We start from the raw sequence: 72,089 nt of genomic DNA on the forward strand, positions 1-72,089 counted from the left end.
CCCCCCTGTTTTTCAACATGTTCTGTATATTTTCAAGACGATATCAGTTTTGATGGTACAGTTTTTTATCTAGCTTTATGTCTTATGATACTTTTTAGGGGAAAGCAATCTGATCATTATTACTTACTGGATTTTAGCAACAATCGTTCGCCATTGCTGCTCTTTATTAAAACCACAACGTGACGATTCTCTTTTCAGCTGGGACACCTAATAATTCATGCCACATTTAATTCTACTCGACTGATTCCACTGATCGGGGGTTATAGCAGAGAGAGAGAAAGAAGAATATTCTCACGATTACCCATAATATATTATTATTCTTATTTCTTCATCGTCTCTTCAATGCTATTTGGAAAATATTTTTATGCCAATAAGCGACATTGTGGTACTATTTTCATTTACCGTCACAAGGCAATCACATGGCAGATAAATGCCTTAGTACCAGGTTGAATAATTTGAAAGGAAACTGAATTTGAACACAGTGCCATACCACTACCTCTCTCTCTCTCTCTCCCTCTCTCTATTTATCTCTGTCTCTGTCTCTCTTTCTCTCTCAATATAACCGGAGAACTGATGCACGTTCCCTCCAAACACCTGGAGCTATTCCACTGACTTATATCTTTGTCTAGTTTATTCCAAAGATCAAGTCTTACCATTAAAACATCCAGGAAACAAGGATGATGAAGAAATACTTTTTTTAACAAGTCAACGCAAAGCGTAGCGTCCCCTCGCAGGATACAAATGGCCTATATACATCAGAACATTGGGCTATACTATTATATTAATAGGCAAGGAAATTTACCCCAATTTCACATATATAATTAGGTTTTTTTACATATTTAATGAGCTATGACCTTTCACCTTTGACCTACATACTCAGAAAATCGAACTTAGACTGTACATGTATTTTGATAACATGTACCTTCATATTAAATTTCATTAACATTTGACAAACATTACTCAAATTATCGAATGGAAACCAGATTCGCATATTTAATGAGCTATGACCTTTGACCTACATACTCCGAAATCGAACTTAGGAAGTGTTTTGATACCATATGAACCTTCATATCAAATTTCATTAAAATCCTTCAAACAATACTAAAGTTATGGATCGGAAACCAGATTTGCATATTTAATGAGCTATGGCCTTTGACCTACATACTCGGAAATTGAACCTAGGCTGTATTTTGATACCATCTACCTTCATACCAAATTTCATTAAAATGTGTCAAACATTAATCAAGTTATCAAATGAAAGCCAGATTCGCATATTTAATGAGCTATGACCTTTGACCTACGTACTACAAAATCGAACTTAGCCTGTATTCTGATATCATTCAAATCCGCCAAACATTACTAAAGTTATCGATCGGAAACCGAATTTGTTACGGACGCACACACGGAAGGAAGAAAGGACGGAAGGGGAAGGACGGACGGACATGTCCTCTTTTTCTATAAATGTGTGTCCTTTTTCCTTTGGATGTGTTCCCCTTTTCCTTCGCCCATAAAATGGCTTTCTAATTTAAAGCTATTACGAGCAAGTTTACTTTAATTTCACCCAAGGATTTTGTTTTCCTCTTTATAAGATTTTTTGTTTGTTTGCACTGTGACCTCACAAATCTCAATTTGTTTGCTCGCTCGCTTCGTTCGCTCGCCAATAAATATTCATACCATTACACCCAACTGCAAAGTACATTTTTCGCTTTGAGGTTTCCCTTTGTAGGTGCCCTTTTTTGTTGGTGCCCTCCTCACTTTGAATGACGCTCCGGCGCCCCTGGCCTGCTAAAACCCCTGAGCTTCCTGGGGCTCCGCCCCCTGGAAACCACGCCAATCGACGCTCCGCTCGCTACGCTCTACCTGGTCGTAAATACTTTACCCCCCCCCCCCCTACTTTGAAATACGTTCCGCCGTGCCTGGTACACACGGCATTTTATCATTGAATTAATGGAATTGCTTCATGCATTTCAGCTAATTCAGCATCCCATTGCTATTCAATGTGTTTAATTTTAAAGCTTGTTAAATTAATCAATGAATTAATCGCGCTTTTCTCTTAAAAAGTAACACTTTTTTTATATTTCGTGTGGTCTATTTTGGTTTATATTAGTCAGGAATATGGACGGTGTTATTTTATTTCGGTTTCGTGATCTCTCCATCCCCTACCTAACTGCAAGTCGAAGATGGCATGATCCACGAGTCCGTAATCATCGATGGTACGCCGGTCGTAGAGTTTTGGGGATCACGTAAAATCCAAAATCTTCGGCTTGCCAAAAGTAGAGAAAAAACTTTGACAACTTAGCCAGCATGTCGGCACATACACAGATAGCTTTAGTATCTGATATTGACAGTTGTTCCGCTGAGACTGAGTTCTGCTCTACTGACCGCTGTGTGTGTGGGAAGGTTGACACGTGTCTAGACGTGTCTCTCTGGTACTCTTTTGTTCCACGGTCTTTACCATACTCAAATGCAAAACTTCAACCATGGAACACATGTATTCCAAAGCCCAACCCTATTAAATGACGCGCTGGGTTCAAGCTTTTGTCCGAAATCGGGTTTAACAAAGGAAGTTAGTCTGACGTCTAAAGTCTCTCCTTTACCAACGTTATTATTGATCCAGGGTTGGGGTTAATTGAAAAAGGAAAATACAAACTGTTTGGTCCAAAAAATAAAGCCCATGGTAATTGTCGCCTAAGCATAAACATGTATATTGTCAGGGGGGCGGGCTTTTTACATGTTGATGGGGCTTTGAAGACAAATACCTGATGAGCTTTTTGGCATACAAAACAACTGGAACACAATGACAATTAATATATCTCTCTCTCCCTTCTTCAGTCTTCCATTAAGTAATTCTCTTCCTCTATGTCTGTCTCCCGGCCCTTTTCTCTCTCTCTCTCTCTCTCTCTCTGTAGATCATACACACATTTAATACTTCAATGTCCCTTTCTCTCTCTTTCTCTCACTCACATTCACTCAAAAACTATATCACTTTAATTCACTCTTTCATTCATTTTCTTTTTCGCTGTCCCACTCGCTCATTCTATTTCTATCTCTCTCTCTCCCTTAATTGATCTCCTTCTGTTATTCATACCTACTAATTCACCAAAACCATTCACGTTTTCTCCTCAGTTTAATCCCTCTCTGCATTCGCCCCCATACAGCTTATCGTGCAAAGTACCGAAGTACACTCCCGCCGCCCTAGCCCCCCCCCCCCTCCCCCATCCCCCCTCCCAACACAAAAATGAATATACTTGAAGATGCAGTGGAAATGATCTACAAAACTTGCAGTCATGGCAGTGTTTGTGCCGATGCGGGCTGCCCAGAAAATATGAATGCATCCCTAATATACACATTGAATGACACGCATAAAGCTCGCACCCTCCGTTTGTGCGTCTGTTCGTGTGTGTGGGTGTGTGTGTTTGTGGGATACACCTTTCGTATATCTGCTCGTGGATATGACATTTGCCCTCTTTTCAAGTAGAAAATAAAAAATATATATAAATCACTAAAAAACATAATATATATATAAATATATATATATGAGAAACAGAATACATATTTCTATAAAAGTAGACCAGCCAAGACGTACTTATTTCTATTTCGGAGGGAATTTGGGGTAAATGCATGGCACCTTAGCTATAATATCTCTCGTAAATACTGAGGAATAAGATGTGGCTGGTTAACACGCACATTTCTTGACTCCAGGTGTCATTTTTGTGCTCAACATAGTTTGATAGAGTGTAACAACATTTATTTTTTGAGCAAACATGTATTATCTGTTAATGTTCAGTTAATTTGATTTTGTCATGAGTTGGAAGTAATAAACCTGTCTAGTAATATACATTTTAAAGTTAGATATTACACACACGTGTATAATGCAATAAACCAGACAAGTGTGATTTACTCTAAATATGAAAGGTCAATACAATTTATGTATATTTCAACGGTTTTTTGTTTGTTATCACACCATAAATCTGTCGATCGTCATTTTTGTTTTAAATTAGGCATATGGTATATATTACCAAGCTACGCAAAGAAAATAAATCATCAAATCATGTGATTGGTAGGTAATGTTGTGTTATCCCAAACGAATGGATTTCTTTTTGTAGGATGCGCATTTTGAGTGAAGAACACTGTACATACAATTATCACATGTAATAGCAATAATAGTCCATGTGCTGAAAATTGAAAGCCCCCCCCCCCCCCGCCCCTGTTTTTAACGTTTCATCTATGTTGTCAAAACAGTATATTCTTCATGGTTCAGTTTTTATCTAGCTTTATGTATCATGGTACTTTTTAGGGGAAATCAATTTTATCAACATAATTTGCTGGATTCGCCATTTAATGCAACCATGGCGTGGCAATCTATTTTCTCGGGTATGTCTCATAATAATTCGTTGTACGCTTGATTCCGCTCGGTTGATTTCACCTTTCGGTGAGATAGCAGACAGAGATAGAAATGAACGACATCGTGCTTTTTTGTTGTTGTATTTGTTCACCGTATCTACAGTGGTATTTGAATATTATTATGACAATAGATATTACGGGTCTATTCATAAGGAACCGTCACATGGCAGTCACATGCAATATGATTCATTGTAAACGGCAGTACCAGGATAAATAATTTGAAAGGGAACTAAATATTTACCCCGGGCCATACTCCTACCCCTCTCTTTTTCTTTTTTTCTCTCTCTCTCTCTCTCTCTCTCTCTCTTTCTATGTCTCTCTCTATCTCTCTCAATATAATCAAATAAATGCACGTGCCCTTTTGCACCCCCACCCCTTGGAGCTACACCACTGCCTTCCAGCTGTATCTAGTTTATTCAAGAGAATAAGTCTTACCATTATCAACACCCTGGAAACTAAGATGATGAAGGAAATACATTTTATAGCTACCTTTTACAGGTTTATAATTTGCTGGTCTTTAATAGTGCATTATTGTGATGACGAAATAGATGTTTGCATTAGTTGTGTACATAATGATGATGAACAATCGTTTGGTCTACATAAGGTAACGTCAACAGTATTATTGTTTACTCCGTCAGGGCTCTGTATTCATATCGTGATCCACCCGGTTAAGCGTTTTGATTCGTTAATCAAATGTCTTGACAATAGAAAATATGTCATGAGTATTGTATTCAAGTAAACACTCATTTTTCATTGGCCCACGTTTTGCTTGGTTATTTGATACTGGAGGATTAACACGAAGTGAAAACAATTAACTTGTTTACACGATCGTATTTTGGTCCTATTCATTCTATTTCCAATTTTTTCGGAATATTTTCAATATAAGATTATTTTTGTCGATCATAGTTTTATCTACTTTTATTTATCATGGTAATGTTTAGTGGAGAGCAATCTAGGCAAAACATGTTGCTGATTTAGCAAAGAAAGATAGAGAGAGAGAGAGAGATAGAGAAGAGATATTTTCACGAATATTGTTGCTTTTTAAAGGTACTTTTTCATGTACTTTCACATTTAGTCACATGTCTGATAAATAATCATCAGTACCAGGTCAACAAAAATTGAAGAAAAAATGAAAGGCAACTGCATTTGAACCTCGGGTCATCTCCCATCAATCTCTCTCTCTCTCTCTCTCTCTCTCTCTCTTTTTGTCGCAATACAATTGGATAAATGTACGTGCCTATATGCTCCCCCCCCCCCCTTTGGTGCTATGTCACTGACTTACAACTTTATCTTGTTTGATTCCAAAGAGTGAGTCTTACCATTAAAACACTCTGGAAACTAGGATGATAAAGGAAATATGGCTACCTTTTCCCAGGGTTTTAACTTGCTGGCTCTTAAAAGTGCAAAATATACCATGGTAATGAAGAAAATGAGATATGTTCAACATAGATGTTTGTATATTTCGTGTACATAATGATGATAAAAAGTTTGGTTTACATACAGTAGCGTAAAAAGTATAATTGTTCTCTCGCCAGGGTCCTACAATCCTATTATTATCCCTCGGGCTTAGTCTGTTTTTTATTTAAATTAAATGTCTTAAAGGCACACTGTCCTACTTGTAGCTACTTGCTCCCTCTATATAGAAAACTTCCCAAATCGGTGCCTGTTGGTCCCCCATGATCCTCTTTTTTCTTATGTTAAATGAGAGCTGAGTTAATGAGATAGCCACCTGTCACAGTGACCTCGGTGGCTCGCTGTGTGGTCTAATCCCTTCTGGCTGAAGTAGTAAAGCCTTCCTTTAACAACAGGCAATATGTTACGAATTATTGTCTTCAAGTCGTATCCGGACACCTACCCCCTAGAAAACCACCCCGGATAATCACCCTCTAGGACAATTACCCCCAAAGACAACTACCCCCTAGGATAGTTGTCCGGGTAGTTGTCCTAGATGATGGTTGTCGAAGGGGGCAGTTGGCCGGGTGTAGTTGTCCTAGGGGGTAGATGTCCGGGGGTAGTTTTCCTAGTGGATGTTGACCGGGGGGTAGTTGTCATAGGGGGGAGTCGTCCTAGAGGGTGGTTGTCCTAGGGGTAGTTGTCCTAGGGGTTGTTGTCCTAGAGGTTGGTTATATTAGGGGTTGTTAACTGGGGGCGCTTGTCCAAGGGGTAGGTGTCCTAGAACCTCTTCGAGTATACCCTAATTTGCATCTTCCCAAATTTGGTTTGGTTATTTGGTATAGGAGGATTAGCATGCACAAATCAATTATTTACATGTACAAAATTGTGTCTTTATCATTCTGTTTTCTGAATATTTTCAAGACAATAACAGTTGTGTCGGTCATATTTGTATCTAGCTTGATGTCTCATTGTAATTTTTAGGGGAAAGCAATCTCAGCAACATTTCTTGCTAAATTTTAGCAGCAATCGTTCATCATTCAACCATGACTTGGCAATGTATTCTTTTATGTATGACTCATAATAAGTCATTTTACAGTTGATTACGCTTGATTAATTCCACTGCTCGGAGTGAACGACGATGTATTGTTATTCATATTTGTTCGTCGTCTCTACAAGGCTATTTGAATATTTTGATGACAAAAACATTGCGGTTCAAATATAAGAAACCGTCCCATGGTTGTCGCTTACACTATGAACACGACTTGAAAATATCTTAAATTATGCTTGTCTTTTCCTTACCGCTGGAGACTTGTATATGCCTTGTTTATAACTTATTTTGAACGCTTCAAATTGTCAGATAAAAATAAGATATAATGACCTTTCAAAGGTATTTAACGACCATCAATACTCCAGACCTACAGGCAAACGATCTAGATGACATATTTTATGATCCCACGGGGAGTGGAAACCACTTGCACTTTTGGTCAGCTAAACGTGTATTCTTCGCTCAAGGCCCTAATTCAATTCCAAATTTCCAACGTTAAATTGCACAAGGGTTCGTATATATCTAATTTCTGCAAAATTCAGAATAAACAATAATATTATTTGCGGAAAATAACCTCGTGTCAAGTTTAGCTGAATGTATTATGTGATGCTCAAAAAGTTGTAAAACGACTTTGAATTAAAGAGAATGTTTTTTTCTTCTTCTCAAAGTATGTGTGTTGATATGCAGAGAACATTTTGCCCAGGCCTTTATGATTAATCGTACAACGGCATAATAATTATATGCACAATTTATCATTATGAATTATGAAAGCTGCTTCTAGCCATTTGACACCTTCTTCCCTATGTATTTCTGATACTCTCTATATTTGATTGTTTCGTAACATGCAAATAGTTGAAGGGATTATACGAAAATCATTTGCATTTTTCTTCCTCATACTTACCTTAGAAATATGGGTTTCCAAACGTTTGAGTAGTCACTAGTGGGTGATTCCCTTAGCAAATGATTGAGTTTATTAGTTTTTTCATGTTGTTGGCATATCAGACCCCCCCCCCCCCCCCGTGCACCCCTTCAATAGAATGCTGCCATTCGCCCGTGCTTCCCTATTGACTTTACACCCATGCCTATATTATTATTAATGCGTTAAGTGTGAATGATCGTTAAATGGCATTTTGTCGGTGTTTGCTTTTATGCAGAATTCTACCTATCTCAAGTCCTGGCCATTGGATGAATTCGCCTCAATATGCATGATAATAATTGTAGAAATAATATTAATGACAATGTTAATTTAGTAATAATAGTAATGATAATGATAATAATAACTACAATAATAATGATGATGGTTAAATAATAATAATAATGATAATAATAATTATAATAATAAGAATGATAATATCATTACTAATGAAGGAAAAGTGTATACAACGCAAACACTTATAGTACGCCATCTATCTAGGAAACTATTCGCATTATGAGACAAGAAGCATAAGAATTCAAAAGGAGAATTACAGTAGGCTAGAGAGAATATTGCACAATTGTGTTGAACTAAATTTATGTACTGCATGCTTTTGAAAAGAGGCACGATGCAGGAAATGTGTCCTAGTAGGGTGGCGCCCTCTCGAGGATATTTGCGACTAGACAACCATCAAGTCATATTTTAGCAGCGGGTACCGCGTAATGAATCCGAAAGCAATCGAAATGACTGAAAAGCATCAGTCACAGTTGAAAAGCAAATTGATTTTCGGGGAAATGTTGATTAAGAACCTCTTTAATATTTAAAAAAAAAGTTTACTCTGAAGAACAAAAAATAACCACACTAAAGCGATTTGTGTGTGTTTTATTTTGGGTCTACTTCCTTAAATTTCAAAAGCTAGTAATCAAGATCAAATTGAAAAATACTTTGCAATGACATTGCAACACAAAGTAAACAAATGCATTAATAGTTGTAAGTCACTTAAGGAGAAGGTTGAGTTCTGGGAAGAGGTGAAAATAATTTCTGAGCGTTATCATTGTATTATGCAAGTGGGGAAGAACATCAGATAAACAATGTTCAACTTTATCTTTAAGTCTACACATGAATAACACTTTTCAGGGAAACTGTAGGCAAAAGTGAGCGTTACAGATTTTGTTAAGGTTTGCCTTCATCGTGATATATCAACACCCACCAATAAGTGGATGGGGGGGGGGGGGATGTTTCAAATTGGAGAGAATATTACCACTCATTTTTGTATTCGTTATCAAGGGAAAAATTGTAGTTACAGTATTAATAAAGTTCAAAGCCATTTTCATATCTCATTTCGAAACGCGTTCCCTCAAAATATTCTTGGGGCAAGAAACCAGGAGGCATATCGTGCAGGACCTGGGGCTAAATACATCAATTTGCAAATCCCTTCGCAAAAGGACTGACTTTAATGCCACTTTGCTTAATTAAAATATGTAGAGTCTTATCAATTGCAATAATTATTATTAACTTTAAAGAAGCTTGATAAGTTTGCCAATTTTTTTAGTAGTTTATTTATAGAATTGAATATATTTCGTTCATTCTGACAAGCATTATGGGGCACGAAAAGACAAATTACAGCGAGCCCATCGCGTCGCCCGAATCATGAGGTGATGTGGTTGCCCCCCCCCCCCCCAAAAAAAAAAAGATGTGTTAAGGAGTTCTCAACCCCGAACTACCCCCTTCCTGTATTTTACCCCTACGGCTAGAATAGAGGGCGGTGTCCCATGTCCCATTCTGATAAGTTTTTCCATCAGTCATGACAAAAAAGTTATATGAGATAAACAAACAATATTTTAGATAACGGGTTTTGAGTTTAGTCCTGAAAATTGGGAAATGACAATTATTAAAACTCTTTCGCTGTAAATGATAATGATTACATCATCTGAAAATATCAGTTTTATGTAGAGAAATACACGATAAATGAAAAGAACTTTCCCCCAACTCTCTAGATTACCAACCCCATGTACACTGTACATTCTTCATGCAACTTACAATTCATGCGTCCATTAATTGGATATAATACCATTTTTTACCAATGATGTTGTGCTCAGCATTTTTCTTTCGACACGTTATAATTATTACTATACTTGTATAGACCAAAAAAAATTGTACATATCTCTTGAATGCGAGAAACATAGTTTCCATGTTTGAGAAGGTACTTGTGACAAATGACCCGAGGCATAATTATCGCAAGACATGACCACTCGATGGCAGCTCAAACGATTCCGTCTTCAAGAATATGAAATTGCTTTCATGATATAAAGTGACTCGGTAACATTGTTGAAGGTTGATAAAAAAAAATGGCATAAATGTTGTATGAAATGTTACTCATTATATTTCTTCTACTGCATGTACTAACCCTCTAAACATGCACACAAATCCTGATTTTGTTTTCAAACCACAAATATACTTATAGTTTTCTTTAAAGGCATCACTGTGCATCACCCTCTAACAGTAAATTCTCCCAACCTCATACAGTATACAGTGATGTGCCGCTCTAATGGGTTACTTTTTTGCAAAAAAATCCCTAAACATGGAACATAACTTTGTGCTGCAAAATCCCTAAAAGTGCCCCAACTTTTCAGATCTTGGCCTTAAACATGGGGAAGTATTTTCTTCAGGAAAATATATCATTCATAATATCGCTAAAGTGAAAATTGCAGATGCAGAATCCCACAAAAATAATTGAAATCAATTCACTTGTTCATGCAAAGTCCTCGCCGATGGTCGCACAGATTTATCAATATCATTAATTTGGGCTTCATGCATTGACATGTACATCACAAAAAAACAATGAACATATTTTTGTAATTTTTCTCCAAAAAAGCAGCCCTGCGACTTGGCCTATTTTCGTTCCTAGAGATGTGAGATAATCAATATAATTAAAAGTGACAAAACAAGTAGACCTAGCAAGTTGGAAGAGAACCGCCTTGGAAAATATCCACCACTTTCAATAAAATCGTCACACCCGGTCGTCCCAGTTTTATTATAGTAAATTCAAGAGTAAGTGAGCTCTTTCCAGATGTGCTGCTACTCGCCATGGGTGCTGCTCAATCAGGGACCGCTCGCTATTCATAAGGACCACATTCCTATAAGGACCGCTATTCATAATTTGAGAAAAGGGTTATTATTCCTAAAGACAGCTATACATAATATGAGAAGAGGGTCGATATTCATGATACAAAATGGGGTCGTTTATATTCATAGGGGTCTCTGTTCATAATACTAGAAGAGGGTCGCTATTTATTATATACGTATTATGAATAGCAAACCTAATTTCGTATTATGAATAGCGGTCTTTATGATGAGTACAGTAGTTACCCCCTCTAAAAATTATGAATAGTGCCCCTTCTTCATGTTTATGACTAGCGACCTCGATTTTGTATCATGAATAGCGTTCCTTATGAGAAATGACCCTCAATGTGCATTATGAAAAACGACCCTTATCTCACATTATGAATAGCGGTTCTCATGCCTTCGTGAATAGTGACCCCCTTTTCCTCGTTATAAATAGCGGTCCTTATGAATAGCCGTCCTTAAAATGACTAGCAAAGTTACCCTGTCCTCCCCCCCCCCCTCACCCAGCGGGGAGGAACCCTGAGCCAGGTGCGGATCAAGCCGGCGGCGAGGGAGGGGCAAAATATTCAGCCGATTGGCCAAATGAGCGTGGGGGGAGGGGGGGGGGGGTAGCGAGCACAAATTTTGTTTCAGTGGCTCAACAGGGGGGGGGGAGGGGGTTTGAGCTCTACTTTTTTTTAAAACTTAACATCCCCCCTCCCTTTGGGCAAACAAAAATTGCCTATTTTTTGGGCCAAGGGAAGGGCCCCCTCCCCTGGATCCTTCACTGTCCTGAGCTGCCCCGTGAGTTTCATGGACAACGCAACCTAGTCTATTTCTATCTGTACAATGTTCAAGCATATATACCTACATTCAATTTCACTGAAACATTTCAAAGTCATTCTAAAATGTTTTCGGCCCTCTTGTTGGCCCTATAAACTTGATTTCTAGAAGAACCCCGGAGTGGTCCTCCTGGAGTTTGGGAAAGAATGCAACCCAGGTTTCTGCTCGATTTTTGGTACTTTTAATGAAAGTCGAATTCGCTTTTTTTGCTCTCACTAATATTGTACAGTCCATTTATATAGAAAGCATATACATTAAATTTCACTCACAAATATCAAAGTCATTCTAAAAACATGTCTCAGGCCTTGTGTAGGCCCTAAGCTGGATTTCTAGGGGAATCTCTGAGTGCATGGAGTGGTCCCATGGAGTTTGGGGGAGAATGCAACCCAGTTTTCGTATCAAAATCTGTACTTTTACAAAGTCTAATTCGCTTTTTATTGCTCTCACTAATGTTGTACAGTCTATTTCTATCTGTAATATATATAGAAAGCATATTCATTAAATTTCACTCAAAAATTTCAAAGTCATTCTAAAAACATGTCTCAGGCCTTGTACAAGCCCTAAGCTGGATTTCTAGGGGGAATCTCTGAGTGCATGGAGTGGTCCCTAGCTGGAGTTTGGGGGAGAATGAAACCCACTTTTCGTATCAAAATCTGTACTTTTACAAAGTCTAATTCGCTTTTTATTGCTCTCACTAATATTGTACAGTCTATTTCTATCTATGATATATATATAAAGCATATACATTAAATTTCACTCAAAAATATCAAAGTCATTCTAAAATGTGTCAGGCCTTGTGTAGGCAAGCTGGAGTTCTAGGGGTACCTCTGAGTGCATGGAGTGGTCCCCCGCAGTTTGGGGGAGAATGAAGCCCACTTTTCGTATCGAAATTTGTACTTTTACAAAGTCAAATTCGCTTTTTATTGCTCTCACTAATATTGTACAGTCTATTTCTATCTATGATATATATATAAAGCATATACATTAAATTTCACTCAAAAATATCAAAGTCATTCTAAAATGTGTCAGGCCTTGTGTAGGCCCTAAGCTGGATTTCTAGGGGAATCTCTGAGTGCATGGAGTGGTCCCATGGAGTTTGGGGGAGAATGCAACCCAGTTTTCGTATCAAAATCTGTACTTTTACAAAGTCTAATTCGCTTTTTATTGCTCTCACTAATGTTGTACAGTCTATTTCTATCTGTAATATATATAGAAAGCATATTCATTAAATTTCACTCAAAAATTTCAAAGTCATTCTAAAAACATGTCTCAGGCCTTGTACAAGCCCTAAGCTGGATTTCTAGGGGGAATCTCTGGTCCCTAGCTGGAGTTTGGGGGAGAATGAAACCCACTTTTCGTATCAAAATCTGTACTTTTACAAAGTCTAATTCGCTTTTTATTGCTCTCACTAATATTGTACAGTCTATTTCTATCTATGATATATATATAAAGCATATACATTAAATTTCACTCAAAAATATCAAAGTCATTCTAAAATGTGTCAGGCCTTGTGTAGGCAAGCTGGAGTTCTAGGGGTACCTCTGAGTGCATGGAGTGGTCCCCCGCAGTTTGGGGGAGAATGAAACCACTTTTCGTATCAAAATCTGTACTTTTACAAAGTCTAATTCGCTTTTTATTGCTCTCACTAATATTGTACAGTCTATTTCTATCTATGATATATATATAAAGCATATACATTAAATTTCACTCAAAAATATCAAAGTCATTCTAAAATGTGTCAGGCCTTGTGTAGGCAAGCTGGAGTTCTAGGGGGAATCTCTGAGTGCATGGAGTGGTCCCCTGGAGTTTGGGGGAGAATGCAACCCACTTTTCGTATCAAAATCTGTACTTTTACAAAGTCTAATTCGCTTTTTATTGCTCTCACTAATGTTGTACAGTCTATTTCTATCTGTAATATATATAGAAAGCATATTCATTAAATTTCACTCAAAAATTTCAAAGTCATTCTAAAAACATGTCTCAGGCCTTGTTGCCCTAAGCTGGATTTCTAGGGGAATCTGCATGGAGTGGTCCCCTGGAGTTTGGGGGAGAATGAAGCCCACTTTTCGTATCGAAATTTGTACTTTTACAAAGTCAAATTCGCTTTTTATTGCTCTCACTAATATTGTACAGTCTATTTCTATCTATGATATATATATAAAGCATATACATTAAATTTCACTCAAAAATATCAAAGTCATTCTAAAATGTGTCAGGCCTTGTGTAGGCCCTAAGCTGGATTTCTAGGGGTACCTCTGAGTGCATGGAGTGGTCCCCCGGAGTTTGGGGGAGAATGCAATCCAGTTTTCGTATCGAAATTTGTACTTATACAAAGTCAAATTCGCTTTTTATTGCTCTCACTAATATTGTTCAGTCTATTTCTATCTGTGATATATATATAAAGCATATATATTAAATTTCACTCAAAAATATCAAAGTCATTCTAAAATGTGTCAGGCCTTGTGTAGGCCCAATGCTGGATCTCTTTAGGATCCTGTGAGCGGTCCCCAGGAGTTTGGGGGAGAACGCAACGCATGTTTGGTATTGACCCTGCTTGTAACATTAAGATTATAATTAAATGTTTTTCATTCCAAATTTGCTTTCCCATGATATAAAGAAATTTGTTATTTACATCATTCGGACATCAATTGAAAAGCCACTGTGGGAATACTTCAACAAATGCCGTATCAAAAAGTTTACCATCGCCTTGAAAATGAGTTTGTCTTGCAAACCTTTCTTGATAGAGAGTCTTTTGATGCGTTTATAAGAAACTACTGTTAATTGATAAGCCCTATTCCTATCGTGCTGAAATTTAATGATCTGAATCCTAATAAGTATTATAACATTACTGTAACATTTTCATAAAATTAAACATTGTTTTTATATTTTTTTTAATTGATTCATTTAATTTTTTCTACGCCCTCTATCATCAATTTACTCATCTAACTATGTATTATTCTGTCAAAGGACCACATATTTTGTTTTAATTTAGTTTTTAAAGTCAACGTGTCTTATATGCTCCATCTTATATTCAATTTATTTGTTTAGGTAACTCAAGCGTGACAGAATGGACACCCAATCCTCACATATTTATGGATTTACTCTTTATTTTTTTATTTTTTTTATAGTTTATTTTGCGGAAAGTTTTCCCCTAAAGTGCAAAAATTAAAAATATATGTTTTGAAAACCTATGATATAATGTATTGGGGCAGGGCTCCCCGAAATGGAGTGCATTGTGATACTTTTGATTCACTCTCCTTAAGGGCTCATCTTTGATTTTTTTCTTTTGTAACTATGCGGGTATTATTTGTCAGTGCTTTCATGGGCCCTGAACAAGCGCATAGCTAGGATTTTATTTTAGGGTTTCGAATCACTTACAGAGTGCGCGAAGCGCCCTAGCTCCTGTGCGAATGCTGAAGCTTTGAAGTTTCATTAAACTATAAACTGAAGACGATTCGTTGTACCGTCCTCTACTTTTAATCCTTTTCTGAATGTTCAAAAATAATGTTTGATTCATTGTTATGCAGTGGCGTAATGAGTAAAAACTTTTTTTTGGGGGGGGGGGGCAGAACAAAAATTTGCATCACCATCCGACTCTTACATGTTGCATGCCTGTAGGCCCCGCGGAACGTTTTTTTCAAAGTGGGAGAGGAAGGGGCTAAAGTATTTACGACCAGGTAGAGTGAAGCGTAAATTGGCGTGGGGTCCAGGGCCCCTAATAGGGTCCAGGGGACAGAGCTCCAGGAAGCTAGGGGATTTAGGAATTTAACGGTCGGATGAGCATTCAGAGGCCCGCCTTAGGGCCCTTGGTGGGGTCCAGGGGGTGCAGCACGGGGGTGATACAAAATTTCGAATTTTTGTTTGCGCTGGGCTGGGCTGCTGGCTATAGAATTCAAAGCTCGTTTCACAATTACATTTTCTAATAAATGAGTATGATGCATATATAATGTTGTTTCTTTTATAATATTTTTAACACAGTCTTCATCATGTCTCTTTGTCGGGGTCCAGGGGGTGCAGCACGGGGGTGATACAAAATTTCGAATTTTTGTTTGCGCTGGGCTGGGCTGGTGGTTATAGAATTCAAAGCTCGTTTCACAATTACATTTTCTAATAAATGATTATGATGCATATTTATTCGTCCTCTTACTTTTTTCTCTTCTCTCTCTCTCTCTCTCTCTCTGTTTTTTTTTGGGGGGGGGGGGGGGCGACCCCCCCCCCCCCCATCGCCCCCCCCCCCCCCCCCCACCTAGCTATGCGCCTGGCACTAACACCGTCCATCTGGATAGGGGCGAAAAACTGAGCGTGACAGACGGGTACAAGCAAAGTGTGCAGGCATTGAAATAATGACATAATACATTAGTAAACAACAACATTTTAAAGCATCTTTCTCTGGTGTGCTTTAGCGGTGAAATGGTCACTTATCGTGATAATTTTGTTTTTTGCAAGTTTTTTGCAAGAGAAGTTTAATCTTCGATCTTCGATCAAAGCTTTGGAAATATAAAACGATGTAATTTCAAATTCCAAAAAGTACATGCAGAACAAGACCTAAAAAAGCATGAAGTCTGCAAAATTGTATTTTACGTCATTTTTATATATACAAATGAAAAAAACAAATACAAGTACCTACAACAGCGTAACGGAAGGGACACAAAATTGTTTTACCTTTGACCTGCTATAAACGTTACATTTTTGTGCATTTATATTATCTTGAAGATATTAAAACAAATTATTGACAAAACAGATAATATGAACTTCACATACTTTTTACCATAAATATGTAGTTCTTTATTAATTTATGGCTTTAAAAAGGGAATTTGGAGTAAAAATATCGCGAAATTAAAAATGTCAATATTGTTTAATGTACGTTCATCTGATACCGAAGACAACTACAATGTTATTTAGTTATAAATACAAATACACGCTTTATAGACTAAACAATTTCATGAAATTATTCACATTTATATAGTTTTTCATCAGATTTGAAGTTTGCGATTCTTAGCTTGATATAATGTCTGCGTCTTTCATATCACAAAAAGAAGAAGAGCTTTTGTCAGCAATCTACCCATCTTTTTCTAAGCTTGTACTGATACACACCAAAAGAAATATAATTTGTAATTATTGCTTTGATGGGGAAATTATTTGAAACAAAATTTGACCAGAGAAAACAAAAGGAGGGGGGAGGGGAAATTTGTGTACTAGTGAAGGTTTATGGGTACTTTGATTTTGCCAGCGGGGTGAGGGGGACCCTCTCAGATCCTTAACCGAATGCACCACTGTAAATATCCCGCTTACATGTTATTTACCAAATGAATGATTAACAATTTCGATAAATTGGTCGTTGATGATTCGGACATGTATATTACAAGATTTGTGTTGTAGAAATGGATAAAATGTACTTGAACAAAGCAATATACAAAATTATTTATACTGCTGATAAGAAGAAGCAGCAGCTGTATTGACTTACTAGTTATAGTTATAGTTACTATAACTACTACACATACTACTACTGTAGTAGTATGTGTAGTAGTAGTAGTAGTATAGTAGTAGTAGTAGTAGTAGTAGTAGTAGTAGTAGTAGTAGTAGTAGTAGTAACGTATCGGAAGTTGTAACACAAAACAGTAGTAGTAGTAGTAGCAGCATAAAAGGACACGTATCGCATCTCCGATTTATCTATGTATCTACCGGACCCCGTGCAAGGAAATGATTGATATGGCGACCATGCCTTTTTGCCTTGCCACATGTTCTTCAACGCTTTGTAATATACTTCCTTTCTACGTTTATAGAGAGCTTTGTACAATCACTTAGAAACCTTCTTAGAACATATCATTTTAGCAATTGGAGGAACTTTAGGGATGTTCCATTTGCTTCCTCCCCCACCCCCTCCCCTCCCCCTCTTATAGTATACCTGCTTGATGTTATTTTGTGCGCTTAGAAACAGTATGTTATGTACTAATAGAGGACTATTTGAGACCAATGGTTATTAAAGTTAAAGTATACATGATGTAGCACATATCAAATACACCCAAGGAAAACAAAAACAAAAACAAACAGAACATTTCACAGACAGTGATGAATGCATATGTCCGAGTAATATATGACAGTCACGTATATTATGTATCAGAGGCTCTGCGTGGCTGCACAGACTGGGATTGCAGGCTCGCAAACAAGAACATCTTTCACTAACGTGTAAAGGGTCATTTTGTGACTATACGTAATTATTTTGGTAATACATTGGTGAGGAACTACAAAATTCCTGGACTTTGTCAATTAGAGAGTATTACAAAAATGAATGGTCAAAGTGAAACTACAACTACACTACCTAAAATAACATACATAGTATTTGTAATAAAAGTAATAGTGTTACTAGAGTACCAGTAGGCACATTGACCTAATTATTTTTATTATTTATATTATAATTTTATTATCACTATTATTATTATCACTATTATTATTATCATTATTTTTTTAATTATTATTATTATGATTGATATTATCATCACTATTATTATTAGTTGTAGTAGTAGTAGTAGTAGCAGTAGTAGTATTATCATTCTTGTCATTAATACTGTAGTGTTATCATCATAATAATTGTTTAATTGTTATTAGCACTACAATGGTAGAACAAGCACTGACACCCAGTAAACTAGTTCATGTAGCATTTTTACTACTACTAGTATTGGTTGTGAGGGAAGTAGAATGGTAAAAAATGGTTTGTACGTATCATTCGTGAAAACTGGAAAAATTCACCTCACTAAGATATTTTGATTGGGGGGGTTTCCATATTCAAGCTTATAAACATTGATCTTAATATTTACTCGATTCGTGAATGATTTGTGGAAGCATTCTAATAAAAAAAATTAAACTGTTTCTATCAAAACCAACTTTATATCAGGGTGGACTTCCCCCTTTAACTGAAAGTATCACCAGAGACGAATATTAATGACTCCCAAATATCAGAAGCATAACTTTAATTCCATTCTAGTTCGTTTATCAGAATAAATGCTATAATCTTAACATAAATACAGTAGGATATTGAAGTCCTGTTCAGTCTCCAAAAATAAGTCTGATTGAAACTAGCGTTGGGCACTTAAACTTTAGGAATGGAATGTAGAAGGATATTTGACCAATTTTATCGTTCACTTGGGATATAATGGGATTTGTGGTGAGCTCCCTCTCCCTCTCTCTCTCTCTCTCTCTCTCTCTCAACTTATTTTACAATACTTCTTTTGATTTCATGCTCTTTCCGTCCATGCTCTTTCTTATCCAGCTCTGTTCTTGACATGAAGTTGTGCAGATATATAAATATGTACAGTGATGTGGAAGATCTAATCTATGTGTACGGTAAAAAAAAGAACAGGCGCAATCCTAGCCCAACTATGTTTTCTACACCTCCGGTGATTGCACTATATTTCAGTTAGAATTTAGTGGCATAATATGTTGCAGACATAATGGTATATTTATTCTAACCTCTGGTTTTACCCCCAAAATGGAATTCTTTGATGCCATTTCATTCGACAATGTATATCAAGACTAAATTTATTAATGAGTCATCATTCGTTTAATTTTTAAATGGATGTCATATTTAGACACGTGACGTAATCAAGTGGTATAATCACTCGATCGGGATGTAAGATGGTAAAATGTTAATTGTTATCTCTCTTTATCTCTCTTTTCAGAAAATGTATTTTGTTTATTGCGTTTTCTCTCTCTTTCATGTCTATCTTTTCATTGTTGTTGTTATCACTGGACGTGGAGGCCTGGCCACCCATGCTCTTAATTACCTACACCACTTGTGCCAGCTAGAGACAATTGTGTTGTAATGGATGATTCTCTGCTTTGTTTTTGCAAAAATATATATACAGCAGGGTAACTACCTCGGTATCTATAATTATAAACGACACTGGACAGATGTTTGAACAACAGCGATACAGAATTACAATGACCCAGCTAACACAAAAACATTATAAGAACATCATGATAATGTTTGGCTAAACGTTTGGGAAATGTTTTGTTCAAATGTTAAAATCATATGAAAATGTATGGTCTTGTGATTATCAAGAAAACATATTTATAACATTAAACACCAACATCAAAAAAACATTTTAAAAATGTTTGTTTAACATTAAGCTTAAACATTATAACAATATCAATTTGATATTATCAAAAATGTTGATATAACATATTAATGATATTTTTCAAACATTTGAAGAAAATGTTATGAAAATGTGAGCCATCTATTTCTAAGACCATACATTTTGATATCATTTTAACATTTCATAGAAACATTACAACATTGTTATTCTTAAATGTTTTTAATATGTTATTTTAGAAATGTTAAATAAATGTTGTAATGATATCTTATTAATGTTTGAAGGAAATGTTTTTAAAATGTGAGCCATCTATTTCTAAGACCATACATTTTGATATCATTTAAACATTTAATAGAAACATTTGAATGATAAAGTCCCAAAATGTTTTTAAAATATTAACTTAGAAATGTTAATTAAATGTTGTAATGATATCTTATTAATGTTTGAAGGAAATGTTTTTAAAATGTGAGCCATCTATTTCTAAGACCATACATTTTGATATCATTTAAATATTTAATAGAAACATTTGAATGATGATATCTCAAAATGTTTTTAAAATATTAACTTAGAAATGTTAATTAAATGTTGTAATGATATCTTATAAATGTTTGAAGGAAATGTTTTTAAAATGTGAGCCATCATTTCTAAGACCATACATTTTGATATCATTATAACATTTCAAAGAAACATTACAATATTGTTATTCTTAAATGTTTTTAATATGTTATTTTAGAAATGTTAATTAAATGTTGTAATGATATCTTATTAATGTTTGAAGGAAATGTTTTTAAAATGTGAGCCATCTATTTCTAAGACCATACATTTTGATATCATTTAAACATTTAATAGAAACATTTGAATGATAAAATCTCAAAATGTTTTTAAAATATTAACTTAGAAATGTTAATTAAATGTTGTAATGATATCTTATAAATGTTTGAAGGAAATGTTTTTAAAATGTGAGCCATCATTTCTAAGACCATACATTTTGATATCATTATAACATTTCAAAGAAACATTACAATATTGTTATTCTTAAATGTTTTTAATATGTTATTTTAGAAATGTTAATTAAATGTTGTAATGATATCTTATTAATGTTTGAAGGAAATGTTTTTAAAATGTGAGCCATCTTTTTCTAAGACCATACATTTTGATATCATTATAACATTTCAAAGAAACATTACAATATTGTTATTCTTAAATGTTTTTAATATGTTATTTTAGAAATGTTAATTAAATGTTGTAATGATATCTTATTAATGTTTGAAGGAAATGTTTTTAAAATGTGAGCCATCTATTTCTAAGACCATACATTTTGATATCATTTAAACATTTAATAGAAACATTTGAATGATAAAATCCCAAAATGTTTTTAAAATATTAACTTAGAAATGTTAATTAAATGTTGTAATGATATCTTATTAATGTTTGGAGGAAATGTTTTTAAAATGTGAGCCATCTATTTTTAAGACCATACATTTTGATATCATTTAAACATTTAATAGAAACATTTGAATGATAAAATCCCAAAATGTTTTTAAAATATTAACTTAGAAATGTTAATTAAATGTTGTAATGATATCTTATTAATGTTTGGAGGAAATGTTTTTAAAATGTGAGCCATCATTTCTAAGACCATACATTTTGATATCATTTAAACATTTAATAGAAACATTTGAATGATGATATCCCCAAATGACTTAAAAATATTATCTTAGAAATGTTGATAAGATGTTGTAATGATATCTTACAGATGTTTGAATGAAATGTTATAAAAATGTAACCCATCTATTTTTAAGACCATATTTTGATATAATTTAAACATTTAATAGAAACATTGCAATGTTGTTTTGTGTAACGTTCTTTAAATGTTATTTTAGAAATGTTCATCAAATGTTGCAATGACATTGAACAATTACATTTTTATAACATTTCTGCATTCATACATCTTCCAAATGCATACAATTGTGTTTCTAATATTACATAAAACAAAAAGTGAAAAAAGGAGTATTTAAATGCTTTAGTTAAAATAACATCATCAAAATATTTTAATCATGACAAAATGTTGAAAACAATTTGAGTAATGAACAAGAATCATTCAAACGTAATGAAATCCCTTAAATGACGGAAGTAGGTAACCTTATATTCTAAGATACACATACAAGGGAAGATTTACCGTTAACAATTATTTCTGTAATTAGTAGAAATAAGTACATGTAGATCCCACATTGTTGGTTGATTTGTTGTCACAGAACAAGTAATGAAATCAAAGTGAAAGCACTTGTGTTCAGCATGCACCAAGGTAATGCCAATCATTTATAGTCCCATGTATTAGGGAAAACCGGGGAGAAATGGAACATTTTTCTTCACTTTAAAAATATTACCAACTGTAACTAAGCAAATATTTGGACGAAACCAAGTACATGTATGTTTGTATATTAAAAGACTATACAGTGTTTCCCAAGAAAAAAAAACTGGATTTCATGGCAATTTTGTTTATGTCATGATAATAATTTTTGTAATGAGATGTACATGTGTGGAAAGCTCGGTTTCTTATTTGATGCATAATCTATTATTCATATTTCATGCATGATTGAATTTAACAAATAGAAAGTAGTGGTATTAAAATTTCATTTGCACAAACAAATTGCAATTTTGAGTTAGTTTATAAGGTAGTAAAGATACTTATTTCGGAAAAAGAAAAAGATCACACACAAATTAATATTTTTCTTTTTTATATGACACTTCATGCATATAAAATGAAAAGATCTTGATTTCTCCCAAATTAGTAGATTTTGATTAAGAAGCCATTCAGCTTTCTTAATCTAGCAGCTGACAATGAACCAAATGCTTGAGTGAATTTACCCATCACAATACAGCGTTTAAGTAGCCATGTTCAGGGGCTCTTTTAATGCTGTCTTGGGAAGGATGTGAACAGAAGGTTTGTGTGAATTCACTTAAGCATTACATGTAGATCCAATGTCAGCTGCTAAATCAGGAAAGCTAAAATGGCTTCTTACCCAATTGTAAGAAATCTAGCATATTTTCATTTTACTTCTTCTCAAGTGTACTTAATTGATTTTTAATGCAAAAGGTGTCATGTACGAGAGAAAATAATGATTTTTTTTCAATGTAATGTCTCTTTTTTTCAAAAAAAATTATATTTATTATCCTACTAACTCGAAGTTGCAATTGCTTTGTGCAAATTAAATTTTGGAACCCCCACTTTTTATTGGTTTAATGCAATCGTGCGTGAAATATGAATAATATGTTATGCAATCAAATAAAAGTAGAGCTTTTCATAAATGTATATCTCATCGATGGAATTATTATTATGACAGAAAATTTCTGCCCTGAAATATGGTTTCCTTTTTTCTAGGATGCATAATAGTTACATAGGTAAATATGGCAATTATAGATTGAATTCTCACAGCTTGACTTTTCATGTAATCATAAATTTTGCAAACCCTTAGTTTGGGGGTTAATTGAGCCACCTCGGGGTAAACTGGGAGACCCATATAGGCGTACACTCAGACACAAAAAAAGGATACCGATATTGCTCATTGCATTACTAATGTCTCAGTTTACCCCAGATATTAAAAACAACTGAAATTGATGGCCATCAAAAAATCTTGTATTAAATCATTTAATCACCTCAGAGGATAATCACTATCACAAGGGGTATCCACTTGGTTGGGAGATTCCATGACATTTGTTCTGGCTACACTTGCTCCAATGGAAAGTCTGCATATTAAGCCAATCATGGACCCTTAACCCAAACCTAACACTAACCTTAATCCTTATCCTCCTATTATTCTGAACCAAGAAAACTATCACAACCAGAACCATAACCCTATACCTTTGAAGAAAATAAGGCGAGCAATTATCGCAGGAGCAAATGTCAGATCACCCGTTCGTAACCGCAAAAACAAATCTGAATAAATGTTTAAAATCAGTAATAAAAGTAGTGAAAATAAGGCGCTTATCCTGTACTTGTGTGAAAAAGTTTACAGTGGTTTTTGGCATATTTTTAAATGGCATTGAGTGAAGCCTTTTGACTGATGTAAATGAATTTAACATTGTCTTCATATTTATTAAGATAATGGAGTGTCCCACTGAACTTCCAGTCTCCCCTACACATGTTATATTATTATTATCATGGGTTTTCAATTTACAGCAAGGTAACATGAGGAACCGCTCTTAATGAGGTACCACTGAAAGCCTGATAACAAGGTGAAGATCTTGTAATAAGGTTACCCTGTAGGCCCTATAAACTATATAACAAGCATACATCATTTATGTACATGTATATGATTACAAAGATAATATATCAAAAATGATTGCATATAAAGAGCCAAAGTACTACAGCTGCACCTCTAGCATCAGCATTACATTTTTCATCTACATGTACATACCATCTTAACAGTAAAAGGCCCATCGTTTCACGCAACATGCCTGCAACGCAGTAGACACAGTGTGTATTGACTTTTTCTTTTGAGTCTTGCACAATTTTTTTGTCCAAATTCGCGACGTCCACACATGTGGTTTTGAAGTTGCGCACCTCAGACCAAACATTGCTCAAAAACATGGCTTCATGTACAATTCCAATACAAAAATTTTTTCAGCCAAAATTCATAAATGTATATTATTCTTGCCTTTACTGATTAAAACCAATCGATTCCATGCTGTTTATGATCGTAAATGTGTCGACAAATTCCATCTAAAAAAAAATTTAAAAAAATTTGTAAAACAAAGAAAATAGTAAGAAATAAAAAAAAAATAATAATAAAACACATAAGAAAAACTTTTGATACCAAATTTTTAAAAGAACATTTGATCAGAGTCTTACAGAGAGTGTCTATACACAAAATTGGCAGTTTTGAAGCTTAGTTTGATTAGAGCAAAGTTCAGAACTCTCATAAATCAGCATAATCAATTGATTATTGAATTTATGAAATTGACCACCGGTAAACAGTTTTGAACATTAATTTGTGGGTGACGTGCATGCAGACTTTTGTGGCGAACGCGTGGTTGACCATCGAGGTCTTATGGTGGAGATCCACCCCCCCCCCCTTAGCTGTGAGATGGATTCATAAGACTCAGCTTTTTTAGGGTTGTTAGTTGAATACCAAAAAACTAATTCTTGTAACTATGGCTTTGATAATAGTAGATGTAACAATGGCATATAATGGATTATAACTTTAAAAATAAATGACAAATTATCACAATGCATTCTGCAATATAATTTTTACTATTACATGTGTTATTATTATTATTATCATAACACTTGATGGCTAATAATAATAACAATAATAATAAAAATAATATGTTGCATTTAATGAACATATTGCAAATTATGAAAGTAATCAAATGTTTTGTCTATTTTTTCCACAGCTTATCCACTTGACTGCTATTGGCTTAAAACGCGTTCATACCCCCTGTGCTACAGCATTTTTGTACTGTACAAAAACCTGACAAAAACTGTACACTGTACACATCAAAACCATATTTTTTGGAAGAGCGCCATCTACTGTTCAAGACCTGTATAACATCATAGCAGTGTTAATTACACAGCAGGGCTTGGCATTATGCAGTGCTATTGAAAGTGCACTGCCCTAAGCACGTACATGTACGTGGTAAGCACAGGCATACAAGAGCGAGAACACATATGGTTAGCAGTCAAGTGGTTAATAACTACAAAACAGTAATTAATAAGTACATTTCTAATCTTACTAAGAATGGTTCAAGTAGAGCTAATTAAAAATACTATTCTAGCCAAGTGCGTAGGTGCAATAAAGTGTTAACCCCCAAGTGTGTCTTTTGATAATATTTTTTGGAAGTTTTGGAAAATGACATCAAGTTTTAAACAATTACCCCCCCCCCCCCCAAACAAAACAAAACAAAACAAAAAATCAATGCTTTTTTCAGAGCAATATAGTGCTAAACAATAAGAAACAGTGTAAAAAGTGTTCTGCAATGTAAAGTAGTAACTAAAAATTAAAATTTACTCTGAGTGAAATACACTGCCCTCTAAAAGTAATAAGAACTGGTTTTTCACACTCACCAACATTTTATTTATCATCGCACTTGTGGTACTGCACTAATTAAGTACCAAAGTGAAGAGTAAACATCAGCCTTGAAGTTAGCACCAGTGTAACCGTTTCAGGAAGCTGCATGCAAGACCAACTTAAACCCTATCCTTACTGTGGGGGGTGTCAATCCCTCCCCCCCCCCCCCCCCCTCTCCATAAAAAATATGCGATTGCCTTTGTTAATGCACGAGTGCTTCCTGAAACAGCTGTTTATAATAGTTACACTAGGGGCATTTACACTGTCATCCAAACACGCCAAAAAATGCCAAACCGGAGCCTGACCGTGATGTTACTAAGGGCAACTACGCATTACCGGCAGAAATGCCAATTCCAAAACATTCCAAATCGAAGTGTGATCTTTTGGCGTGTTTTGGCGTGTTTGGCAAGTATAAACGCTCGCAGTTGTAACATCGCGATGTTAGGAGACATAACTTTAGGAGCGGAGCTAGATGTCGTCCTTAAAGAAAATGATAGAACGATATATACAAAGAATAACATAAGAGAAGGTGATAGAAGGAAGAAACAAATAACATAAGGAATAACATAAGAAAAGACAGAAAGAGAAAGTGATAGAATGATAAAAACAAAGAATAACATAAGGAAACACAGAAAGAGGGAGTGACAGAATGATAAAAAACAAAGAATAACATAAGAGAAGGCGATAGAAGGAAGAAACAAAGAATAACGTAAGGAAACACAGAAAGAGGAAGTGATAGAATGATAAAAAACCAAAAATAAAATAAGAGAAGGTGATAGAAGGAAGAAACAAAGAATAACATAAGGAAACACAGAAAGAGGGAGTGATAGAATGATAAAAAACAAAGAATAACATAAGAGAAGGTGATAGAAGGAAGAAACAAAGAATAACATAAGGAAACACAGAAAGAGGGAGTGATAGAATGATAAAAAACAAAGAAATAACAAAAGACAAGGTGATACCAAAGGAAGAAACAAAGAATAACATAAGGAAAGACAGAAAGAGAAAGTGATAGAAGGAAGAAACAAAGAATAACATGAGGAAAGACAGAAGGAGAAAGTGATAGAATGATTAAAAAACAAAGAATAACATAAGAGAAGGTGATAAAAGGAATAAATAAAGAATAACATAAGGAAACACAGAGAGAGGGAGTGATAGAATGATAAAAAACAAAGAATAACATAAGAGAAGGTGATAGAAGGAAGAAACAAAGAATAACATAAGAGAAGGTGATACAAAAATGAAGAAACAAAGAATAACATAAGGAAAGACAGAAAGAGAAAGTGATAGAAGGAAGAAACAAAGAATAACATAAGGAAAGACAGAAAGAGAAAGTGATAGAATGATCAAAAAAACAAAGAATAACATAAGAGAAGGTAATAAAAGGAATACATAAAGAATAACATAAGGAAACACAGAAAGAGGGAGTGATAGAAGGAAGTGATAAAGAATAACATAAGAGAAGGCGATAGAAGGAAAAACAAAGAATAACAAGGGAAGATAGAAAGAGGAAAGTGTTTGCATCGGAGTGCTGCGCATGCGCATAACCAACTGAAACACGCCAAGACATCACTGAGCTTTTCAGTAGGTGATGTTTCCGCACAAGTGTAAAAGGGTGCGCGAAACATCGCGACTTTTCAAAATGAGGTATTTGACAGTATAAATGCGCCTACTAGTGCCAACTCCAAGGCTGATGTTTACTCTTCACTTTGGTACCGGTACTTAATCATTGCATTGCCATAAGTGTAATAATAAATAAAACTTGGGTGAAATCAGATCTGACTTATGGAGGGTACATGTAGCATATTATACATGGAAACCTGATTAATCTCTGTCTACCACTAAATACCTTTATGTTTAATTTAAACTGGAAATCATTTGAAAAAATAAACACCTCCAAAAAATTTAAATGAATACAGTGCTATCCTCCAATGACCAAAAATTATAATTTAAATTCATATTTGTGCATCTAACTCCCTTTTAGACAAAAATAATAAATTTACATGTATTTTGAAAGTCAGATCCCTTGTGTTCTTTGCAGAATAAAATTCATTTTGTTGACAAATTATGCACTTTTCTTTACCAAACAATATCTGTCATGGGCGCCTCCAGAATGGAATGCATGGGTTAGCACATTTTTCATGCTGAACACAACACAAAAAGTAACTCCCCCTCAATCCAAATTGCGTAACTTTTTAACGACAAGGTATTTAATAAAATAATCTTGGCAGGAGTGTTCCTATATTTATTGACTAACTTTTCTGTGAAGATATGATTGATTTACCAAGTCATGCATGAGTGAGCAAACATTAAAGGGAAAATTGTCACTCTCACTTTTCTAAAGTCATACTTGTAAGGGTCATTTAGGGGATTCTGTGAAACAAGATTTTAGCGAATTTAGTTTCTGGTGCATGTTTTTGTGTTGTTGTTGTTTATCATACATTGCTTGACCACCTTACACCTATCCCAACACTTTTTTCAATATTATTGTTGGGTGAGCAAAATTAATAATTTTTTAACTAAAATGTTTCATCACAAGTTGTGTGAACTCAAGAGGTTGTAATCGTGTCATGCTTGGGTGAGCAAACTTTAAAAATAGTGTAGAAAAGCTAAAATGTACTGTCAAAACAGCATAAAACATAACCACTGTGACTTTTGAAAAGTGAAAATTTTGCCTGTTTGTCCACTCATGCATTACTCAATGGAGCAATTTTATTTCGGGAGAAAAGTTAGTCAATAAATATAGGAACAGTCCTGCCAATTTATTTTGCTCAAAACCTTTTCTTTAAAAAGCTACGCCATTTTGATTAAGGGGGAGTTACTTTTTTTTTTGGTTCAGATAATTGCTTGTTTTCAGGAGAAGAATATTTATTCATTTCCCTATTAATCAGTTGATTTCCTTTTTTTTTTAATTGTCAGAAGATGAAGAACAATCTAGAAAGCTGATGGAAATGGATGTAACTCATTTTTCACAAAAGTGTGGATTAAAACTATATTGCACCCCCCCCCCCCGTCAATTCCATGTCAAACTTTCTGTGGGATAAAAAAAAAAACACAGAGGTAGCATATATCCAAAGTACTGATTCACTCCAAGTCCAAGTCCAAGTCTGGAAGTGCTTATTTGCAGACTTCTGCCCATGTCTCTGAAAAATGAAAACAAAGATGGAAAAAAGATGGAAAAAAAAGAGTAATCACAATTTTTTTTTGTCCAATTGAACACCTTTTAAACATTAAACATTCATTATACATGTAGACCTGTACATGTAGTTTATTTCATATGTTGGAACAGATGGGAAATTAGTCCCGCACTACATCACATTGACATTACCGCTTCAGCCAATTTGAAGTTCCCATACGTATAGTGATTACAACTTTCAACAATTCATAACTTTTTTATATTTCGTCAGTTTTAATTGAAACTTTCATCAGTTTGCTTCTCTGGTTTATCTGTTTTCATTTAGAGTAGTTGTCTATTTGGGTTTTATTTCCCTTTAAGTATTAAAATCCTGTCTATATACATGTCTTGTAACTTTACCAAGACTGGGCAAAATTTCTTATCATTTTGACGATCCCAGAGAATCTTGCAGTACACACCAATACTTATATTTTAGATGATCAACCTTTTCTGATTGATTCCACGTTTCTTTCACAATGCAATCACATGACCAGAACTTGTCTATACCTTTAACCCCGGACTATACATGTACTGTAGGTGGGGTTGAAGGGGGGTCTTAGCCCCACCTAGGCTATAGTCTGGTCTTAAGCTTATTCCACTTTCTGTTCAAACACATATTTACCAAAGTGGGTCAGCCCCACCTACATGTATAGTACAGGGTTAGCTGGCCCTGCAAAATAGCTGCATGGCTTATCCCGCAAATGTGGTGCTAACTCCACAATTGCAGTGCAAGGCAAATGAATGAGAACAGAAACAAAAAATTCAGGTACTACGCAATGGAGTGAATCAGTGAATATTCACGCTTCACAGCTACAGTATGGGGAAAATTAATTGCAGTGAGAACAGCATGAATTTTCTTATTACAGGACTTAAAAAAGCATGTGTGAAAAGCCCCAAAAGTTAGTACATATTTTGGCTAAGCAAAATTAAGGGTAAAAGATAAAGACCAGTTATGGTCATGCTATTGCATTGTGAAAGAAACGTGGAATCGATCAGAAAAGGTTGATCATCTAGCATATACATGTAAGTATTGGTGTGTAAGTCCATGGTATTACTGCAAGGTTCTGGAATCATCAAAATGATAAGATATTAAGTCCAGTCTTGGTAAAGTTACAAGCACTGTACACAGAAAGATGTATATGGGACTAGGCACACATGCGGGACATGTGCGTTTATCTCTCACATCCCAATAGATAAACTAATTTACCAAATATATCAATTAATAAGCGGTTTCCCGGCATAAATTTTATCATCATGTACATGTATTAGTCAAAACATATTCTTTCACATGATTGGTAATAAGAGCTACCATTTCATTTATTGAAATTGGGGCGTTTCCAATACTGGTCTTTACCTTTAAGCAAAACAAATGTGAAAGGAGTATGGAGCACCAAGTAGCTTGTACATGGGGTCATGAGGTTAAGCCTCTGGCCAAATACCAGTGCCTTTCACAAGGCCACTCCCCAGCCACTGTTTAGATGAACATCATTGCTTGCACTACCAAAGAGATACAGTGCAGGCTTAAATGTAACTAAATGTAACTATACACTAATGTACGAAAGGGGAAAGAGTGGTTGTCATACAAATGATATAAATGACCTACACATACAGTATGTAAGGAGCTTAAAGACCAAGTCCAACTGGACATAAGTTGATTTGAAGTGACATCAAGTTGATTTGAAGTAAAATCAAACAAGCATAACACTAACAATTTCATCACAATATAATGTAAAATAAGAAAGTTATGAGGCATTTAAAAATTTTAAAATATGTACTGTAGTTTCACAAAACAGTGATTATAATTTACCGGTAAATGCATAACGTGGTCTGTATGCAAATGAGTAAGCCTACATGTATGATGTCACACACTATCTTTTATGAAATTTGTTTTATAAACTTAAAATACCGGTATTTCATCTTTTTGCTCCAATAATGTAAAACATACCAGTAGTTTTTCTTCTCATGTAATGAAAAATCAACATTATTGTATACTGTGATTCAATTGAGAACTTCTCTATTATTAAATTGATGAAAAAATTGAAATACCGGTACCTGAAATTTCATATAATAAAATACATGTACATAAAGAACAGTGATAGTGTGACATTATCGGCTCCCTCATTTGCATACCAACCACGTTATTTGTAACACTGTTTTATGAAAAAAATGTAAAACTTAAAAATGCTGTAACTTTCTTTCTTCAAATCTTATTTTGATGACATTTTCAGTGTTATGCTTGTTTGATTATTCTCTACTTATTCAAATCGGCTTGATGTTATGGTGCACTTGGCCTTCTAGATAGGTCTATAAAAGTAAAGTTCTGAGCTCATTTTCCATTCCAGCTTCAATTTTTGTTCTTCTTCCTGATTGTATGTATATGTACATTGAACAGTGTACATGCAGGGACTTGATAGAGAGTTTAGCATGGACTGGACATAGTAGGTCCATGCTTGTACATTGGGTCATGAGGTTAAGCCTCTGGCCAAATACCACAAGGCCACTCCCCAGCCACTTTATGGACCTACATGTATATGTGTATGTATCACTGAAAATACTACATGCTTGCACTACATGTACAGTACACAATGCAGCCTAAACTAACTCCACTAATGTATGGAAGGGGAAAGAGAGTTTGTCATGAATGATCTGAGGAAGTCCAACTAGACATCAAGTTGATTTGAATAAGAAAAATCAATCAAGCACAACACTAACAATTTCATCAAAGTATGATGTAAAATAAGAAAGTTATGAGGCATTTTAAAGTTTTATATTAGAATATTATATTAGATCTTAATGATCCTCTTGTAATTATGTGTGGGGATTGGAACCTACTTCAAGATTTTGATTCGGACTCTTGTAATTACGTTAGATTAAATAATAAAAATGCTCAGCGCAAAGTTTTGGAAATGAAGAACAGTTTTCATTTAATTGATCCATGGCGCTGTACCCATCCAGACATAAAACAGTTTACCTGGAGACAACCTAGTCCTTTAAAACAAGGGCGACTAGATTACTTTTTGATATCAAACCAGCTATTTTCGTTAGTATCAGATTGTAAAATTAATAATAGCTATAGATCTGATCATGCAGGGATTAGTTTGGATCTTATGTTCGGTACTGGTCTAAAGAGACACAAATATTGGAAGTTTGACAATTCTCTCTTAAAGGAAGATCAATATGTACAAACTGTAAAGGATAAAATAAAAGAAATCACTTTAGAGTATATTGAAAAAAATGAACAAGATGATACAAGGTTTGAGGATATTGACAAAAACAGCTGTAAATTTATTCTCAATGAACAATTTTTTTTTGAAATTCTTTTGATGGAATTGAGAGCATGTACTATTATATATGGAGTAAATAAGAAAAAAGAAATTGATAAAATAGAAAAACAATTAGAGGACAAGATCGAACAGTTGGAATTGAAGTTAAATTTGGGCATTAGTGATAAAGATAGTATATTAGAACAAATTATATCCCTCAAAGAAGATTTGGAGACAAAAAGAAAGGAAAAGCTTAAAAGAAAGGAGGAAAGTATTTTACTACAAGAACTACAATATGGTGAAAAACCCTCCAAATATTTTTATAACCTTATGAAACAAAGGCGTGTAGAAAAGAGAATTATTCAACTTGTTGATAAAAATGATAAAATATTGAATACGGAAGAGGAAATTAAGAACGAGGTGGAAATATTTTACGAAGACCTTTATGGATTTCGAGAGGTATCAGATTTTCAAGATATATTACATGATCTGGAAGAAACAGATCATAACAAGATTTCAGATGAAAAAGTAGAGGAGTTGGGTAAAGAAATTTGCCTTAAAGAAATTAGCAAAGTTGTTGGTAACTTAAAACTTGGTAAATCACCCGGACAGGATGGGTTTACTGCAGAGTTTTTCAAGTTTTTTCTTAAAGATATAGGGATTTATTTAATGAGGAGTTTGAACGCAGCATATGTTTGTGGAAGATTTTCACATTTCCAAAATTTAGGAATTATAACCCTACTACCTAAAGGTAACAAACCTCGCAATCTACTTAAAAACTGGCGTCCTATATCTTTGCTCAATGTCCAATATAAGATTCTTTCTAGTTGCATTGTAAACAGAATAAAACCATTGTTAGACGAAAACATACATAAAGATCAGAAAGGCTTTCTGTCCGGTAGATACATCGGAGAAAATATCAGAATGATTTATGACATAATTTCTTATGCAGATCATAAAAATATTCCTGGGATATTACTTTTTATTGACTTTGAAAAGGCGTTCGATTGTGTTTCACATGATTTTCTATGGAATGTATTACATTTCTTTAATTACGGGGATAAAATTATCCAATGGATCAAATTACTATATTCAAATTCTGCTTCAAATGTGTTAATTAACGGTTGTTTAACCTCGCGTTTTAATATTAAAAGGGGTTGCCGACAAGGAGATCCGCTTTCTCCATATTTGTTTCTATTATGTGCAGAAATTTTAGGCATGTTGGTCAGAAAATCCCACAAGATAAAAGGTTTAGTTATAGAAAACAAGGAATATAGAATATTACAATACGCTGATGATACAGTGTTGTGTCTCGATAGTACAGAAAGTTTACATTATGCTCTGGAGCTATTGGAGTTCTTTTCTCAGTATTCAGGTTTAAATCTTAATATAAATAAGACACAGATATTGTGTATCGGTTCCTTGAAAAAAACTGTAAATATTGATTTACATCAGGTTCATGGGACTGACATATCGTTGGTTAACGGGGGATTCATAAGGTATTTGGGAATAGACTTTGGTATTGATTTAGAAAAGCTTCCGGATTTCAACTACGACAGAATATTTGATAAACTAAAAAGGCAAATGATATCTTGGTCGAAACGTAACATTTCTGTTTTTGGTCGCGTGGTCTTGGTGAAATCACTGCTAGTCTCGCAATTTAACCATTTATTTATGTCCATTCCTAACCCTTCTGAACATCTTTTAAAAGCAATAAATGTCTCTTTTTTTAAATTTATTTGGAAAGGGAAACCTGATAAGATTAGCAGAAAACAGATGGTTTGTTCTTACGAAAATGGTGGATTGAAAATGGTTGATGTTGTACAATTTTCTAGAGCTTTGAAACTGACCTGGATTAGAAGAATATTGTTGAACTCATGTGAAGACGTTACCCATTTAATGTACGCTTTCTTACGTCCACTATCATCATTGGAATGGGGTAAAGGTGATATATATTTCACTAAATTATCATTTATGCTAAGAAACTGTTTTTGGAAAGAACTTTTCCAAATACTAGCTTATTTTGTCCGCCAGGTTCAATGTACTACTACTCCTTTTTGGAAAGCTATTTCTATTTGGTATAATTCTGAGATTAAAATTGGAGGAAAGGGTATATTTTTAAAAGAATGGTGTGATAAAGGTATTCGATTTTTAAACGATTTACTAGATGATCAAGGACACATCTTAGCAAGAGAAGAGTGTGAAAAAAAGTTTTCAATCAAAATACAGTTTCTTCATTATTATGCACTCTGTCAAATAATTAAATGCAAATACAAGTCCCAATTGGAAAGTTGTAATATGAAGGTAAATGGACCATTGTGCCCTGCATATATTTCATGCTTATTGAAAGATGAAAAAGGATGTAGACATATTTATCAAATTATGTTAAAAGAAAAGGATGAACATTTGAATAAATTATGTAATAAATGGCATGCAGATGGTGTATTATTTGATGATAAATATATGCAATATTATTTCAGGGTTATGTTTCGCTGTACAACGCATACAACAGTTCGGTACTTTCAGTACAGACTTTTGAATAAGATACTATATTTGAATAAAGATCTTGTGAAAATTAACATAATTTTAAATAAGAACTGTTCCCTTTGTGGAAGAGAAGAAGAAGATATGGTACACTTTTTTTACTCCTGTAACGTGACCAAATTGATTTGGAGTTGTTTGACTGACTGGTTAACTATTGTAACACGCTGTAGAATAAAACTGTCCTTAATACATGTTTTGTTAGGTTTCATTGAAAAAAGAAATGATGCTTTAAACTGTATAATAATTTGGACTAAACAACAATTATATTTTTCTCGAATACAAAAGTCTGTACCGTCCTTTCGGACAATAAAACAATATATCAAGAATAGTTACACAAATGAGAGGCAAGTTAGTATATTTGCTAACAAAACTGACAAATTCGATAAAAAATGGATAAATTTTGAGAGGATTTTGATCCTTTAATAGGAGTATATTGAATTTCCCATATCATTTTCAGTCATGATGTTGCATTATTATTTAATATTTGTTTTTCTTTCCCTTATCTACATGTATGTTCTGTATATACAGTATTATGGTTGATATTCGTTATGTATATCTTATTATGAAATATTGTATGATATTCATTGGAACATGTGTTCAAATATGTTATCTTGAGATTGATTTTCAATAAATGGCCTGTTGGAGGGTCCAAAAAATGGGGAAAAAAAAAAAAAATTTTAAAGTTTTACATGTAGTATGTACTGTAGTATGTACTGTAGTATATACTGTAGTTTCACAAAACAGTGATTATAATTTACCAGTAAATGCATAACGTGGTCTGTATGCAAATGAGTAAGCCTATGATGTCACACACTATCTTTTATGAAATTTGTTTTATAAACTTAAAATACCGGTATTTCATCTTTTTGCTCCAATAATGTAAAACATACCAGTAGTTTTTCTTCTCATGTAATGAAAAATCAACATTATTGTATACTGTGATTCAATTGAGAACTTCTCTAATATTAAATTGATGAAAAAATTGATATACCTGAAATTTCATATAATAAAATACATGTACATAAAGAACAGTGATAGTGTGACATTATCGGCTCCCTCATTTGCATACCAACCACGTTATTTGTAACACTGTTTCATGAAAAAAATGTAAAACTTAAAAATGCTGTAACTTTCTTTCTTCAAATCTTATTTTGATGACATTTTCAGTGTTATGCTTGTTTGATTATTCTCTACTTATTCAAATCAGCTTGATGTTATGGTGCACTTGGCCTTCTAGATAGGTCTATAAAAAAGAGCCATACTTAAAGTAAAGTTCTGAGCTCATTTTCCATTCCAGCTTCAATTTTTGTTCTTCTTCCTGATTGTATGTACATGTACATTGTACAGTGTACATGCAGGGACTTGATAGAGAGTTTAGCATGGACTGGACATAGTAGGTCCATGCTTGTACATGGCTTTCATCGAAAGGGTGCGGTGCGGTGCGGCGCGGTGTGGTGTGCTCAACGCACCCATTCGATAAAAGAGGGGGGCCTTTTCTCGAAAGGGTGCGTTGAGAGCGGAGTACCGTTTTAACACACCCTTTCGATGAAAGCGGGGGGGGGGCTTTTCTCGAAAGGGTGCGTCGACTAGTCTTTCGCATCAGTCGTTTAAAATGAGGATCTCGGACAGAAGGTAATAGTTGCCAATTTAAGTATATCGAAAATGTATTAAATAAAATGGAATGGTCTTGATTACAGAGTGGTCTCTTTCGTTATTACTATGTTGATGGGGGAGACAGAGAGAAGGTTAAGGGAAAGGGAAAGGGAAGATAAAAGGAAAGAAAGAAGAATAAGAAGAGGAGAGGGAAACGGGGGGGGGGCGAAGGACTCTTGCCCCCCCCCCCCCCGCCGAAAAATAAATCAGAGAGAGAGAGAGAAGGGAAAGAGAATATAAAAGGAAAGAAAGAAGAGGAAGAAGAATAAAAAGAAAAGAGGGAAACGGGGGCGAAGGGCTGTTGCCTCCTCCCCCCCCCCCCCGGCAAAAAATAAATAAGAGAGAGAGAGAGAGAGAGAGAAGGGAAAGGGAAAGAGAAGATAAAAGGAAAGGAAAAAGAGGGAAACGGGGGCGAAGGGCTCTTGCCCCCCCCCCCCCCCCCCCCGCCAAAAAATTAAAAAAAGAGAGAGAGAGAGAAAGAAGGGAAAGGGAAAGGGAAAGAGGAAAGGAATATAAAAGGAAAAAAAGAAGAAGAAGAAGGAAAGAGGGAAACGGGGGAAGGGCGAAAGGCTCTTATCCCCCCCCCCCCCCTCCCGCCAAAAAAATAAATAAGAGAGGGAGAGAGAAGGGAGAGGGAAAGGAAATATAAAAGGAAAGAAAGAAGAGGAAAAAGAATAAGAAAAGAGGGAAACGGGGGCGAAGGGCTCTTGCCTCCTCCCTCCCCCCGCCAAAAAATAAATAAGAGAGAGAGAGAGAAGGAAAGGGAAAGAGAAGATAAAAGGAAAGAAAGAAGAGGAAAAAGAATAAGAAAAGAGGGAAACGGGGGCGAAGGGCTCTTGCCTCCTCCCTCCCCCCCCCGCCAAAAAATAAATAAGAGAGAGAGAGAGAGAAGGAAAGGGAAAGAGAAGATAAAAGGAAAGAAAGAAGAGGAAGAAGAAGAAAAGAGGGTAACGGGGGCAAAGGGCTCTTGCCTCCTTTCTTTCCTATTCTCCCTCTTTTTTGTTTTCTCTTTCTTTCTTTTCTTTCTTTTCTTTTCTTTCCTTTCTTTATTTTTTATTTTTTTCTTTTCTTTTCTTTCCCTTTTACTCTCTTTTTTCCCCTCCCCCTTTTCTCTTTTTCCCGACGGCAGCGCAATTTTACCGACAATATCCTGACAGGTGGGGGGGGGGGGGTGTCGCACCCCACACCCCCCTTTGGAGACGCCCCTGTCTACGCCACTGTTGGTGACCACAAGGCTATCAATACAAATTAAGACATATTAATGAAAATTCTTTTTTAATGTTGCAGAGAGATAAGTATTTTCTCTATGAACTTGTTTAATGGACAATAAATAATATTAAAAACATGAATACTATAGCGGTATAATGATGAGAGAGATAATTTAAGTCATACTTTTTTTCAATGTGATTGGAGTGGACTTGATGTTGGGGAGGGGGGGGGGTCCCCCCCTCCTAAGATCTCGGCCGTTTCACAGCCGATCGCCGCGAAAATGCATATTTATGGTAATTTATGCAAACAAGGTCAGAGAATTCACATTTTTACCCATAAATCATATATAATATTCGAGCGTTCTTTTTCACTTCATATATTCGTTAGAATGATAATACGACAACAACGTTGGAAGAGCCAGTTTATCCCTATGTTATCTCTTGTTTTGATAATTTGTATTAATGTTTTATATTATTTTGTTATTTCATTTCATTTCTAACCACAATTCAACTATTTTTACCCAAAATCAAACACATTAACTTGAAACAAGACCAAATAACCAATGTGTTTTTTTAAAAGAATAAATGGTATTTCCATATGTTTGGTACATAAATCACAAAAATGAGCGATTTTAGGGCTGACATGCAAAAACAAAAGGTCACGTGACTCCGCAATTATACGTCCGATTTTCAACAAAAAAATGTTTCAAAAGATGCGTAAGACTCGAAAGAAAAAAGTCATGAGAGAAAAACTTTATATCTGCCGCGGTTCCGGAGTAGTCGCGAAATTACTAGAGAGCACTAATCTTTTTTGGGGCCCTCAAAAATTTGAAAAATCGTACCCCCCCCCCCCCTTGAACGCCAGGGGGGGGGGGTATCTCCCCAACTAACGGTAAAAATTAACGTGCTTTTTTTACACGTGTTTTTCACAGGGCGGAGCCCTCAGAAGCTCAGGGGTATTAAACATCAAAATTAACGTCGGATGAGCATAATTTTATACCTTATCTGTGACAGTGGCAGGACACAATTTGGTGTTGGGTCCAGGGGTCGGAGCCCCCAGAAGCTCAGGAGTTTTGTCCATTAAATAATTATTATTTTATACCTTATTTGTGACACAGGGGTCACGAATTGGCGTGGGGTCCAGAGGGTGGAGCACCCGGAAGCTCAGGGGTTTTGGGCAATAAATAACGGTCAGATGAGCATATTTTTATATCTATTTGTGACACTGGCAGGACACAAATTGGTGTTGGATCCAAGGGGCGGAGCCCCAAGAAGGTGAGGGGTTTTATACATCAAATTATCGTCAGAGGAGCATATTTATATATCTATTTGTGACACTGGCAGAACACAAATTCTTCTTCCTCTTCCTCTTCTTTCTTTCCTTTTATCTTCTCTTTCCCTCTCCTTCTGCAACATAAGATGCAAGACGGATATATATCGACTCACCTTCTTTCCAAGAACCATACGGGCCTGGAATTTACTTCCCCCCCCCCCCCCAGCATCTTTGCCTGCGACGCAGTCGAAACCTTCAAAGCCAGACTCTTATGGGAAGCCATCCAAGGGGGTAATAATCATAGTCCCTCCCCACAACTGCAATGTGATGGGACTTAATTCTAAAATGTTCTAGAAGCAACAAACACTCTCTCTCGAACGATAACGTTCTTATTGGTCATCTTTATACCCCTCTTGAGGATCAGGACCAGGATCAGAACAGATTCTCTCTCTCTCTCTTATTTATTTTTTGGCGGGGGGGGGGGGGGGGAGGGAGGAGGCAAGAGCCCTTCGCCCCTGTTTCCCTCTTTTCTTCTTCTTCCTCTTCTTTCTTTCCTTTTATCTTCTCTTCCCTTCTCTCTCTCTCTGATTTATTTTTTGGCGGGGGGGGGGGGGGGGCAAGAGTCCTTCGCCCCCCCCCCCGTTTCCCTCTTCTCTTCTTATTCTTCTTTCTTTCCTTTTATCTTCCCTTTACCTTTCCCTTAAAGGGATCCGGTAACTTTGTCTCGGATTCTGAAACAAAATTCTGGATTTAGCTCATGATGCAATGATAATTATAAACCTTTAGGTCAGTCAGGAACCCCATGACTTTTACAAGCCGATCGCCTGTCTGATTATCAAGATATTTATGATTGGAATTACAAATTTTGAAAACCGTTCGCCTGACGGTTTTCATAACACTACAGTCTATTGGGAAAAACGAGTATGGTAAAACCGGTCACTCAAAGATTTTTTACTTTTTTGAGGCACTTCTTGATCATTTTGAAGCGCAATTTTTTTAGGGCTTCAATATTACACCACATCACAGACACTGATAACATGTAGGGCCGTGTATCTCAGATTTAACATTGTTAAACGATCCCTTTAACCTTCTCTCTGTCTCCCCCATCAACATAGTAATAACGAAAGAGACCACTCTGTAATCAAGACCATTCCATTTTATTTAATACATTTTCAATATACTTAAATTACAAACTATTACCTTCTGTCCGAGATCCTCATTTTAAACGACTGATGCGAAAGACTAGTCGACGCACCCTTTCGAGAAAAGCCCCCCCCGCTTTCATCGAAAGGGTGTGTTAAAACGGTACTCCGCTCTCAACGCACCCTTTCGAGAAAAGGCCCCCCTCTTTTATCGAATGGGTGCGTTGAGCACACCACACCGCGCCGCACCGCACCGCACCCTTTCGATGAAAGCCCTTGTACATTGGGTCATGAGGTTAAGCCTCTGGCCAAATACCACAAGGCCACTCCCCAGCCACTTTATGGACCTACATGTACATGTATCACTGAAAATACTACATGCTTGCACTACATGTACAGTACACAATGCAGCCTAAACTAACTCCACTAATGTATGGAAGGGGAAAGAGAGTTTGTCATGAATGATCTGAGCATGGACCCTACAGGGTCCATGATCTGAGGAAGTCCAACTAGACATCAAGTTGATTTGAATAAGAAAAATCAATCAAGCACAACACTAACAATTTCATCAAAGTATGATGTAAAATAAGAAAGTTATGGCATTTTAAAGTTTTACATGTAAAACATGTAGTTTCACAAAATACTAATGCATAACATGGTCAGTATACACATTTTGTCATGTGTGAGCCTATGATGTCACACACCCACTATTTTATTGTATTTTATTGTACAACATTTCAAATTTTCTACTTTTTTGCTCCAAAAATGTAAAACTATCATAGTATCATGGAACAAATCATGTGGTAACTTATTGTGATTCAATTCAGAATTTGACTTCTTTATTATCAAATCTATACAAAATTGAGATATTTGAAATTTCATATATAATAAAATACATATGGAATAGTGGGTGTGTGACATCATTGGCTCCTCAATTGCATACCAAAATGTAACCTTAGAAATGCTGTAACTTTCTTATTTTAAAACTTATTTTGATGTAATTTTCAGTGTTACTGTATGCTTGTTTGATTTTTCTCTATCTATTCAAATCATGTTAGGGTTGATGTTATGGTGCACTTGGCCTTCTAGATAGGTCTATAAAAAAAGAGCCATACTTAAAGTAAAGTTCTGAGCTCATTTTCCATTCCAGCTTCAATTGTTTTTCTTATTCATGATTATATGTACCTGTACAGTCTACAGTGTACATCTACATGCACATGAATTCTTCACTACACACTATTTGATTAGCAATGCAATAGATGCTGTGATGATTGTACCCCTTGGTGTGTAATATACAAATAATGAATGGTTATGAGTTCAATAGTGCAAATATTTTCATGAGTTAAAAGAAATAATGCTAATCTTTGAAGGAATGAAAATATTTGCACTATTGAATGAATGAAAAACATTCATTATTTGTTTTATACAACATCGAAGAAGATCTAATTAATACTTTAATCAACAAAATATGCTTTACTCCTTATATTAAAGATATCTTAAAGTTGGATTCAAGTCTTCTAGATTACATGTACATTCAGATTGCCTTCGCGTCAGATACACGCAGGGATACGCGCACGGCAGAGAGGTACGCGCTACGCAGTCATATATAACCAAAAATGTACGCCTGTGCAATAGAAGATCTATTGAATATCATGTGACCAACAATCCTCCAATCAAATGACAAGGATCCATGTAGGTGTTGTATAATCTTAAATATTCGATCCCATTTCTTGATGGTATTAGAATTCTTAAAGCCCTAATCCAGTTATGGTGAGCCCCCCAAAACGAGTTTTAAAACGGGTTTTGTTAGAGTTTCTTGTTTTCAGCAGGTCAGTACATGTAGCATGACAAAAACCAAAACCATGATACTGTGAATAATTTTCCTCCTAAAGTTAAATATTAAAAAAATGAGAGGCAAAAATAGGTGATTCCTTGTCATAAACCAATTCATCCATGTTGTAAATGTACATGAACACGTACATGTATGTATTATGTACAGTGTATATCGTCGATTCAACATGGCGTAGAAAAAGTTCTCATGCACGGTAGCGGTGCAGCAAATATAAATATTCATGCTATAGAGGACCGTTGAAATTGAAAGCTGATCGCCTGTCTGATTATCAAGATGTTTATGATTGAAAATCGAAGTCAAATTTTGCGTTTGTCAAAAGGTTTTATTAACACTACAGTCTATTGAGGAAAACGAGTATGGTCAAACCGGTCGTTCAAAGTTTTTTTAAAACTTTTTTGAGGCACTTCTTGATCATTTTGAAGCGCAATTTTTTTAGGGCTTCAATATAACCAGGGGCATCTCCAGGATATTGTCAGTAAAGTTGCGCTGCCGTCGGGGAAAAAAAGAGAAAAGGCGGAGGGAAAAAAGAGAAAAGGCGGAGGGAAAAAAGAGAGGGAAAGGGAAAGAAAAGAAAAAAAGAAAAGATAAAGAAAAGAAAAAAAGAAAAGGAAAGAAAAGAAAGAAAGAAAAAGAAAGGAAAGAAAGAAAGAAAGAAAAAGAAAGGAAAGAAAAAAGAATAAAGAAAGAGAAAAAAGAAAAAGAGGGAGGAGAGGAAAGAAAGGAAAAGAAAGAAAAGGAAAAGAAAGAAAAGAAAGAAAAGGAAAAGAAGAAAGAAAAAAGAGAAAAGAGAAACAAAATAAACGGGAATGAAAGAGAGGTGAGAGAGGGAACTTGTTGGGTGGAGTCGTCTCGTCGTCGAGGAAGCAAGAAAGACACAGGTAAATAAATTGCTGTGTCCGGTCAGCTGTGTCAGTATTCTTGCAGAAGTATGAAGTCGGTGAGATGTATATTGTCAATCGACCAAAGTTTTTTTACCTACGAACTGTGACTTTTTATCAGCTGTGACGGCTTCGAGAGTAACTACAACTACAATACTTGTATTTTCTCGAATCGTCTTCCTTTCTCTTTATTTTGATGAAACACAAAAAATTACGCGCTTTGCGCGGGAGGGGAAAACTTCATTTAGAAGAGTCGAAAACAGTATAACGAATCGTCTGCTTTCTCTAATGATTTAAGGAAACGTCTAAGCTTTTTCGCGCTTCACGCGGGAAGGGGGAAACTGAATTCAGACAAGGATTAAGAGTCAAAAACGGTACAACGAATCGTCTGCTTTCTCTAATAATTTAAGGAAACGTCTAAGCTTTTTCGCGCTTCACGCGGGAAGGGGGAAACTGAATTCAGACAAGGATGAAGATTCGAGCACGGTTAAACAAATAGTCTTCTTTCACTAATAATTTAATGAAACGTCAAAACTTCCACGCTTCGCGCGAGAGGGGGAAACTGAATTCATATAAATAGGGCTTATTAAGAGTCGATCAAACGGTGCAACGAAGCGTCTTCTCTCTATAATAATTTAATGAAACTTCAAAACTTGCAGGAGGGGTAAACCGAGTTCAGACAAGAATTAAGACTAGAGTCGAGCACGGTTTAATGAATCGTCTACTTTCTCTAATAATTTAATGACACGCCGAAACTTCGCGGGAGGGGGAGAACTGAATTCAGATAAGGATTAAAAGTCGAGAACAGTACACCCAATCGTTAGTCTATTTCTGGACCCTATATTGATTTTTGTTATTCGCCGACTATAAGCGTTAAGCCGAGTGATACGATCCTTAGTGATCGCGATTCCCCCACTAACTGCGCTAGAATAGGGTCCAGTCCAATTCCTCCAAGTTAACGACTTTCCCTGAGATTTTTCAGGGAGATCCATGAAATTGGCCGTGCCTCCAAGCCAAAGTACTAGTCTTTGCTTGACAGCATTTTGAAGTAGTAATGGGGAAATCTGGTATGATCTGGTGATACAATGATTGTATATAATTCCTTAAAAAGTGCCATGTTGTCTCAAAATTAATCTTCTAATTCAAATTAAATGTATAATGACCATTAAAACTTCCTCTTTTAACATTATTTCCTCTAAAGATACAATAAGGTCTGAAGATATAAACTACTGTGTTATATACATTGTACATGCGTAGTGTATTACACTGTATAAGTCCATGGTGCACACACTGTATGTAGGCCTAGCTACATGTACATGCACGTACTACTATAGAAACAATAGCGGCATTGCATATCTAACTTCCAAGTTTTCGAACTATACTAGCGCTGTTACATGCATCTCGCTTGGTGATTACGATTGCATTGACAACTGTATTGTACATATATTTCAAACAGCAAATTCATAATTCATGTCCAATGTTTACACTATTTCGGGTTGGTGAACTTAGTGCACCTGTTTTAACTTGAGCAACATTCAAATTACAAAAGATGTACAAAATCATTCGTGAGGCCTTATTACTTTTTTTGGTTTTCCAAAATTTCCAATACTTTCGTGGATTTGTCTTTTTTGTTAATCTGAGATTATCATTTAACTGCTCTATTGTGAATGATGATTTATTTTACCAGTAATGGATGACTTCGTAACACATTTTATGTCATCATACATTCTAGTTCAGTTTATAATTGTATTATTCAGACTTATACTTTGGAGATGTACTTTCTTATTGGAAAATGCCAATTTCAGGTTGAATTCAAACACATCAGATGTGTGAAATGCAAGCCATTTCTACGCAACTTTCATGATTTTTTTGTTTTAATATGGAATTTAAAAAAAAAAGGGAAACAAAAAAATCTGTATTAAACAAAAATAGAAGTTTGGTTCAATGCAAATTGCAATGAAATTGCTCATGCAGAGGGGAGGGGGGTACTCCTCTGTACAAGAACATTACATACTTGCCACCGTAACTGGAAGACTTTTAGGGTTATTAATTCATAGAGGAATAAACAAAATAATAACATGCCACTGCATGGCTTCCTATGATGACAAGTATTAAAATGCCATAAAATGGATGATTATGACTTGCTTTGCAAGTTATTTTTAAGGAAATCATAAAGTTGCACAAACCAGTATTATATAAGTACTATATGAAGGGAAACATAAATGTAGGTTAATGATGGGCAACACTCATGTAAGGTTAATACCTTGACTTTTAATCAGCACTTCTCCCTTTTTAATTTACCTTTTTTCCCTTCTCCTTGTCTTCTCCCTATATAGTGTTTCTTATCAGTTCCGCCTCTCTGTCTTCCTCCTTCTATTCTTGTCTCCTTCCCCTTTTCTTCCTCTTTCTCCCAATTCCCCTTCACCTCGAGTATGCAGTTCACATTTTTACATGCATAATTTCCTGGAAACTTATGAAAAAAGGCACTTCAAATTTTGATATATATGGGTAATAACGTTTTAATATTGCGTTGTTAATTAATTTCAATTTCGTTGAGATTGGTATCAAAATGTAGATAATTTGATCTACTTTAATATGACTCGAAACTAATGGTGGTTTCAAGGTTCCCTTGAAATATTATTAACAAAATACGTCAAAAGGGCCAATAAAAAATTAAAATTTCTGAAATATTGTCATTGTGTGATATGATAGAATCTTTCTAATAAATAACTTGTGCTTAGTTTGGTAGTGGCAGGCATCTCAAAAACTAAGCATGGACATATATAAGCATGATATTTGACTTTGACCCTCTTTATTTTATATCAGCGTGTTGAAGGCCTAGTCTATCGTCATAAACGCATGCTGATAATTTCACAAAAAAGTGGAAATATTGATTTGAAATCTAAACAAAATATATTTAAAATGACAACAATAATGCACAATTATTATTTAAAGTAGTGCTGTAGTCAAACGTTTAACCGTCCGGTATCCGACCGCCCATGGCGGATTCCGTTTTCAATTGGACGGTTTCGTTTTCCCGTTTTTTTTTTTTTTTTATTTTTTTTTTTTTTAATAATTTTTTTTTTTTTTTTTTTAAGTTTTTTTTTTTTTTTTTTTTTTTTAAGTTTCGATTTATGCCCCTCCACCTGGCACTATGCCTGGCAATGTCTCCCAGCTCAGTAATCGGTGTGATGACTTACCACTTGGAAACTAGAACAACACTCCAATTTGTCTGTCATCTTGGTTTGAAAGTAATCTTTGTAATAGATCTCAATATATATTCATCCAAGTTTAACACATGGTGTACCACAAGGTTCTATCCTAGGTCCTCTACTGTTTTTAATTTACTTTAATGATCTTACACATTATTCTAAAACGACATTGTTACTATTATTTGTGACTAGTTCACAAGCACAAATTTTTTTTTTTTTTTTTTTTTTTTTTTTTTTAATAAATCGTTTAACCGAAAACCGTCCGGTTTTGACAGGCGGTTAAACGGAATTGGAGATATCCGTGATGTTACAGCACTAATTTAAAGTTATATATTTTCCAATATTTATCAATTTCCGGTGCACGTCTTTAAAAATGACCCTTATAGCTTTGTAATAGGGTCTTGCAAATAGACAACGTTGAATCCTGCCGAACGCTAAATGAAAGCGTTTCGCGCAGCGAAGTATAGTTAGCTAGGCATCTGTGCATGAGGCAAGGGGAGTTCGAAATGTCACATACACCTGTAGCACACAGCAGTACGTGTATGTTTATGCATAATTGGGCGCTATCAAAATTACGTAATAAGGCTTGATCTTTTGACCCTTTCTGGACTAGAATCCCACGTGTAAAACGTAAAACATCGCGAGCGAAGTTTGATTGACAGTAACTTCATGAATATTTATGAATCACTTGTTTGTGAACTTTTGACCCTTGACGTCACATTAAGCAATTGGTCTAGCACAGTTAGTTGGGGACTCGCGATCACTAAGGATCGCATCACTCGGCTTAACGCTTATAGTCGGCGAATAACAAAAATCAATATAGGGTCCAGAACTAGACTACCCAATCGTCTGCTTTTTCTCATAATTTAATGAAACGTCAAAGCTTCCTCGCTTTGCGCGGGAGGGGGAGAAAATGAATTCAGATAAGGATTAACAGTCGAGAACGGTACAGCAAATCGTCTACTTTCTCTAATAATTTAATGACACGCCAAAACTTCGCGGGAGGGGGGAACTGAATTCAGATAAGGATTAAGAGTCGAGAACAGTACACCCAATCGTCTGCTTTTTCTCATAATTAAATGAAATGTCAAAGGTTTAACGCTCTTTGCGCGGGAGGGGGAGAAAATGAATTCAGATAAGGATTAACAGTCGAGAACAGTACAGCAAATCGTCTTCTTTTTATAATAATTTAATGAAACGCCAAAGCTTTCGTGCTTCGCGCGAGAGGGGGGAAGTTCATTCAGACAAGGATTAACAGTCGAGAACGGTACAATAAATCGTCTCCTTTTCCTAATAATTTAAGGAAACGTCTAAGCTTCTGCCCTTCGCGCGGGAGGCCTATCACCCACACCCTCTAATGAGCGCGCTTTGAGTGAATCACTTGCTCACTACCGCCCCTCCCTAAAATAAGATCCTAGCTACGCGCCTGCATTAAAATATATAGCTATAATGCTGACTAAGTTGACGAAATAATTTGTATATTTATGTCGTAGAGGAAAATGACCATTTGCGCATACTGTACGCAACTACTATAGATAGTCCTTAGGAAATACAATTTAGCCTTCGGCCCCGGGTATATAGGTTTAAATTTGTAAATATTGGGACATTTAATTTTGTCGGTAATTGGGGGCTAGTTTTGTCGGTAATCGTTGGCCTCTACACCCCGACACTGAAAAAGGTCTAGAGACGCCCCTGAATATAACACCATGTCACAGACACTGATAACACGTAGGGCCATGCATCTCAGATTTAACATTGTTAAACGATCCCTTTAATCAACGATACACAACGTGGGATAAATTGGGTAAGGACGAGGAATCGTCTTTTTTCCTTTCAAAGACGTCTTCAAATTATAATTAGTGTATAAGTGGTTGTCCTGATGCCCAGAGGAGTCGAAAAACGTTGTAAGTCAAAATGTAATTACTACTTCTTTACATTTCGAAAAAAATGTGCCCCTCCCCACTGTTTGAATCGATTTCCGATGCAGGCTCTGGTGCTCCCTGGAGTTAGGGAAGAAGTAGACTGAATAAATGGTCTAAATAACACAATTTTAAAGGGAGTTGGTCTACATTTTTTTTTAATGGGATTGCATTGTCCATGATAACAATTAAATTTGGGACAGAAAAAAAAGACTAAATAACATATTACCTACCAATTTGGTTGCTAGTAGTATGATGGCTAAGGAAAAACACAACTTATTGTTACAGCTTACAATACGGCTTTAAAGGGATCGTTTAACATTGTTAAATCTGAGATACACGGCCCTACATGTTATTAGTGTCTGTGATATGGTGTAATATTGAAGCCCTACAAAAATCTCTTCAAAATGATCAAGAAGTGCCTCCAAAAAGTAAAAATCCTTGAGTGACCGGTTTTACCATACTCGTTTCCCCCAATAGACTGTAGTGTTATGAAAACCGTCAGGCGAACGGTTTTCAAAATTTGTAATTCCAATCATAAATATCTTAATAATTAGACAGGCGATCGGCTGGTAAAAGTCATGGGGTTCCTGACTGACCTACAGGTTTATAAATATCATTTGCATCATGAGCTAAATCCAGAATTTTGTTTCAGAATCTGAGACAAAGTTACCGGATCCCTTTAAGGAAGTAGCCCCTTGGTTTTTTTTTTAGGCAATGGGGAAAAGTAGCCCCCATAAAAAAATTAATTCCTAGCCCGCGTGTCAGTGATAATATTTTCTTAGGATATGAAAAACGAACAGTTAAACAAAACACTCCTTTTGACAAGTTTTAGTTACATGTATATGTAAATCATAAAGCCCCACGTTTAACACAAAGTGAATAAATCATGGGTATCTGAATGTCTGCAATACTCTACATGACATATGTACGCTACAATTGCATCTATATTTGCCTTTGCTTGGAATTTAATTAGGTAAAACCGCGTTTAAAAAAAATACAACCTTTAAAAAAAAAAAAAGCCCCCCTGAGCTCCAAAATAGCCACCTCAAAATAATTAAGGGGGGCTATTTTTTTAAGGGAAAATCTGAAAAGAGCCCTCGTAAAAAAAAAAGTAATTTTTTGGTTGGACAGCACACGTAGTTGTTTCGCAATAGACTTCTACATATGGCTATGCATGTTAGCGCATGTGCTAAGAGAACGTGAAAGTGCGGAAAGTTGTGCGACACTGACCAATTTCGAGCTAAGTTGGAGATCTTTCCGGGGCCCTAAATCTGATTTAATTTTGAGAGTTAAGAAAAGTTGTTTAACTGCCTGATTTGTGCAAGTTTCGTGGCTCATAAATTATTTTTTAAATTGTTACAGCTGTTGAAACGGCTGTCTGACCGAATACTGGGAATAGACCGAATACTGGGCGCGCTACCATACTCCCTTTGCAGATTTAATGATAATATCACCCAATCAGCTGTTTTACTAAATACTAGCCCACACGAGAAACCAACAAAACCAACCAAAGCTCCGACGCCTGCGGCGCCGGTGTTGGAGCTTCCCGGAGTTAAAGTAGACTCTAGGCCTGTATTATAAAATGGCTCTAGTATTTTAAGCATCGTGATTGGTCAATACGCGTCACATGACATTGACAAATTTTTGATGCAAGCACGATTTTGCAGAAATGAGTGCAGAAAAAGCGCAACAAAAAGTTATATTGCACGTTACCATGGAGATCCAGTGCGCGCGCGTACACGTAGTACGCGCTTCCTCGAGTGCATTGCAATTATTATAGGCTACGCGTAGCTAATATTGTACGCTCCACCATGATCCCCAGCGCAACGTACGCGTAGCTTAGCTCTAGCATGGACTTACTAGACCTAAAAAGCAAATTTTTATTTAACTTTTGCCTTGGATTTAGGCCTGTTTTGACATTTAGATTTTATAATGAAGCCAGGAATTTCAGCTGTCTGATGTAGATTCGTCTCTAGACCCATTGTAGACCTCTGTGGATTTTATTTTTAATGAAATTGAAGGCAATGAATCCCAATGACTTTTTGGTAAGCCTGCAAGGTCTTAGTCTAGTAGTAGTAGAACCAACCTAACTCTAGATCTAGATCGAACTCTCGTAGACTCTAACTTAAGATCTGAAGTTTCGTTTGTTGCTATTTGTGTCGCTATTTTATAAAACAAATAACGCACTTGACCAATTGTGCGAAACGTAAATGCAGTGTTCTACGCTCGGTTTCTTCAGATGGTTCGCACTGTCAACTCGCCGCAAGCGGCTCGTTGCACAGAGCGGCACCAATCTAAGGAAACCTCGCGCGTACTGCATTCACCGCTATTGCACTCTGGGACGTGCGTTATTTGTATATTATTGTATAGGGCCTAGCCCTAGGCCTAACCTAGAATCTAGAAGTAGAAATGTGTGGTCTAGAGTAGCGCACTAGCGCCCATTTATCTGTAAGATTTACTAGATCTATAAAAATTTAGTATAGAAATTTATTACTCACTTCCTTGACAAAATGATGATCTTTAAAGTAGTTCCAGCCGGCAGCCTCCAGCATGCAGCTAGCGATCCAGATCCAGTGCAGCATTGTCTTCAGACCGACTATTTTTTCCCACACATAAGTTAATGTGTGGGACTCGTACTCATACTTGTACTAGTCTGAGCTAGATCTATGCTTGGTTGGTAAATACTGCATCGATCCTTTCTCGCTTTGTTAAATTATTGCCCTCGAATACCCTTACAATTCTTCTTTCCTGGTGTTAATCTAACCTTTCCCCATACTGTGGGTTTTAAAGGAAGATATATGATATCTGGCGAAATGGCAGAGTTGACAGTTGACATCAATGTCAGGGATATTTGAAATTGAAATCAAACATTTCGTTCTCTACCACCAGATGGCAGCAAACCTAACTTGAGTTCCAGTCTTCTTTTCTTCAGTTTGTGACCCTCCGACAGGCCATTTTATTGAAAATCAATCTCTGAGTAACATATTCGAATACATGAATACACAAATGAATAACATATAATAGTTCAGAATAACATAAAGACAACTAATATCAACCATAAAAAGCGAATACTGAAACCATAGCATATTGATAATAATAATATGATAATAATCTGTATAATTTATATTCATGCAAGAAATAGATTTTTTTTTAAACACTGCAACATCATGACTGAAAATAATGTGGGAAATTCAATATAATACTACTAAACGATCAAAATCCTTTTAAAAATTATAAATTTTGTAATCGAATTTGTCTGTTTTGTAAGAAAGTATACTAACTTGCCTGGTATATTGTTTTGTTGTCATGGTCTTGAAGGGTAGTATAGACTTTTGTATTTCAGTATACAGCTTCGTTTCTTTAGATGTCATTCGATTATGATTTAAAACTCTTGGAGAATTAGAGAAACAAATTGTTACAATTCCATCTTATTGGATCAGTTCAAGGTTATTAAAACAATAGAGGATTTAGCTAATTCTTCTGATAATTCAAATTAAGACAGACAGATTTTATAAACATCTTAATTCTACAACATAAGTATACTTATAGGGAAAGTTGAGTTTGGAGGGCCAGTAAATTGTCCGAATCCGATTTTTGAACCTATTTGTATTTACACAAAAAAATTAATCTATATTAATCTTTGGAAATTCTTTTAATTACTACTCAATGTTCCCAAAACAAACAACATGTTACGTCGGATGATTGAGCAACCATCGCCAACATTATTTCCTGGCTAAAAAATGGGGTTTTGAACAGTTTAAGGTCGAATTGTTTTGAAGGGGTCCCTAAAAGAGTGTAACTTATTACGTTTCTTTATCGTCACATTTTGCAAACTTTCTGACCCCTCCATGCAAGAACTCAGCCCTTTATTTAATGTTGTCAAGAAGTCAAAGACGTGGCAATGCACACGATCGTTTTTTTAATATCGTGCCTATTTATGCCTTCTCATATAAAAAAAAAACATGCAGTAAGTGACTGGACATCCCCTCCCCCGCAAAAACCCATCAATATTATGAAGCAGTATTAAAGAAACTGAAATAAATTACACAATATGAAAATGGTTAAAGAAAGAACAAAGATAGGAATATTAAAGATGCCAGAAATATAGCCATGAAAAGAATATCTCAAAAAACCACAATTGTTTTGCGGAACAGAGGTTGCATTGGAGACCAGGCGCGGATCCACGGGGGAGGGGGGGGGGGGGGTTTAACAGGCCCGGTTTAAAAAAATGGTTTTAAACAAAAAATGAAAATGGGGTCCCCTCCAGGCATTCTTCTGACATTCTTTATTTACTTTAACACATGAAACAATTAAAACGCGCAACATTTCACAGTGAAATAAACAATTTTTCGTAAAAACCTGGATATATATCCTCCTACTAGGGGCAGATCCAGCCGGCGGAAAAAGGGTGGGGCAAATCTTGAGAAAATATTTAGCGGCGAATTAGCCAGCCAGCGAATAAGCGGGGGGGGGGGGGGGGGGGTGGGGGGTTAGGAGCACTTTTTTTTTTTTTTTTTGGCTTAGGGCGGGGGGGGGGGATGAGGGCTGTATCCGCCCCTGTAGGAGGCTATATATCCAGGTTACGAAAAATTGTTCATTTCACTGAGAAATGTGTGTGTTTTAGTCGATTTACACGTAAAAGTCAATAAAATAAGGCTGGGGGTGGGGGAGGGGCGGCTGGGAAAAATACTGCGGATTCGGGGGGGGGGGGAGCTAGGGAACGAAAAATGTCAATACGGACACTATGTCAACAGTCAACAACAAACAAAATGTTTATTTGTTTTCACTTTCGTTATGTTTGGTGTGAACGTTTTGATTCTCGAACGCCCATGATGTTTTTATTATTGATTGTTTTACTTTAATTATCATTGTTACATTGGTTCAAAAATAGTAGGCCTATGTTTAGAACAAATTTGAAACTAAATTTCATAGCTTCTGTACATTGTTTAAGTTTAAGTATTACGATGTTTTAAAAATATCGTATTATTTATTATATTGTATGTATATAACATTAAAAATATGTGGCGAAAATGTTTCTTTTCTTCCTTGAAACATTCTTATGATATCACGAAAACATTACATGTAGACTGTATGAATTTAAAAAAAAAAAATTAAAAACATTAAAAAAATGTCATTTTATTTGTTTTGTTAAAAACGTTTTTGAATTGTTTTTTGTGACATTTGTGCGACGTCTTAAACTAAGGATAACAACATTTTAACAACATTCTTAAAATGTTCTGCTTATATCATATTAATTGCATTTAAAAGATGTTGTAAAAACGTTTCTCTTCTTCTTTGAAAACGTTATTATGATATCACGAAAACATTACATGTGGACTATTTGTAAGATATTTTTTAAACATTGTGAAAAACGTTAACAAAATGATTTTAAATTGTTTTGATAAAAACGTTTTTGAAATGTTTTTTGTGATATTTGTACAACGTCTTAATGTAAGGATTACAATATTTTTACAACATTTTTAAAATGTTTTTGTTATATCATATTTATAACATTTAAAAGATGTTGTAAAAACGTTTCCCTTCTTTTTTGAAAACATTATTATGATATAAAGAAAACATTTCATTTGGACCGTTTGTAAGATATTTTTTAAACATTTTGAAAAACGTTAAAAAATGTTATTTTAATTGTTTTGTTAAAGACGTTTTTGAAATGTTTTTTTTTTATATTTGTACAACGTCTTAATCTAAGGATAACAACATTTTAATAACATTCTTAAAATGTTCTGCTTATATCTTATCAATGACATTTTAAAGATGTTGTAGAAACGTTTCTCTTCTTTTTTGAAAACATTTGTATGATATAAAGAAAACATTTCATGTGGACCGTTTGTAAGATGTTTTTTAAACATTTTGAAAAACATTCAAAAATGTTATTTTAACTGTTTTGTTTATAACGTTTTTTAAATGTTTTTTGTGACATTTGTACAACGTCTTAATGTGAGGATTACAAAATTTTAACAACATTCTTAAAATGTTCTGGTTATATCATATCAATGACATTCTAAGGATGTTAGAAAAACGTTTCTTTTCTTCTTTGAAAACATTTGTATGATATAAAGAAAACATTTTATTTGGACCGTTTGTAAGATCTTTTTTAAACATTTTGAAAAACGTTAAAAAATGTTATTTTAATTGTTTTGTTTATAACGTTTTTGAAATGTTTTTTTTTAATATTTGTACAACGTCTTAATGTAAGGATTACAATATTTTTACAACATTTTTAAGATGTTTTTGTTATATCATATTTATAACATTTAAAAGATGTTGTAAAAACGTTTCTCTTCTTTTTTGAAAACATTATTATGATATCACGAAAACATTACATGTGGACTGTTTGTAAGATATTTTTTAAACCTTTTGAAAAACATTCAAAAAATGTTATTTTACTTGTTTTGTTAAAAACGTTTTTGAATTGTTTTTTGTGACATTTGTACAACATCTTAATCTAAGGATAACAACATTTTAACAACATTCTTAAAATGTTCTGCTTATATCTTATCAATGACATTTTAAAGATGTTAGAAAAACGTTTATTTTCTTCTTTGAAAACATTTCTATGATATAAAGAAAACATTTCATGTGGACCGTTTGTAAGATGTTTTTTAAACATTTTGAAAACATTCAAAAATGTTATTTTAATTGTTTTGTTTATAACGTTTTTTAAATGTTTTTTGTGACATTTCTACAACGTCTTAATGTGAGGATTACAAAATTTTAACAACATTCTTAAAATGTTCTGCTTATATCATATCAATGACACTCTAAGGATGTTAGAAAAACGTTTCTTTTCTTCTTTGAAAACATTTGTATGATATAAAGAAAACATTTCATTTGGACCGTTTGTAAGATCTTTTTTAAACATTTTGAAAAACGTTAAAATGTTTTATTTTAATTGTTTTGTTTATAACGTTTTTGAAATGTTTTTTTTTGACATTTGTACAACGTCTTAATGTAAGGATTACAATATTTTAACAACATTCTTAAAATGTTCTTTTTATATCATATCAATTACATTTAAAAGATGTTCTAAAAACGTTTCTCTTCTTTTTTGAAAACATTCTTATGATATCAGGAAAACATTACATGTGGACTGTTTGTAAGATGTTTTTTAAACATTTTGAAAAACATTCAAAACATGTTATTTTAATAGTTTTGTTAAAAACATTTTTGAAATGTTTTTTGTGACATTTGTACAACGTCTTAATGTAAGGATTACAATATTTTAACAACATTCTTAAAATGTTCTGCTTATATCATATCAATGACATTTTAATGATGATAGAAAAACGTTTCTTTTCTTCTTTGAAAACATTATAATGATATCACGAAAACATTACATGTGGACTGTTTGTAAGATGTTTTTTAAACATTTTGAAAAACATTCAAAAATGTTATTTTAACTGTTTTGTTTATAAAGTTTTTGAAATGTTTTTTTTGACATTTGTACAACGTCTTAATGTAAGGATTACAATATTTTAACAACATTCTTAAAATGTTCTTTTTATATCATATCAATTACATTTAAAAGATGTTCTAAAAACGTTTCTCTTCTTTTTTGAAAACATTCTTATGATATCAGGAAAACATTACATGTGGACTGTTTGTTAGATGTTTTTTAAACATTTTGAAAAACATTCAAAAAAATGTTATTTTAATAGTTTTGTTAAAAACATTTTTTAAATGTTTTTTGTGACATTTGTACAACGTCTTAATGTAAGGATTACAATATTTTAACAACATTCTTAAAATGTTCTGCTTATATCATATTAATGACATTTTAAAGATGTTAGAAAAAAGTTTCTTTTCTTCTTTGAAAACATTATTATGATATCACGAAAACATTACATGTGGACTATTTGTAAGATGTTTTTTAAACATTTTGAAAAACATTCAAAAATGTTATTTTAATTGTTTTGTTTATAACGTTTTTGAAATGTTTTTTTGTGCATTTGTACAAAGTCTTAATGCGAGGATTACAAAATTTTAACAACATTCTTAAAATGTTCTGCTTATATCATATCAATGACATTCTAATGATGTTAGAAAAACGTTTCTTTTCTTCTTTGAAAACATTTGTATGATATAAAGAAAACATTTCATTTGGATCGTTTGTAAGATCTTTTTTAAACATTTTGAAAAACGTTCAAAAATGTTATTTTAATTGTTTTGTTTATAACGTTTTTGAAATGTTTTTTGTGACATTTGTAAGACGTCTTTGTGTAAGAATTACAATATTTTAACAACATTCTTAAAATGTTCTTTTTATATCATATCAATTACATTTAAAAGATGTTGTAAAAACATTTCTCTTCTTTTTTGAAAACATTCTTATGATATCACGAAAACATTACATGTCGACTGTTTGTAAGATGTTTTTTAAACATTTTGAAAAACATTCAAAAAATGTTATTTTAATAGTTTTGTTAAAAACATTTTTGAAATGTTTTTTTGTGACATTTGTACAATGTCTTAATGTAAGGATTACAATATTTTAACAACATTCTTAAAATGTTCTGCTTATGTCATATCAATGACATTTTAAAGATGTTAGAAAAACGTTTCTCTTCTTTTTTGAAAACATTATTATGATATCACGAAAACATTACATGTGGACTGTATGTAAGATGTTTTTTAAACATTTTGAAAAACATTCCAAAAAATGTTATTTTAATTGTTTTGTTAAAAACGTTTTTGAAATGTTTTTTTGTGACATTTGTAAGACGTCTAAATGTAAGAATTACAATATTTTAACAACATTCTTAAAATGTTCTTTTTATATCATATCAATTACATTTAAAAGATGTTGTAGAAACGTTTCTCTTCTTTTTTGAAAACATTATTTTGATATCACGAAAACATAACATGTGGACTGTTTGTAAGATGTTTTTTTAAACATTTTGAAAAACATTCAAAAAATGTTATTTCAATTGTTTTGTTAAAAACATTTTTGAAATGTTTTTTGTGACATTTGTAAGACGTCTTAATGTAAGGATTACAATATCTTTACAACATTTTAAAAATGTTTTTGTTATATCATATCAATTACATTTAAAAGATGTTGTAGAAACGTTTCTCTTCTTTTTTGAAAACATTATTTTGATATCACGAAAACATAACATGTGGACTGTTTGTAAGATGTTTTTTAAACATTTTGAAAAACATTCAAAAAATGTTATTTTAATTGTTTTGTTAAAAACATTTTTGAAATGTTTTTTGTGACATTTGTAAGACGTCTTAATGTAAGGATTACAATATCTTTACAACATTTTAAAAATGTTTTTGTTATATCATATCAATTACATTTAAAAGATGTTGTAGAAACGTTTCTCTTCTTTTTTGAAAACATTATTTTGATATCACGAAAACATAACATGTGGACTGTTTGTAAGATGTTTTTTTAAACATTTTGTAAAACATTTAGAAAATGTTATTTTAATTGTTTTGTTAAAAACGTTTTTGAAATGTTTTTTATGACATTTGTACAACGTCTAAATGTAAGGATTACAATATTTTTAAAACATTTTTAAATGTTTTTGTTATATCATATCTATAACATTTAAAAGATGTTGTAAAAATGTTTCTCTTCTTTTTTGAAAACATTATTATGATATCACGAAAACATTACATGTGGACTGTTTGTAAGATGTTTTTTAAACATTTTGAAAAACATTCAAAAAATGTTATTTTAATTGTTTTGTTAAAAACATTTTTGAAATGTTTTTTGTGACATTTTTACAACGTCTTAATGTAAGGATTACAATATTTTTACAACATTTTAAAAATGTTTTTGTTATATCATATTTATAACATTTAAAAGATGTTGTGAAAACGTTTCTCTTCTTTTTTGAAAACATTATTATGATATCACGAAAACATTACATGTGGACTGTTTGTAAGATGTTTTTTAAACATTTTGAAAAACATTCAAAAAATGTTATTTTAATTGTTTTGTTAAAAACATTTTTGAAATGTTTTTTGTGACATTTGTACAACGTCTTAATGTAAGGATTACAATATTTTTACAACATTTTAAAAATGTTTTTGTTATATCATATCTATAACATTTAAAAGATGTTGTGAAAACGTTTCTTTGCTTCCTTCAAAACATTGTTATGATATTATAAAAACATTTCATGTGGACTGTTTGTAAGATGTTTTTTAAACATTTTAAAAAAACATTCAAAAAATGTTATTTTAAATGTTTTGTTAAAAACATTTTTGAAATATTTTTTGTGACATTTGTACAACGTCTAAATGTAAGGATTACAATATTTTTACAACATTTTTAAAATGTTTTTGTTATATCATATTTATAACATTTAAAAGATGTTGTGAAAACGTTTCTTTGCTTCCTTCAAAACATTGTTATGATATTATAAAAACATTTCTTGTGGACTCTTTGTAAGATCTTTTTTAAACGTTCTACAATAATGTTCAAAAGATGTTTTAAAAACATGTCCCGAAAATTTTCGGAATTGGTACATTAAAAAAATGTTTTTAAAATGTTTAACATAATAGCAATAATGTTTTTTAAATGTTATAATAACATTTTAAAGAAATGTTCTCTTTAAGACATTCTCAAGACCTTTTGAAAATGTTATGATAACGTTATGTGTTAGCTGGGGATTTTATTCCAAATTCCATCACTTTCTATAATTTCCTTGTTCGTGCTAGTCTTCAACACTCATTTTTGGTGTGAAAACAATGCAGTAAATGGAAGCCAGTTGAATTCCAATTTCCATGCCGGTGTTGAATTAGCATTTTAGAGGTGTCTTTTCTAAGACTCCGAGTTGATGTTTGGTTGTGCAATGTTTGAAACATCAGGGGCCTTCTGTCAATTGACAATTGAACAACGATTTTATTTTAAGATCTCCAGTAGCTGATAATACTAATGAAATGAATATACAATGTAAGCATCTTCTCCATTTTATATATTAGCCCCATATCAAGCGATGCGATTATAGCCTTGCAATGAGAGTAGTAGTAAGAGTAGTAAGATTTTATTGACTCTATCGACCCCCTCTCGGGGTATGAGAGTACAAACATATTTACAACATAGTATCAATATAACAATAGTATAACAATGATAAACATGTGATAACATGAAAATTGATTAACATAATAAGATAATATAAACTAAGACAAACATGTGATAATATGAACAATAATAAACATGTGATAATATGAACAATAAAAAACATATGATAATATGAACAATGATAAGCATGTGATAATATGAGCAAATAAACATATTTACAAATCAAGGCGAACTGGGCAATTCACCCTCCTACACGCTCATACCAGGGAGGTGAGACTTTTAACTCACATGCCCTGCTCATACCATAGTAGGTTCATGTTTATACATTAGTGTACGGTGTACCTACTTAATGTACTCCTATGATACATAATATGCCATGTCCATTGGAAGACAAGGAATTGACCCCTAGCTGCCACATTCCTAAAGTGTGGTCAGAACAGGAATGTGGCAAGGGTCAAACCCTTGACCCCCGATGGACATGGCATGTGTCTGAACGTCTGAACATTGTATGTGCACTGCTTGGAAATGCCCACACACTCTGCAAATTATTCATTGAACAACTCAATATCAATTGTGAGCATATTGGAGGCAATACTGAAGTAATTGTTTCTTTGTTTATATTTTGTTCTGTGATATAATCATAAAATACAAAATACAGCATGAGTTGACTTTGTTCAGAGTACGATTATGCGAATTTAAATTTGGTTTCGAAGTAAAATTAATAAGGACATTCTGAGACATTTCTACCAAATCATTTTAATCCTTTAATTATGTACTTGCAATTCTGCATGTATTTCAGCGAAAGCAATGTTTATGTAAAAATTATGATTTATGTTTCTCGACATAACTGTTTGTAATAGGTCAATTTGATTCAAATCCGTTAATTCGGCTGACAGACACGGGTTCAGTTACTAAATCACATCTTTTATTTTATAATTTTTAAACTTTGGTAATCATTTCCCTTTTGTGGCAGAAATCTATGTTATTCCCATTAGTCTAGAGTTCATCAGAAGGAAACAAAAGTATGATATTGATAACATTGTTGGTGATAGTATTTTTATTTTTCATGATCGAAAACGACATAGGTGTGCATAAGGTAGCTGCTCAGGCACTTGTTCCAAACATAATACATGTACATGTATATCTGTTAACAGTTTCAGATCAGAGACTGTGCCTCACAGACTAGTTATTTCAAGGCGTGTTTCATTCCCTTGCCCATGTTACCGGAAGGACTCTGTTTCAAACGTTTCGCGGGGTTTTATCAGACTTGGCGCGCCGTATCTTCCCAACATTGTGCTTTAATTTAGCCCATAATATTGCCAAAAGGAAATAATCATGTGGAATATGACTACCGATTTCAATGACTGGCTTATTAGTCCTTTAAGTTGGATGCATATTTGGTGCTACAGTATTCCTGGTATCCATTCCTGAAATGATATTAAATGGTGGATTGATGCTGAGAAACATGAGATGAACCACGTACATCATCACTCGAGTGTCATCAGCTGTGCAGGTAAAAAAGTTCTCCCTTTCCATAGACACAGAATATATTGCGATAGTCTCAAGCAAAGTATTTATCGCCAATGCTGTTTTGTATATATACACCCCTGCATCAACCAGACTAGGAGACAATATGTATTTGTGTATATGTCATTAGATATATGTCTCTTTCACCAGATCACTGTACTCATAATAATACCATTCGTGTTATTATCTCTTTGAAGTGACGTTGTTGCGTTATGTTACTCTAACTGTAATAGTATATTTTGAGTGGTTGCCAACTGGCCGTCTAGCCAATTCTATTTTGCAATATAATCAGATTATCCTTTGGTGAGCCTTTTTCATGGCAATCACTGCAAAAATAAATTTCTCGAGCATGGTCTGCAATAATGGAATTACAAACATGTTTATGCTGTGAATTGTGGAACACACGAGGGTTACATTTTCACTCATTCGTATATATTGCAGTTGGAAGGGCGATCGACTATTATCATAAGTCAAAACTCTAATTTAGTATTCCCGAAATGCTTCAAGTTTAAAGGTACTATGTCCCTTTTGCAGCCAACCTCAAATGCTGCATGTGGAACTTTGCGGGAATTATGAATATGTCATGTATGTCCTATCTGTGAAATTTGAACGTTAGCAGTGTCCTCATATTCAAATTATGCAAGGAAATCCGTTTACTTGCTAGACTTCACTGTCAGACACTATTGAGTGACTGACTGGCTTTTTGTCTTCTTTGGTAATAACATGAAAAGTTAAGTGAATTCCCCTTTATATTGTTGAATTTATTTCAATCACAAACTGTACCTTTATTCCAGAATTTGATAAAAAAAATAACAAATTTGATTTAACTAAAATAACTGGTATTACGAAAATGCCAAAAATAGTAAATAGGAGATGGGAGAACCAGGTTTTTATTTTGAGTGATTAATTTGTTTCTTCAATTGTTTTGTTGTTGTTGAAAGTACCGTTATAAGGAAATTTAACCAACGTAACTTGTTGTTCTTCGATGGATTTTTTGGCACCATATTTAATAAGACCATTCCCACTTATACAAAGTATAGGGGATGGGAAAAGGAGGAATCATGTCTTTATTTAACTTGAATACTGGATTTATTTTCCATTTTTTCCATTCTATTTTTTAGTAAATATTTAACGAAATTGTATCGGTGCGATCGTTCTTCTTTCTTGGAATGTCTGAAACATTATTTCATAGGAAGGTTCATTTCAATTGTGGTAAACAAACTTATTGCTTTGTATTCATTTCAGTGTCAGTTTAGTAGATGTATCATCGGGCCGAGAAGGCAGGTATTATATATTCTATTCTATATAATTATTATATCTAGATCTCCAAAATAAACATACACAATCAATTAACAACTATACCGGTGTAATTTTTTTTGGAATGACAGAAAATTTACTGGAAAATAACCGAGGGATAAGAAATGAGATGTGTCAGTCACAGACCATAAACGTACCACCAACGTTGGTGGTACGTCTATGGTCAGACACGGATAGAAAAGTTCAAATGTACAACCACACGCACTGCATAATCACATTTTACACATACACATTAGCGACGTACTTCAGCAAACAATACTCGACAAAATGTTTTCCCGTTATTTCACTTTTTGTGTGACCATTAATGGATTTCTTTCTTTTTACTGCCTTCATCTTCTATTTCTCCATATGTATATATTTGCTTTTCTGTTTCTTTCTTTCCTTATATATTTTCAATGTTTTTCTTATTTCTCTACCTCTCTTTCCATAATTGTATTATTTCTTTGTTTCGTCCGTTCTTTCTCTATATGTCTTTTCTGATGTATTTCTGAGTTTTCTCTTCTTTCATCTACTCTCTTTCCTAATATATTTCTTTCTTTCTCTTTCTATTCTTTCTGTTGTATTGCCTTGTCATTTGATTCATCTTCTTTTTCTATATTTCCTTATGCATTTATTACATTTTCTTTTCTTTTGAGCTTCTCGTTTATTATTTTCGGTTTGTAAATAATGAGCATGCGATATACGCTGTTGTTCATAAAGTCTTTGATAACACTTATTATTTTCTCAACACTTTGATGATCAATTTCCTCATAATGACAATCAAACCACAATAATCTTTACAAACTTGTTTTTCTTCTTCAATTTCTTCAACCTTGGTCAGTGTAACGAAATTATTCCAACGTTATGGTATTAGTGTATGACTGAAAATACTTTATAACATTTGAAATGAATGCATTCGTATAATTACTGTAAGGTGGTTGGCTTGTTTTATTCTGTACAACGCAAGTAAATGACAACGTTTGGTAAGGTTGTACTCATTTTCCTTAGGTCATAGTAATCGACGTCTTGACATGAGACTATCTTCCCCATGCAGAAAACTGACTTGACGTTGGTCGATTCCTTTCGTTCGAAGTTTGTTTTCACCTTAAATTTTCCATTTTAATCATATTTCAAGCAAGATTAGCAATTTCTTTTACAAAAGTCATACAAACAATCATAATTTGGTAATATTCACCTGTCAGCCAGCGCGTGACCTTGTCTGTCCATTAGAAGGAATTCGTGGTTTCGAGGCATAGTTGTTTGCCCAGACCCTTAATAGAAACATCACATAGATGCATGCACTACAATATTTATAAACAACCTTAATATGGAAGCAAGCTTAATTAATATCTTTTATTAGTACTTAGTACATTTGATATTGATGATTTCGAGTTTTTGGTATAACTATTCGTTAGAAAGAGAGAAAGGAAAATCAATATATAGTGCAACGGGTATGAAAACATAATCTAGTCAGTGGTCGGGTCTTCTAAACCACTGCATTCCACCGAGAGTCAAAATTAAGATAGTTTCTCGTCGTGTTGCCTCGAATTATGACCGTAATAAAACTGTCAGACTAAAATAAGACACACGACCTTCGTCATAGGCCCATGTAGTGTACGAACAGTCGAACATTACTCTTAAAATTATCTTCTGTAAAAAATGCCATAAGATAAGAATAAGTCAGTTTGTCCGCGACAAAATGTAGACTGTTTCAAGAAAATTTCGCTGGAATTGAAGACCTTGGCAAGATCATTTTAAGTCATTTTGGCCGGCCAGTTCATAGTGTTAGCAGATAAAACCACCAGTACCAGGCTTATTTATATGACAGGTAACTAAATTGTAACCGCGCCCTCTCCCTCTCTTCTTCCCCCCCCCCCCCCTCTCTCTCTCTCTCTCTCTTTCTCCCTCGCTCTCTCGCAATAAATTTAAATGCAACTGTTTTGTATTACATTCCAATCAAATAAGATCATCTCCATGTTGTATAACATTTGATAAACGACTTCGAAATTATAGTGTAACACAGATTACTGAGTGCAAAAGTCAAGATTACAATAACCAGAAATGACAAACAATAAAACACTACCGCATGTCTCTACTTGAATATAATAAAGAGATGAAAATACATTACATTTCTCGTAATACCTTTTGCTTCAAATAAAAAGAAAAATGTTAGTTAAACAAAGAGATGACCCCCGACAATACGACCCTATTCCAAATCAAGCCCGGTGTGAGAATTTGAGTATGGGCTGACAATAAATAATGTTTTTTTTACTATACTAAATGTCAACGAAATTATCAAAAAGCGGTAATAATTAATATTTCATATAAATAGAAAGGGGAAAAAACATCAACAATAAAACAACAAATCAATCAATGAACTACTAATCTCGTATGTGGTCATATCCCTACCTTACACTCGACTTGATATTGCAAAGTCAAAATATATTAATGGTATAAAGATAAACAGCAATGTAAATGAGCAGAGGTAAGAACAGACGAGTTCAAACACAACAATTCGAACTTTATATAATTATGTATATGCATGTTTTTTAAGGGGGTGTTTTGGGTATTTCTATGTTAATTAATACTTTTTCAGTAGGTCCATTCGTTTATTCTAAATGTCGGTTTCGTCATTGGACATCATTAGTCTAATTTTTTCATCGTCGTTAAGGTTTTGAAAGTCCGGTACTATGTTGTTAAATTAGAGTATATTTAAAAATGCGATCTTTTAAGGGTGTACATTTTGGTAGAAAGTATTTTTTATTCTCTACGTCAGTTCTACACATGACGCATATTCCATATATTTATGTGTTATTTTCTTCTACCGACCTTCCTCAATCGTGAGGTTACTATTGCTTAATCTGAATTTCGTGTACCTATTTATATGTAATTTGTCAATATCGAGTAATAAATAGTTTACCAGTTTTTAATTTATTTTTAGGAGTTTATGTTGTAATTTTTGTAAATTATTCAATCTTTTTCTCACCGGATATACTGCTTTCTAGGCTTTTCTTTTACCTATTTCAGGGTTTTATTTACCTATATGGTAATGTGTTAAGTAAAGCTCTCTTTAACCTTTACATAATAATGTATTATGGTTTTGCCAGAGAAACCTAATAAGTTTAAAAAGGGATTTCACGTGTATGCAATATTTTATGTCAATGTGTTTTGCTCACAACGTAAGCTTGCTTTACTGAGTTTTTTAGGAGGTGTTGATCATGTGATGCCAGCCTTAAACAAAATCTGTTAGAGCAAGTGAAAATCGTCCGGTTTCCGCTAGGATGGCGCTTTTCATTGCTGATCTGTTGATACCAATGAGAGCTTTACACAAGTTAATTGTAGGGATTCGGGGTGAAGAATTTTCTGGCATTTTCTGATTCTTTCGTTTCATTTATCAAGTATTCGAGCCCCCATATTTCAGAATTATAAAGAAGAATTGATTTTATACAGTTATCGAAAGGTTGTAAGTATGGTATTAAGGATATTTGGTCTAACGGGAGAATGTTTCGTTGGCTAAACACAGCCTTCTTGGCTTCGTTGGTTCTTTTATAGCGTGTGTAAACGTGTCTGATTCTTTGAAAATAATTCCTAACTATTTGTTTTCCTTACTTGTTTCTGTGTCGGTGTTATCAAATAAAGGCACCTTTCTGTTCAACATTCTGCCTTCCTTAGATTAAACATACTTTTATGTGTCTTTCCCGTATTTAATATATTAATATTCAAAGTGGTTTAATGTTATTTAAAGTCCAATCTCCGTTTCAGATACAAAAGACATGATTTTTGTTCTCCCGAATGTAATGTTACTTGGTGACAATGAATCTAAGATATCATTTAATTATGAAGAAAAAAGTGTTGGGCTTAATACACAACCTTGTTTTACGCCTACCGAAGTGGGGAAAAATTGGGTTATTTTATTTTGGAGTTAAACAGAAAGTAGTACATCTGCGTACATATTTTTGATGAAAACGTAGAATGGACTGGTTATATTTGGGTTTTTTATTTGAAGAGAAGAGCGTTTCTGTTTAAAAAAATCGAACGATTTGCAGAAATCAACAAAACACACGTAAAAATGTTTCTTATCTTGAAAAATTACCAGTGTTTTTTGTTTGAGTGAATATATGTTCACTAGCCCTGCAATCTTTTAAAAAAATTATCTGATTAGCGGTCATTATGCTGTTTTCTTCAAAGTATGTTTGAAGCATATTGTAGAGTATCCTTGAAAATAGTTTTGCAAGGGAGCTTGTAAGGGCTATCCCTCAATAATTGGAGGGGTCCTAATCGTCTCTTTCTTTGAATACTGGTTTGATGAGATTATCCCTCTGAATATCGGGGTAAATTCCCGTTTTTTAGATAGCATTTATTATATCTACATATGTTAAATGTGGACATTCCATGAGGATATAATCATTTCATTCAATAAATTATCAATATCGCCCGATTTCCTTCTTTTGAGAGTTTTAATTGCATCTAAACTTCTTTGACTGTGATAGTAGAATTAAGTTTTTGTGTATTAAAGGTGGTGGGTTTAGTCTTTTTTCATTATCAAATTTAAGTTTGTAATCTTTGTTCATTAACTTTTTGAGGTGATCGTACCATTATCTCGCTGTTATAAAATATATATGGACACATTATTTACGTACTTTTCTTTCATTCTGTCCACAAGCCTCCGAAAGATCTCTGTTATCTAGCGAGAGTAACTTATCAAGCACATGTTTGTTGTACGCTCTGTGATTATACTTGTTATTCTCCGAAGGAGTTTCTGTTCACATGAATCTTTTAGCCATAATACGTTATTCCACGGTGTTTTTCTCACATCTCTACATAATTTTTTGGAAAAATCAGTTGTAGCTTGAATATATATCGAATAAAACAATGATTTTGTCCCTTTTTCTTGACCTTAACTCTCATCTTTTGTTTTACGAAAACGCCAGCAGCGACCTTAAAGTAAAAATGTCAACTGTTTCGTTTATTCTTCTTTTGTTATCCTTTTTTAAATTTAAATCATTAAATAAGATTGTTGACATATCTAAATTGATTTGTTCAACATTTTTGTTTGTTTAATTTTGTTAAGAATTGACCTTCAAACGTTCGGGTTCATTTGCATGGCTGTATGTCATGTTATTCCAAGTCGTAATCGCCGAATACAAATGATTGAAGGGTTAAAGTTATGTGGCAATGATCCGATAACTGAGGGCAGACTATCCAAATTCGATTAATAGAGCATTATTTACAAGTGAGGCACTACATAATTACACAGTAATCATCGATTGAAACACCTCTTGTGTTATAGAGAGGTGCTGTTTCCATTGTCTAACCGAATAATCTTCAGAGTTGAGCAGTTATGCGGATAGATCCAGATTTTGTTTTCCGTAATTGTATCGACAAGTTTCTACGTTAAGGGGTTGTGTCTGAAACGTAAGCACTAGGTAGAGAGTGTACTAATGGATCATATGAATCAAGTCTGATGTAGTCACATTCATCTTGATTAATATGGACATTGAGGTATCCCATGATAATAAATGTTCCTTTTGCGTTCATTATTTAATGTTTTATTTCGAGGTTTCCCAATATCTCTATATTTATTCCTGTTCTTAATGTGTGTGATGTATTAACAGAATGTATATATTAGGCATTTCTAAAGCCGAAAAATGTATGACTGAGCTTCAGCCACATAATATTCACTACAGGTTCAATAATGGTAGTTCCCTTTACAAGAGGACTACTAATCCTCGTCACAGTCTGCTAGAGTTCGTTTGACCGACAGAATATTTATATAGAGAAGGCGCGATGGCTCAGCTAGTTGGTAGAGTAGTGGTCTCGTAATCCGGTGACTCGGGTTCGAAACCAAGTCGAAGCGCTAGAGCCCTTTGGTAAGGCATTAATCCTCAATACCAGGTCCATCGGAGAGGACCTAAATCCGTCGGCCGTCTGGTTGCTTGCTAACAAGCATTTATGCTTTCTTAACAGTCAGGTAAAATAGCCACCACCACCATATCGTTTATATGAGATGTGTTCACTGTAAGATAAATGCGTCTCACTTACAGGCACGTAGCCAGAGTTCGATGTTTGGGGGCACATACATGTAATCGATCGAGGTAAAAAAAAAAAAAAAAAAGGGTCTAAAAAAGTTCAACCGATCTTGGAAATTTTAAGGGGGCACGTGCCACCCGTGCCCCCCCCCCCCCCGTGGCTCCGTGCTTGCTCACTTATACTAAAAATACAAATATCTGTATTATAAGTTTCTCCCCAAATATTAGGAACATCCAGTTTGCATTGTCTTGTTCCGTTCAGTCTTTCAACAAGTCCATTTATATTCCATGAGCTTATGGAGATTTGCTTAGATAATTTGGGTCGGGTAGGGTATGGTGCCAGGATTTCCATCGTATATTCAAATACGGTTGGAAACATGTACTTGCCCCCCCCCCCCCGCTACACCACTAATTAACAACATTGTATAGCTTATTCCAGACAGTAATTACTACAATAAACAAAATAATTTAATGAAGAAAAGAACAAGGATGATGAAGTAAACAGTACGTATAGCTATGTAATGAAGAAACAAATGGTGATTATTTGGGGCAGAATATGGAGCAATCTCTTTTTTGAAAACCAATAACTCCAGTTGAGGTCAGAAGTCAAATTTTGCTTATTGATACCAAAAGGCTTGAAGTCACGATAAAATTCCAGTGCAATTTATTACAGATAGTGCTCCCTTTATTTCATATTTACTGGCCAATATATTAAACTGGTCATGAGAAACTGACAAGATTGCTCAATTTCAGCAACAGGAGTTCCCCATTGTTACTCTGCAATACAACCATGACGTGGAAATTTACTCTTTCAGCTATATAATGACTCATAATAATTCGTGTCACGGTTGATTCCGCTCTGTTGATTCCACTGTTCGGTGGATTTAGCAGATAGAGAGAGAGAGAGAGATTAAAAAAGAATCCAAGCGATGTATTTTTATTTGTTCATCGTCTCTTAAATGCTATTTTAATATTTTGATGACGATACACGACATTGTGGCACTATTTTCACGTACCGTCACATGACAATCGCAAGACAGATACATTCATCAGTAACATGATGAATAATATGAAAGAAGATTGCATTTGAACCCCGAGCCAACCCGACCAGCATCTTTCTCTCTCTCTATCTTTCTCTCTTTCCCTCTTTCCCTCTCTCTTTCTAAATACAACTGGATAAATGATGCATCCCCCCCCCCCCCCCCCCCCCCCCCCCCGTCGCGTTGTATTCATGAAAGAGGCACAAGACTGAATCTGACAAATAAAATGAGATTGATGACTATAATCCGCCATGTAATTATAAGCGTTTGATACACGCAAGGAACTGGTGTGGTCGCCGGATGCTCCTCGCATGATATGGCCATTATATGTTACTTTGAATTTTAATCTCAGTTTCTGGTCTTGGTTATATTTTTATATTATCTTTGCAAAGAAGTTTTCTAAAATTTGATAAGATTTGCTGCAGTAATTTGAATAATAAGAATACCTTTCGTTTTGTATGTACCAATGCTTGGATCAAGTAACATAAATCATTGCTTTAGAAAGATAACAGAATGTATCACCTGTATATCATGATTATGGAGACTATACAGGAAATCAATGGAGTTGATATCACATAATGTATTCTCTTTATATCATGATTTCCACAGCATTATGGAGCCTTTGCAGGAAATCGAGCTGATATCACTAGCTGAAGACATAGGTCCGGGTAAATACTCAAAACTGTGCAACGCCCTGGGGTATTCCTATGCAGTAAGTCAATCACACATCGTCAAACATCTCAACAACGTCAATGAAGCTCTGGTGGAGCTCCTCATCAAATGGAATAACAATCAAGGAGACAGCACCCAAACTCGATCCATACTAGCAAGCAAACTCCAAGAATTACGACTTGATGATTTAGGTGATAGACTTTCTGAAGGTAAACATTTGCTTGAATTACACCGAGTTCATAGAAATACACGTATACTATTATTAATATAGGTCCTATAATACTGCCAATATTGTTATGATTTTTTTTCATGCTTTGAATCAAGCTGTTTATTATCTTGCTCTCAAGTAAACGTCTTTCCCACATGATTTTCAATACATAACCGTTGTAGACAATGTGCGTATAGTTTACAAGTAACCAGATGCATCCCCTAAACACAAAATCGAGCGGGAAAACTCCCTAAACTCTTCATGGATTGTCGGCCCCTAGCTGCATAAGTCGGGGAAATTATAATTTTGATATGTTCCGGAACACTTATATTTAAATACATTAATGACCATATCAAAATGCTGCCTTCCTTACTATTACTACCACGCCTGACTGTTACTACTACTCAAATGCTTCTACTACTACTATTGAAGTTCTTCTACTACTACTACAACTCTAATAAATCTACTGCTACTCAATCAAAACTACACAAATACCAGTACCATAAGGCCTAAAATGAAAACTTGTTGTATTGCCCTCCTCGCTGCAAGCAATAATGAACGGCCATGCATTATGGTTCAAGGCATGGGCACACAGAATATTTTTCTTATGTTGGGGACCGGGGTAGAATGCAAAAAATTATTGAAAATTTATTGCATTTTCTGAGGTTTTTTTTTATTTATGGAAACTGTCCCCTACCATAGCCCCCGCTGCGTACAGTCATGATTCAGTGACAAAGCAATGGCCTCGTAACTGTGAGGCCCCAGGATCAATACCGTGTCGATATGCTATATTAGTGCCCTTTTGTGGGGCATTAATCCTCATTACTTTCATTTATGACTTAAGGGCATAGGTCCCCTAGTTGTTAAACATAGTAGCATATACATGCTTGAGCAGTCCCGCAAAACACACATTGGCAAATTATTATTCAATAAAATCTGAGAACGTATACTATTATCTAGATCTAGTATTTTTAAATTATTTTTAAATAATTCCATAAATTGGGATAAAAAAAAAAGTATTCCATCGTTTTACGTGGATTGATACGTGTGACGTCCATTCAAGGCAGTGCATTAAAAGGACGTCGATCGTAGCAATTCACGTAGTTGTTGCGCAAATCTAAAAGTCCATGTTATGAGCGACAGTGTAAGTACCCCGGTGCTCTTCAGCAATAGCAATAGAACAAACCTCCCCGAAATAAAACTTAAAGCAAAACAACTGCAATTCCGAGCAAATCATAAATTTCTTGGCGTCACGTTTGATAAAAAACTGACATGGAATACCTATATACAAGATATCAGAAACAGATGTAGAAGAAAAAAAATCAATATCCTGAAAAGCGTCGCTCATACAAGTTGGGGAAGTTACACAAAAACATTACTGATGCTATATCGATCATTAATACGATCAATGCTAGACTACGGATGCGAGGCATATATCTCGGCAAGCGAAAGTTCAAAAAAAGTTTTAAACTCGATGCAATACATGTCCCTACGTATATGCGCAGGTGCTTTACACGGTACATCCCTCGCCGCCCTACGGGTGGAAATGGACGAGCCCCCTCTTGAGTTAAGAAGGAAAATGCTGACAGAAATATACCACGTCCACCTTTCCCGTGTGACAAACCACCCATTAAAACCAAACATCCAACCATGTTGGCAATTTGAAAAGCTAAAGAATAAAAAAAGTGAGACAACCTTTTGGATTGAGAATAAAAAATGAAAAAATTATAGAGTCAATTACGGAAAAAATTAATACCACTTCCTATCCCCCCTGGCACAACTACACTCCCCAAATATCCATTTAACTGACTGAATCAATAAGAAAATATGATAACTCGCGTGAAATAAGACTAAGAAGCATAGAACTCATAAAATCAAAATGGAATAACAACCTTCATATATACACGGATGGCTCAAAATCCCCATTAGGCACAGCAGCTGCGTCCTTTTTTGTTCCACATTTTTCAATAAGGCAATCTAAACGTCTTACATACCATACCTCAAGCTATCGAGCAGAATTAGCAGCGATAACAATTGCCCTATTATCGGTAGAACAACTAAAACCTGCACGCAGGGGTAGTGATATTCACAGATTCCCTCAGCGCACTCCTCTCAATGCAATCTATGAAAGGAGATAAGTCAGATAACTTCATAAACGACATCAAGTATATATATACAAGACTGGCATACAGAGGCATTCAAGTCCATCTAGAATGGATCCCCTCTCACTGTGGAATACAGGGAAACGAAATAGCGGACCTTCTCGCAAA

The 72,089-nt window shown here is 34.5% G+C and overlaps 1 long non-coding RNA gene across 1 annotated transcript; it reads right to left on the minus strand.

The window, feature by feature from the left end:
* Positions 1 to 28,016: 28,016 nt before the first annotated feature.
* On the minus strand, positions 28,017 to 50,861 carry LOC115927548. Its single transcript, XR_004065721.1, has 2 exons — positions 50,487 to 50,861; positions 28,017 to 29,009 (listed from the first exon to the last, which is right to left on the minus strand). It is a non-coding gene; the product is annotated as an uncharacterized LOC115927548 (long non-coding RNA).
* Positions 50,862 to 72,089: the final 21,228 nt, after the last annotated feature.

Source organism: Strongylocentrotus purpuratus, unplaced genomic scaffold, assembly GCF_000002235.5.
Source record: "Strongylocentrotus purpuratus isolate Spur 01 unplaced genomic scaffold, Spur_5.0 spur5_scaffold_20, whole genome shotgun sequence".
NCBI classification, from domain to species: Eukaryota; Metazoa; Echinodermata; class Echinoidea; order Camarodonta; family Strongylocentrotidae; genus Strongylocentrotus; species Strongylocentrotus purpuratus.